General features: G+C 38.8%; 1 protein-coding gene across 1 annotated transcript; it reads left to right on the top strand.

The window, feature by feature from the left end:
* The first annotated feature begins 18966 nt into the window (after window positions 1-18966).
* On the top strand, window positions 18967-42339 carry cotl1 (coactosin-like F-actin binding protein 1). The gene is made up of 4 exons (XM_059993173.1): window positions 18967-19304; window positions 19388-19470; window positions 21036-21193; window positions 41860-42339. Exons 1-4 carry the CDS (start codon window positions 19228-19230, stop codon window positions 41968-41970), a joined length of 429 nt encoding a protein of 142 aa, XP_059849156.1. The 5' UTR covers window positions 18967-19227; the 3' UTR covers window positions 41971-42339.
* The last annotated feature ends 13577 nt before the right edge of the window (window positions 42340-55916 follow it).

Raw genomic sequence — 55916 nt, 5'->3', positions numbered from 1 at the left:
ACCTCCAAAAGCAGGTCATAATGCTTTTTTTAACGCACTGGTATAATTGAAGCAGGTGGGTACTGAAAAAATTCAAGATCTCAGTGAACCTACCAGCCAGTTGATCAGCACAGGTCTTTAGTATGTGGCCAGGTACCCCATCTGGGCCGAATATTTTTCATGGGTTCACTCCGGGAACGCAGCTCATGCATTGGCTTCAGAGACTGAAATCAGAGGTTCATTGGGAAATGTAGGAGTTTGTAATGGTTCCTCCATGTTATGATGGTCAACACGAGCACAGAAAGCTTTGAGCTCATCTGGAAGTGAAGCCTTGCTGTCTCCCATATAATTTGATTTAACTTTATAAGAGGTGATAGTGATTAAGTACCACCACAACTGTTGAGCATCCTTTATGGATTCTAGTTTGGTTTGGAATTTCGACTTTGTCCATGAAATTGCTTTTGTGAACCACCTCAGTCCCTAAGAGGAGGTCCATTATTGTTCCTTCCTAAGTAGGTTCCTGTATGTATTGGATGCAGCACACAAATTTCACCTTATCATGGCCCTTTGCACTCTGCGTGGCCCAGTTGCTACCAGAAGAATTGAAATCTCCCATCAGTACAACACTACTCTTCTTACTCTTTTCTCAGGAAAGCCATGGCCCAATTAGGGAGAGCTAGCTTGGCTTTGTGCAGGGAAAGTTGTGTCTTACTATCTTGATTGAGTCTTTTGACGAAGTGGTGAGGATGATTGATAAAGGCACAGCTGTGGATATTGTCTATATGGATTTTAGTGAGTTATTTGTCAAAGTATTTGACAAAGAAGATTAAGATGCATGGGATCAGTGGTGAGCTGGTCATTTGCATTGAGAACTGGCATACCCATAGAAAACAGAGAGTAGTGGTCAACATCGTGTCAAAGCAGTTGTATTTACAGATATTTTTAATCTCTCTCTCTCCCAGTGTAGAGTTCTCTCCTGTTTCAAAATACCCACCATTGCACTGGTACCTAAGAAGACCAAGGCAACATGTTTGAAAGACTAGCGTCCTGTCATACTCACATCAATAATAAGTAAATGCTTTGAGAGGCTGGTCAAGGACTACATCTGCAGCTTGCTACCACCCACACTGGACCCCTTACAATTCACTTACCGACACAACCGATCCACAGATAACGCAATAACCACAGTTCTACACACTGTCGTTATGCATCTGGAGAAGAAAGACGCTTATGTGAGAATGCTTATGTGAGAATTCTTGGACTACAGTTCATCATTCAACACCATAATTCCCTCCAGGCTTGACAAGAATCTCAGAGGTCTTGGCCTTCATCCTACCATGTGCAACTGGATCCTGGACTTCCTGTCAGATCGCCGGCAGGTGGTAAGAGTGGGCTTACTCTGCCCCTCTGACCCTCCATACAGGTGCCCTCAGGGTTGTGTACTAAGCCCCCTACAGGTACTCTCTGTATGCTCATGATTGTGTCACCACCCACAGCTCCAATCTGCTAATCAAATTTGCTAACAATACTACATTGATTGGCCTTATCTCAAATAATAACGGGACAGCCAAGAGAGAAGAAGTCATCACCTTGACACAAAGGTGTCAAGGAAACAACCTCTCCCTCAATGTCGCAAAAACAAAGGAGAGGAATTGAGACAGGCTAATCCCTATTGACATCAATAGATTTGCGGTTGAGAGGGTGAACAGCTTTATGTTCCTCGGCATACACATCACCAAGGATTTCATGTGGTCTGTACATGCCAGCTGTGTGGTGAAAATAGCACCTCTTTCACCTCAGACAGTTGAAGAAGTTTGGTATGGGTCTCCAAATTCTAAGGGCTTTCTACAGGGACACAATTGAGAGTATCACTGCCTGGTATGGGAAATGTACCTCTTTCGATCACAGGACACTGCAGAGAGTGGTGCGGACAGCCCAGCACATCTGTAGATGTGAACTTCCCACGATGTAAAAAGGACCCGAGTCACCCCAACCACAAACTGTTCCAGCTGCTACCTTTCAGGAAATGGTACTGCAGCAGAAAAGCCGGGACCAACGGGCTCCAAGACAGCTTCTTCCACCAGGCATCAGACTAATTAATTCACACTGATACACTTGTATTTCTATGCTATATTAACTGTGCTGTTGTACATACTATTTATTACAAAATACCATAAACTGCATATTGCACATTTAGATGGAGACATGTAAAGCTTATTGCTCCTCGTATATATGAAGGATAGAAGTAATAAAGTCAATTCAATTCAATTCATGTCTTTCAAATGATTGAATTTTTAGATGAGATGTCAAGGGTGATTGATGAAGGTAGAGCTGTGAATGTTGCCTACATGGATTTCAGTAAGGCATTTGACAAGGTCCCTCATAGAGGCTCATACAGGATATTAGGATGGAAGGAATACATGGTGAGTTGGCCATTTGGATTCAGAACTGGCTTGCACTTGGAAGACAGAGGGTAGCGATCAAAGGGTGGAGGATTATTCTCAGCAGAGGACTGTGATTAGTGGTGTTCTGCAGGGATATATACTGGGATCTCTTCTGTTTGTGATGTATATACAGTAAATAAGCTGGATGAAAATTAGATGGATGGGTAAATAAGTTTACAGATGATATGAAGATTTTTGGTGTTGTGACTAGGATAGACCATTGCAAAGAATACGGTGGGACATAGTTCAGTTGTAGATATGGTTGGAGAAATGGCTGACAGAGGTTAACCCGGCCAAATATGTAGTGTTGCATCTTGGCAGGTCAAATGTAAAGAGAGAGTACACTGTTAAGGGTAAGACCATAACAGTGGAGATATGCAGAGGGATTTTTGGTCCAGGTTCACAGCTCCCTGAAGGTGCCTACACAGGGTGGTAGGGTGGTTGAGAAGGCATATGGATTGCTTGCCTATATTAGTTGAGGCTTTGAGTTCACAAGTATGGCAGGTTATGTCACAGCTTTATAAAACTATAGTTAGGCTGCATCTGGAGTATTGCATGCAGTTCTGGTTGCCCCATTATAGGAATAATGTTGAGGCTTCAGAGAGGGAACAGGGGTTTACCAGTATGTTGCTAGAGGTCAAGCGCTCTATAATGAGAGGTTATACAAATGGGTTTTTTTTTTCCTCTGGAGGGGCAGAGGCTGAGGGGAGATCTGATAGAGGATTTTAAGATGATGAGAGGCATAGATAGTGTAGAAAACAGAATCTTTTTCCCAGGGTTGATAAGTCTAAAACCAGGGGGTGTGCATTTAAAGTGAGAGGGGGTAATTTCAAAGAAGATGTAAAGGGCAAATAGGTTACATTGGGAATGGTGGGTGCCTGGAATGGGTTGGTGGTTGAGGCAGTACATTAAAAACTTTTAAGAGACATTTGGATAGGCACATGAATGAGATGGAAATGGAAGAACATGTTCATTGTGTACTCAAAAAGATTAGTTGGCCATTGATTACTAATTTACTTGGTTCAGCCCACCACAGTTTGCTGAAGGGCTGGTTCTTGAGCTGAACTGTTCTATGTTCTATCTGCTCCTCAATTTCCTGCTGACTGTTGTTGGGGGGGGGGGGGGGTCTATCATATAATTCTTATATAATTCATTAAGGTGACCGTCCTCTTCTTATTTCTAACTTCTACCCAAATTTGTTCTGTTACATGATCCCAATCACATATCCTGTCTAAACACTGTTGTTATGTCCCTTCATCAAAAAGGCAATATCTCTTCTACTCATATCTGTTCCCTTGTTATGCTGAAAGCATCAGTATCCCAATGCTTTGAAGTACTAATCCTGTTTTCCTTGCAGTCATGTTTCTGTTATGGCCACAGTATCCCAGTTCCTAGAGGCAAATGTTACCATCAGTTCATCTGCATTTACCTATTAAGATATGTTGCATGGAAATTGATTAAATTTAAGGCATCTTTCTCATTGTAAATCAATGCCGACAGTTTAGAGCTGAGCTTATTCAGTGTGGTTTATGTTGCTATTAGTTCGGAACAACAGTTGTATATATGTACACATTACATTTTAAAGAAGAGAAATAATTCAAGAAATTTATTAGAAATTCTCATGGTGTCTCCCTTAAAGGATCTGAACAAAAAAAAAAGCAGATTAATAGATTTTTCTTCCAATTGCTTTTTGAAGTATTACATGTGGAGAGTGATTTTGGCAGTTATTGATATACTTGCAGATATTGAATACAAAAATAATTGAATGTACATGCATTAGAAGATACTAGGAAATATAATAAGCCTTAGGTAATTAAGTTTTTTGTTTATGAACTTTTGGTTAAGATATATTAAATATGCATTAATATATTTTACATGATCTTATTTCTTGTGCTAATTGTATAAACTTCTCTCAGAAGACAACGCTTTGTAACATCATTACTGAGACAAAACAGTAAATGTGACATGTTTGGAAACAACAGGAGATTTAGAAGTAAAAACACAAAATGCTGGAAGTTGAGTTATGGGGCAATACAACACAGAATTGGGCCATTAGGCCCAATGAGTCTATGCCAACCTTGGGTCCAACTCAGCAAATCCAAATTTTGTGTGTTCAGCCCATTTCACTCTAAGTCCTGCCCCTCCATGTACCTATCCAAGGGTTTCTTGAAAGATACTGTTGTGCCTGCCTCAACCACCTCCTCTGGCAGCTTGTTCCATATACTCAACTATGTGAAGAAATTAGCCCTCAAGTTCCTATTAGCTGCTGGTGCCACGGTCACAAAGTGGTTAGCATGATGCTATTGCAGCATGGGGCCCTGCACTTCCGAGTTCATTTCCAACACCATCTGTAAGGAGTTTGTACTCCCCGAATGTGTGAGTTTCCTCTGGGTGCTGTGGTTTCCTCCCACATTCCAAAGACATATTGGTTAGAAGGTTAATCGAGCATTATAAATTGTCCAGTGATCAGGCTCAAGTTATATAGGTGACTTACTAGGCAGTGCGGCTCATTGGACTGGAAGGGCCTATTCCACATTGATCTCTAAATCAATCAATCAATCAATCAGTCAGTCTTTCTTCTTTCATCATAAATCTACTCCCTCCTGTTTTTGCTGTACCCTGCCCTGGGGAAAATACGGTTACCATCTGGAATTGGACACAAAATCAAATTCATTAACACTGACATGCCGTACTATGCTAAAAGTCTTAAACAGATATGCACAGTAGCCTAAGACTTTTGCACAGTACTGTAGCAATTTTATGTATTCCACTGTACTGCTGATGCAAGAATAAAAACAGATTTCATGACATATGTGAGTGATGATAACCTGATCTTGATATGCTCTCTACAGTGGACTGAGAATGGGAAATGGGTAGAGAGAAGGGCATCATGGTTGGGAAAGGGAGAAGGAGTGGAAAGCACCAGAAAGACATTCTGTAATGATCAATTGTTCGAAATGAAACAATCTTGCCTGGTGTCCCAGGACTGGGTGTGTCTGCACCTGCATCACTTCCCATCCATGGCACTCCTTCTCTGCCACCTCTCCTACACCCCTGCCGCGGTGCTCCACCCTTGCCATTCCCAACATCCCTTGCTCTCACCAGATTAACAAACTCCCTCTCAAGTCCATGTTGACATATACAGAACTGTGCAAAAGTCTTAGGCGTCCTAGCTACATATGTTTGAAAATACGTTTTTATATGAAATTTGTTGTTTTTTGGTAGCAAAGTGTGAAGACATAAAAATCTATCACTTCAGAAAAAATAAATTGTGCCAAGTAAAGGAATAACAGGGAAATGTTGGTGGACTGTTCAGAAATCTGATGATGGAAAAAGTTGTTACTAAATTGCCAGTTATAGATCTTCAGTCTCATCTACTTCTTTCCTAATGTTAGTACTGAGAAGAGGGCATATTCCAGATGGTGGGGATGGGGCAGGGGTTCTTCATGATGAATGCTAACTTCTTGAGGCACAGTTTCTTGAAGATGTTGTTGATTGTGGGGAGTGTTGTTGCCATGGTAGGGCAATGGTGAAAGGTTGCCATGACAGTTGAAATTATAACCCTTTGCAGTTTCTTGTGATCCTGTGCATTGGAGGCTCCATTCACTTTACCCATATCACTCATCATTTTAAACTCTTCTATAAGGTCACCACTCATTCTCCTGGATCTTAAGAAATAAAGACCTACCATGGCCAACCTAAGTATAACCCAAGTCATCTAGTTTTAGCTACATTCTCATAAATCTTTCTGCACCCTTTCCAGTTTAACCATATCTTTCCTATAACAAGGTGACCAAAACTCTACACTGAGACCAATGGCTTGTAGAACTGAAACATAATTTGCTATTTCCTATATTCAGTGCCCTGACTGATGTTCCATTACATTCCTTAATGCCCTACTAGTAATATATAAGTTCTGTGCTTGTCAGATTTTCGAAAATGCATCAAATCACGCTTACCTATTTTTTTTTTAAACTTTTTTTATTGCATTTTTAAATGATTACAAAGTATGAAAAAACAATGTATATAACCTTTACCCCCTCCCCTTAACCCCTCCCCCCTAACTGCCCTATAGAAAAAAAAGAAAGAAAGAAAGAAAGAAAGAAAGAATGCCTGGTTGTTGGAAGATCTCCACATGCTCCATGGAATTCGTAAGAACTTTAATATGTATATTTATTTCTTTCCCCTAATAACCAATTGTTTCATCTTCAGAGCATCTATACACTTAATCCTGTCTTTTGTAAATAAGGGCTCCAAATTTTCAGAAATGTTTCATATTTATCTCTTAAATTATAAGTAATTTTTTCTAATGGAATACAACCATAGATTTCTTTCTTCCAAGAATCTATACTTAAAAGAATCTATACTTACCTATTTTGATATTCCTCGGCTTACTTCCCATATTGATTAAAGTCCCTTTATACTCTACAATAACTTTTTTTTGGCTATCAACACCACCTCCTAATTTTGTGTAATCCACAAACTTACTGATCAAGCCTTGTGCTTAAGAGTCAGGTTGTGTTTGTAGAGTAGATAATGTTATATCTTAAAACAGAAAACATGTGGAAGCCAAAGATGGTTTAAATTGCTAAGAAAAGGGATGATGGGAGCAATGTTCACTCTAATTTTGTTTTATATCTACATGGACCAACCGTTGCTCTGAGCAGGAAATTTCTATATGGCCTGAAAACTTGATGGCACTTTAAATGGTGTTGGTATTCTGTGAGCTGGCAGTTAATTAGCAATGAGCTAGTAACTTCCATTATTGTCAAAATTTTTAACAATGTTGTAACTTGAAACACTAACAATGCAAATATGTTGAAGCTCTAAAACGTTTCAGAGTAAAGGTTATGATGCATTTATTATGTAGAAATATTATGGATTATATTCATGAACACATAATTACTGGGTATTTCACAATTATATTAACTTAGATTATAAAATTATATTAACATTATATTAAAAAATTCCAGCTAGGTGGCAACAAAAACTAGATGCGAGGGAGAATTTCAGTTACTGCTTAGCCACACACCCATACAACTTAGAGAGGACAATGGATAGGAAAGAACAAAGCTTTACCTGCAAAAGGATAGATTGTCATCATGGACATCAGAGAAATGGTGGTCAGAGGGTTTGCTTTGGTGCTGTGTATTGGTCTATGTTCTTATCAATCAACAGAGTTACTGTGTTATTTGGGTAGAAGTTGAATTGGATAGATGGTGTTATTTTTTGGGCATTGAATTTAGTTATGGTTGGAAGTATTTGAAGTTGGTAGGGATCAATAGGAATATTGCATCCTATTCCGTGTATTTATTCTGTTGAACATGAGAACCAAAAGTATGAACTTTAAGAAAAAAATACCAATTAGAACCTATGAAAAGTGAACAACTGACTGTTAATGTAAGCTTGCAAGAAATGTACATAACAGCTTGAGAAAACTTTGAAAGTAATCACAGTCGGAAAAAAAATGAATGGAACAAACTAATCAGAAAGAGACCACAGGTGTTCACACTGTGCCCTTATAGAAAGAACTTAGGATTTGGCGGCCTATACCAAACTTCTTCAACCATCTGAGGTTGTGCCATTTTCATCTCAGAGCCAGTATGTACAGACCTTGTGAGATCCTCAGTGATGTTTATACCAAGGAGCTTAAAACTGTTCACCCTCTCAACCCCAGATCCATTGATGTCAATAGGGACTAGCCTGTCTCCATTCCTCCTGTAGTCCACAACCAGCTCCTCTGTTTTTGCGACAATTATATTATATTAATTATATTAATATAATTATATTAATTATTTTTCTTTAATATAATTTTTCAGTCAGATATACCTTTAGTAGGAGTCAAGTTCCTTATTTCAAATGTGCAAGAAGATTTGGAGAGGTCAAGGATGGCTTCTTTGGCAGCAAAATCTAGGGCCTGGAGCAATCCACCAGTGCGGGATCCAGGTCCATGAGCGAGGTTCGGGCTATTTATACGCCAGCCCATATAGTCTGGGGGCTCCTCTCTCTGTGACACTAATGCTGTGAGACTGCCCCCAGCTGCTATGCTTTGTGTCTGTGAACTTTGTTGCGATTTGTTCCGCTAATATGGTAAACTGATTGCTGAGGCTTTGGGCCTAACCCAGGCTGCTCCGGAGATTAGGATCTGAAGACTCATTTTGGTTCAGAATGCTATTGTTGTTGCTTGCTTCTATTGCTTGCATGATTTGTTTGTGCTTTTTTTCTCTCGCTTTCTCTGTGGGCACTGGGGTTATTTTTAAATTGTGTTCTTTTGGGTTCCTTGCTTTGCAATTACTTGTAAGCAACAAGTCTCAGGGTTGTACATTTATACATTCTAAATGCACTTTGAAACTTTGAAAGCTGCTTACTAAAGCAGTGGACACAAATTTAGTAGAAACAGAAGTGTCTTTTTTACTTCATCAGCTGCTTCTTGTTTTGGAGTCTGAAGTTTTGCTTTATTCCTTTGTCTTGATTCCTATAAAGACACATAAAAAAAACCTCAAAACCTCCCAGTACATACGGGCATGAGATACTAATCAGTCTGTCACTAAAGAGTATCAACCAAAGTATTTACTACATGCTGTCTTAAAACTGTTTTTCTTTAACTTTAAAATATCTGCTGTGATCCAATTGAAAACAGAATTTGAGGCTGAAATATGATATTCTGCATTCTTTCATTGATTTCTAAAACTTCTGGAAAACTGTTTGTTTGTAAGCAAGTCAGATATGCTCATCTGAATCCATTTTGACAACTGTTTACCATGAATGGAGATCTCTAAATTTTATTCCTGATAGATTGAAATAAAAATCTAAAACTGTATAAAACACTGATTAGATTTCAAATGAAGAATTGTGTTCAGTTTTAGCTACCATGGTTTATGAATCATAGCATAAGCTTAGAGAAAGTTCAGAGTTATTAGCCGCATTGATAACCAGGGATATCAATTATGAGGATAAACTGGAGAAACATCTTCATCTGCGGTAATGACATGTTTTTGAGAGGTTGGTTATTGCTAGAATTAACTCCGATCTTAGCAAGGATCTGGACCCACTGCAATTTGCCTATCTCCACAATAGGTCTACAACAGGTGTAATCTCATTGGCTCTTCACGCTGCTTTGGATGACCTGGACAATGCAGATAACAATGTCAGGATGCTATTTATTTTCTACAGCTCAGCATTTAACACAATCATTCCTACAATTCTGATCGAGAAGCTCCAGAACCTGGGCCTCTGTACCTCTCTCTGCAACAGGACCCTCAACTTCCTAACTGGTAGACCAAAATCTGTGTGGATCAGAAATAACATCTCTACCTCGCTGAATATTGACACTGCCACACTTCAGGGATGCTTAGCCCACTGCTCTATTCTCTCTACACCAGTGAGTGTGTGACTAGGCTCAGCTCAAATGCCATCTATAAATTTGCAGAAGGTACGACCATTGTTAGCAGAATTTCAGACAGTGACAAGAGGGCGTACAGAAGTGAGATATATCAGCTAGTTGAGTGGTGCCGTAGCAACAACATGCACTCTACGTCAGTAAGACCAAAGAACTGATTGTGGAGTTCAGAAAGGGTGAGATGAGGGAACACACACTGGTCCTCATAAAGGGATCAGAAGTGCAAAGAGTGAGAAATTTCAAATATATATATATATTTACTGTAATTCACAGTTTTTTCCCTCTATTATTATGTATTGCATTGTACTGCTGCCACAAAGACAACAAATTTCATGACATATGCCAATGATATTAAACCTGATTCTGATTTTGAAACTGAACACAACAGGAAAGATTGTAAGAAGATGTTAAAAAATATTCAAAAATCATTTATAAATCTGATACAAGAAAACAAAATGAAGCTGTTTTCAGTACCACATGTATTGCTAAGATAACTAGAAACATCATGGAGAAATCAATATTAAAGTGGAATTTAAAATGTTCTTTAATCTGCTACCTGAACTTGTATCAGAAGCTGATCCGATAGCGAATTATAAAAACAAATCAGGTAAATCGCTGAGCAGAAAGAAAAACAGGTTTGTGGCAAGAGAGCAGAGCAGAACAATTAATTGATTACTTAACCATAGAGACAGCAAATGCATGATAAGCTAAATGTCTTCTTTCTGTAGTCCACCATTCAATGATTATATTATCATTAATTAGTATTGTCATGTAACTGCTTCTTATTGAAAATAGTACTTGGATCAATCTTTGAAGATTTCTCATATTTCACTGTTTCAATCATAGAGATTACCATAAATCTCTTTGTTCTTTTTAATGCCTGGAGATTAATTTTATTCATCACTGGGGAAATATTTGTTTTTATCCTGTTAACAAGACTGGAACTTAGATCTCAATCATTTAGCTTGAATTATTAAATAGTATGTCCCTATTTAAAATACATGTTATCTCCATGAATTTTGGAAGCAAATAATCACTTTATATTATTTTAAATAAAATGCATTGACTAGGCTATATATAATTGCATTGGATTGGTAATTTTTAACTCTGCTGACATCTTTTATAGCCAATACTTACTTACTTACTGCTGTTACACCACTTGTATTTAGGGCAGCAATGAAGGTCCTCCATCTCTGTCTGTCCGTACACAGATAAAGAAGGATTCTTCATTGTTGTTTCCATGACAATTTTTTTGACCAATCACTGAACCCCTAAACCTGGAGGACTGGAAGAGCATTCTTAGTCTGGCCTCTACCCTTTGACCTGTTTGGCATGGGTGACCTTGACAAAAATGAAAACACAAGGCCCTCTGGGTCATTGATGTATGCAAGCCTTCAAACCCTATGACAAGGTTGTGGTCCTCTTGGAGGGTTTAAAGTTATTGCATGCATTACATTCCTGAGCTAGAGATGACACAAAGAAATCAGCCAGGATTCTGTAAAATTGACTGATAAATCTTGCTGCATTGGGTTTGGTTGGACTGTTTCCTCATGGCAAGTCAGTCTGCTATTTGTTGGCATCCCTGTGGCTGAGATTGTGAGAGACTGTGGTGCAACCCTATAGAGGTCTGGCAAACTGCAGCCATGGAAATAGAACAGTAGAACAGTGTTGTTCGGCTAGCAATCCAGACCAAGACACTGATACAGAGATAAGCATTAGAATTCAGTTTTGAACAGAAACAGAATTAATCTTTAAGATTGAAATACATTCATCAGAACTCACCAATTCCTTCATAATGACCACTGATATCGATATTAATTCACCAATACACCATAGCAAAAGAAATCTGCCAACATTTCTCAATCAGAGCTATACTGTACATGACTCTAGACCTGCAGCAAGGTAGTTGACCCTTAATACCTTACTGAAGTGGTCTAGATAGTGAATAATACATATTCATTGAATGAATGTAAAGAAATCTATTCTATTCTCAGGAAGATATGGTAGTCTTGGAGGCACTTTGGTGAGGGGTCACCAGCGCAATATCGGGAATGAGTTTGTTAAATCATGAGGATTAGTTGTAAGCTAGACATATTTCTTGAGTACGGAGTCTAAAAAAATGAACTTATTGAGGATTTTATGACCACTGAAGGATTTAATAGAAAATGTTTTGTATTAATAAAACACATTTCAAAACCTTAAGAAATCACCCTTAAAGAAATGTAGTGTATTTTCAGTTTGTAATCATGCTTTTATTCCCACCCAGCACCACAGAGTTTTCATCCAAAAGGATTACATACCTGACATTGAAAATAGGTTAATGAAAAAAATGTGGGCCCCCAAAGTCAGAATTAGGGGAACTTATAATTGCCAACAAACAAATGGCAGATCAAATAAATAGATTGATTCTGTCATGAAAAAGAAGAACACAAATAGCACCCGGTGAGAGGAAAATTGATGGGATTGAAGCCTATTCATTCCCTAGGGTGTAATAATCTACAGCTGGTATTATATAAAGAAGTGGCCCTTGAAATAATAGCTGTGTTGCTGGTTAGACTCTGAAACAGTTTCAATGGCTGGATGGTACTAATGTAACCTCATTAGTACCTCACTAATGAAACTTCACTATTTATGAAGAGGTACAAAGCAGACAAGAAATTATAGTTCATTTAACCTGACATTGGTGATGGGAAAATACTACAGTCCATTATACACGATATAATAGCAGAATACCTGAAAACACTGTCAGTATCAGATAAAATCTGATGTTAATTTATGCCTGTCAAAATTACTAGATTTTTTTGAGGATGTATCCAGCATAATATATAAGAACATGATCTCACAAGAAGACATTAATATTCAGAATTAAAGCACATGAGATTTGGAAAAGGTACTAACGTGGATAGAAAACTGGTTGGCTAACAGAAAATAAGGAGTAGGAATAAACAAGTGTTTTGGAAGTGATGCGCATCAACTAGTGAGATACTGCAATATTTAATGTTGGGACTTTAGCTATTCACAATGTATATTAATGATTTGGATGAGGGAATTGAAAGTAATACTGTATACCTAGACTGCTGATGATGCAAAGTTAGGCAGGAGCATGAAGAAGATTGAATGAAGCTTCTTTTTGATTTGGTCAGGTTGATGGACTGGGTAAGTTGACATGTGGAAAAATGTGAGGGTTATCCACTTTGGTGACAAAAACAATGAGATAGACTTTATTATCTGAAGAATGAAAGATTGAGAAAAGGGTCCAGAAAAGATAGCTGGGTGCTATTGTGTGCATTTGCTGAAAATAAGTCTGCAAATACAGCAGTTAGTTAAAAGAAGTGGAAATAGTATGTGTAATGTATAGATCTATTTCTTTTAGAGCAATGACACCCCCCCCCCACCTTAGCACAACTGATCTGTTGTCTGCGTATGTGCTGTTGTCTATACATGTGCATTGTTTTCTTGCTCTCTCTCTCTCTCTCTCTCTCGCTGCAATGTAAATACACCAGTTAAAGCCATCTCCCGCATGTGTGCCTTTACTGATATGTTGTCATGCACAGACACAACAAATTGGCAACAAGTATGAACCTGAATGTCAGAGAATATCAAGAGTTGCACTGATAGTTGAGTGATGAAACAGCGAGAGTTAATCAGCACCAGAAAGTTGAAGGATGTGTGAGTAATAGTGAAGGACACTCTGAATCTAAAGTGAAAATAACCTGATGATGGCTTTAGTCAGGAAAGTTGATGAATTTGATTTAATTAAGGCGAGGAGTTGTTTACTGAGAGGGTTGAATTGGATTGTAATGTGAACAACGTGGTGGAGCAAAAGAAAACCCCTACACTTCTTAGCTAAATGGGCCCGAGAACGTAAGTCTCTTACGCAACTTCGCAACCCTTGCAAAGCCAGCAAGCAAGACATTTGATGAAATTGTCACAATTTTACAAAATCTCTTCAGCCTTAAACTACTAGTAATAGCTGGGAGATTTAGATTTTACAAAAGGAACCAGTCAAAAGATGAAGGCCTTTCTGAACACATTGTAGAAAGGCACAAATTTTCTCAGTACCGCGACTTTAGGGATGGACATTCTGATGCATTAAGGGTCAGGCTTGTATGTGGCATGCATAGTCAAAGCATTCAATAAGGGCTATTATCTGAAAGAGACTTAACCTTAGACTCGGGGTTGACCATTGCAATATCACGTGAGTGTGTGGAGCTCTCGCCCCGAAGTCCAGTGCTAATGCCACTATGCCACCAGCCGGATAATATCATTGGAGACTACAGCAAAGGATGCAGTAGAACTACAGAAAAGGAGATTAGAATGTGAAATGCACAAAATATCCCTGAATCATGCAAATGCCAAAGAAGCATTCAATGTGGCAAATCCTCCCATAATGCAGATGTCTATTGGTTCAAAGGAAATGTTTGCAGGAAGTGTCACAGACCAAGTCAAATAGAGAGAATACGCAAGCAGACAAAAGTACAACTGAATGAAAAGGCTCAAACACAAAACTAATCAAATGCATAAAGTTACTAAACGTAAAACAGCATCAGACAACATAGAGTCTGACAAAGGTGAACTGTCATAGTATTACTGAAGCATATCGCAATATAATATGGACCACGATAGATGTGTCTGGTGTAAAACTGAAAATGGAGCTGATACAGGGTCAGCTTTGTCTATAACTCCAGAGGCTGACTTCAACAGACTGTTTTCCAAGATACCAATAGAGAAGACCTCAGTGATGCTAAGACTTAAACAGGAGAAAAAGTGTCTCCCAAAGTCAACTGAAAGTGAATGTGATGTTTGGAGGTCAAACACAACTGTTATAGCTTTATATATTAAAGAAGTGGAGAGGGCCAGCACTTTATGGACATGAATAGTTGAGAAAAATCCAACTAGAATGGCACTCAATCAAAGCTCTCAGTGTGACATCAACAGGCAATGACAGCCCAGATGGTAGCACTAACTAGAGACTGGCACAGCTGTTCGATGATAATGAGAAGGTGTTTGAGAAGGGGATTGATAAACTCAAAGGCATTAAGGCCCGAATTGAACTGGATGAAACAGCTACACCAAGATTCCATAAAGTGCATCCGATGCTTTACATACTATGTCCCAAAGTGAGCTGCTGAACTGCAGAGCTTGGAGGCGTCTGGAATTCTCTCCAAGGTTGAGTAGAACGATTGGGCTATGCCCTTTATCCTTGTGATCTAGAGAGGTAGAAAGGGAAGGCCAGAGCTGAGTACTGTGCATTATTCCCTGCAATGAAAAGAAGACACTTTTGCATCTTTGTCCGGTGGGGAGAGGTTTTCAAAGATTGACTTGTCACTAGCCTATCTGTGAATGGAGATTGAGGAGTCAGGCAGGAAGTTCCTCACAAGGGGCTGTTGCAGTATATTTGTCTCACCTTTGGCATTGCATCAGCCGCAGCAATATGACAAAGAGCAATGGGCTAAGTGCTCCAAGGAACACAATGCTACTTTGATGACATCATTGTGACTAGCAAAAATGATGAAGAGCACTTCCAGAACCTTGGTGAAGTGCTTACCAGGCTGAGTGAGTATGATTTGCATGCACAGAGAGAGAAATGTGAATTTTTCAAGAATGAAATTTCGTATTATGGACATGTAATTGACAAGCCTGGCTTACATAAATCACAAGAGAAGATTGAAACAGTGCTACAGGCACCCAAACTGGAAAATTCAGGTCATGTTTGGGCTTTGTAAACTACATAGACTATGTTTCCAGAGTTCTCAGCAAAAGGAGACCAACTGTCGGTATGTCAAGGAACACTGATGTGTGGATCTTGTGTTGTGGTTTCCTCTAAACTGCACACTAGGGTGTTAGAAAATTTGCACAAAGGGCAGCTGGGTACAGTCAAGATGAAGACTCTTACTCAAAGTTATGTGTGGTGGCCAGAAATAGATAAACAGTTGAAAGACTTGGGAAAAAGCTGTTTGGATGCCAAAAAGTTCAAAATGCATCCCTACAGGCACTGTTACACCTGTGGGAGTGGCCATCTTCACCATGGTAAAGAGTATGTATTGACTTTGCAGGGCCGTTTATGGACTTCATGTTTCTGATTGCTATGGATGCTCATTCCAAGTGGCTGGAGGTTTTACCAATGATGTCAACCACCTCAGCAAAGACTGTCTCTGCTCTGAGGAGTATCTTCACCAGAAATAGTTTACCAGAATAAGTTGTGAGTGATAATGGATTACAATACATGTCAGAAGAATTCAAACTATTCATGAAGAAAAATACTATCAGATGGTTCAAGCCAGCCCCTTACCACCCAGAAACTAATGGATTAGCTGAAGGTTTTATCCAAGCCTTGAAGAAGTCCATTAAAGTGATGGACAAGGGGGACACTTCTCCACAGCACAAGGCAGACAGCTTCCTTTTTGTGTACCAGAATTCTGTTCACGTGATGACAAATCAAACACCTGCAATGCTATTCATGAACAGGAATCTGAGATCTTGCATAGACCTCCTGAAACTAGATCTATGGAGGGAAGTGCAGAATAAACAGTTCAGCCAAGTGAATCAGCAAGGAGTTTTGAGATTGGACAGGAAGTCCTAGCACGTGATTACTGAGAAGACAAGTGGACACCCAGTAGGATAGCTACAAGAACTGGACCACTGATGTACACAGTGGATGTTGGAGATCAGACATGGAGAGATCATGTGGATGCTCAACTGAAAAACATACCTGAGTTGACTGCATCCAACAAGTTAGACACATTACAGTCACCAGAATTCCCTCTCAGTGATGATGTCACTGACAGCAATGTGACACCGGAAATTGAGAATGTTGTCTTAGACAAGACACCTGCCTAACCTGATGCCACTCTACAGACCCAGAGATGCTATCCTGAAAGAAGCAAAACGCCACCCAAAAGTGAACCATTCTAGCTGGGAGGTTAGTCATGGACTGTTACTGTGAAAGCATTTTTATTTGGAATACGGGTTTATGAAAGGGAAATTGAATGTTTATGTTGCATCAATCTAAAGGAGAAGCAAGTGTTATGTATGGATCTATTTCTTTTAGAGCAATGACCACCCCTCCCCTTAGCACTACATATTGATCTGTTGTCTACGTATACATATTGTTCTCTCTCACTGCAATGTAAATGCATCAGTTAAAGTCATCTCCCACCTGTGTGCCTTTATTTAATTGATATGTAGTTGTACACAGGGACAACAGTATGCTGACCATCATGGTGTGATAGTTTGAGCACAGCAGCAGAGTTGCCTTTCTGGAAATTTATAGGGTCTCCGACTTTCAGTGGGACCACTCCTGGAGTATTATGCACGGTTTTGCCATTTTCCAAGGAAGCTTGTTCTTGCCATGGAAGGAATGCAACAAAGGTTCATCAGACTGATTCCTAGGCTGCCAGGGCTAACAGACAAGGAGGCATTGGGTGAATTAGGTTTATATTCACTAGGAAAATGAGGTGATCTCTGCCCAAAATTCTAGCAGTACCTGTCAGGTAAGATACAGGAATGATGGTCCTGTATCAGGGAACACAGCAGTTTGGAGCCCAAGTATAAAGAATAAGCCATGTTGAACTGAGGTGTGGTGCAATTTTTCATCTAGAGAATGACAAACCTGTGGGATTCTCTACCATAAATGTCAGTTTTCTACCATAAATATATTTAAAATTGAGTTAAATGTAAATGTTAGGGCTAAAGGGATTAAGCATTATGGGGTCCATGTACTGAATTTGATGATCAGTCATGATTATATTGATGGTCATCAGGCTTGGAGGATTGAATGGCTTACTCCTCTTATTTTACATTTCTCTCAAAACAAAACAGTCTGTAGTATCTGTACTAAGTATCAGGAGAGAAATCTAGGTATGGCTTTGAATGTCTAACATTGTTAAAATACCTCATGATATTATTACAACTATAAGGATTTCTTAGGTCCTGCTGCCATCTGCAAAATGTTTGTACGTTCTCCCCATAATGTTGTGGGTTTCCTCTGGGTGCTTTGCTTTCCTCCCACGTTCTAAAGATACGCAAGTTAATAAGCTAATTGGTCACATGGGTGTAATTGAGCAGCACAGGCTTGTTGGTCCGGAAGAGCCCATTAACATGTAACTTAAAATAAAATTAAATTTGAACACATCTCTTCTTAAGGAAGAGCACTGTTGTGGAAACCACCTGCTGAGGCATAGCATTCAGAATAAGGGGACATAACATTGATCAGCCCATTCCATGAAGGCAGAAAGCACTTCTTCACACAATGAATTGTAGAATCTGAAATTCTGTCCCTCTACAAGGCATTTGAGAGTCAATCCATTGAACATTTCAAACAGAGACTAATAGATTTTCTGAGACATTATTATCAGGGATATGGAACCTAGTCAGATAAGATTCAGGGAATCTGTAATTTAACAGAATGTCGCAAGAGCAGAACAAAAGCTGGAGCAGAACAAAATGCAGGTGCTGGAGGGACTCAGAGACCAGGCAGTGTTTGTGGAGGGAAAGGGTCAGCCAGCATTTTAGGTGGCTAGAGAGCTGCATGGTTTGCTCCTTTCTTCTACTTGGCCAATGTTGGTTTATTATCAGCACAAAAAAAAAGCTAATTATCTGGTCGATCTCACTTAGTTGACTGAAGGGGCTTGCAGAATGCAAATTGGCTGTCGTGTTCCCGACGTAACATCAGTAAGTGCATTGCAAAATGGTACAAATTGCATAAAGAGCTTCAGCATTAGTTTAGGCTTCTAAACCCTTTTTTTTCTAGGAATCTGTAACCTAGCATTTAATATTCTACAGATCGTCGAAAAAGTACTGTATTTTCTGTCAAGCCATTAGGATTATTCTTAAAGAAGCGATCGAGACAATGCATGACTGCTCTTCTCTTCAAATTGAACGGGGCATCAAATGGTTGTTGGCATCAATAGAATTATAAATACGAGAAGCCATATTTGGAGCAGAATTAAACAAAATGCCAAAAATACAGTGGAAAAAAAATAGCCTACAACCTAACATCTTAACGCACAACACCACCTCACAACTGAACGGTTCTCCCTGCTGAATTCCTACAGGGGGAGACAATCCTTTTCCGCGGTCACTTCAGAGATCAGCCTTTCAAAAGCGAAGATCACGACAGACGGAAATACGACATCAACACGCCCAAAGCCGGTAAAAAAGCGGCTGAAATGCATCCGCTAAAGCTGCCTGCATTTATCTGCAGCTTCATAGTGGGTGCTTCCTAACGTATGCCTGCGGCTTGCTATTAGGAACTGTGGAAGCTGCCGTAAGCCGACCTCGAATAAAACCCCAGTCAACAGCCGTGCTGCAGACCGTTATTAATTTTGCCTCCGTTAGTCCATTGATTGTCGGATCAGGGAATTATTGCGCATACTTTCGCCAGCCGATTTACCTATCGCTCAAATGGCCACGAAAATTGATAAAGAGGCATGCAGAGAGTCTTATAACATGGTCCGGGATGACAACACCGATGTGAATTGGTTAGTTTCACTATCAAATTTGCAAGTATATCATTCACATCTACTGTATATCGATCTAGAGTGTTTCTTTCTCTTTCTTTCAGGGTTGTTTTTAAATACGATGGGAGCACTATTGTTCCTGATTCACAAGGCACGTCGTACGATGAATTTAAACTCCAATGCACAAGTAAGGTTTGGGGCTTTTTATGACTGTAAGCGTTTTTGTTCCTTTAGTTGATGTGTCGAGGACCTACTGAGTGAGAACGTAGCTCACCATCCTATTTACCTTGAGCCACAGAAACCCTACCTAGATCATCTCATCATCAGATGGCTCCCCACGAGGAACTACCCGCTAGAAATGGCCCCGTATTTAAATCTGAAATTATATCCTGATTTTCGGGACATTATTTCAGACGAGAGGAAACCGGATGAATTGAAATGCAGCAATTTAATTTAGCTGTATTCCGCGTTACAATCGGGGTGTGCGTGTGGGTGGGGGGGGGGGGGCAAGAGGGAAGGGTATAACGAGAACGGGAAGTCATTGATTTGGATTGGTCTAAGACAGTATATCGAACGGTATCTCAAAGCTGACTAACCCAAGAAACCGTTTGGAGACTAAATGATTAAGTAAATCACCCCAATCAATTGCCAAGTTGAACAGAACTTTTACAATACAAAGGCAGAAGTTGTTTAATTAGAATGTAGATTGGTGGTTGGGTTTTATTTCTTGGCTACACTGCATTACCGATTGAAAAGTAAGCGTAGAATGCATTCCCTTTTTAAAGGTGTGGTACCTATTTGTTACATTTATTCTCTGTTTGCCATTTCTGCTCGCTCGTATTTAAAGATTATAAACTCAAAATATCAGCCATTATACTTTACCATAGTCATAATAGGTAACTAGTTAATGTAAACCCATTCCAAAGAGCGCTAGATTTCACACTCGCGATTCCCCACGGAATAATTGGCTGACTATCAATCTGAAATAGTTCTTAGACATAACAGACATTAGACAAAATTTAATCATCACCATGGGGAACTTGGAGATTTTTGCTTGAAGAAGATGGATGGGTATAATTTAATAATAAGTTAACTTTTGTCTCAAAGCGGCGTATCTTTTCAGACGCAAGAAACCTTGATTTTTAAAATTCATTCAGATATTTGAAAAGTCGCTATTAACTGTTTTATTGGACGAATAGATTTAGTGCAAGATTTAGATTTTCTTTTGGTTTTGCTTGTTTTACATGGCTTTCCTTGTGTTCCATTCGTCATTGTTGGGTGTGGCGATAAAGGGTGAGGTTCTGGCAAATGCTCTGTAACGTGTTCTCTCGATCTTCTGCGAATTTATTAAAATGTTCGGAGCTCGACCATAGTTTGAGCTTGGATGTTATGTATCCTGCGCCACTGGAACACAATTTTAAATTAAATGTTTTAAATGTTTTTTTTTGTTGGTGTGTGTTAAAATACCACCTGATTTTTTTCCCCATTATTTGAAAGTTGTATGTGGCACTTTAATCTAGGTTAGATCCAAAGTTTGATTATTAATGCAAATGGCTGTCTCCCTGAGGTAGAAATAACTGGAAATCTTGAACAGGCAGCTGCACAGTTGGCATCCATAGAGATTTTTAGGTGCGACCAAGGTCCACATCTTAATTGTTAACTTAGTTGTTAATTTGCAGCTGCTCATTGAACAGTTGCGTGTTTAGATGCATAGTTATCCTGGTTGTAATTTATTGCCATTCCGGCTGGCAGATGACCGCATAGTATATGGGTTTCATCGGATCATCACTGGCGATGCCATGAGTAAACGTGCTAAATTTGCTCTGATTACCTGGATTGGAGATGAAGTCACTGTACTGCAGAGAGCCAAAGTCAGCACTGATAAAAGTTTGGTAAAGGAAGTAGTACAGGTAAGTTTTAAACTTGTTTTATTTTTGAAACCTTATCAAATCTTACATATGCCGTCATTGTCCCAGTTATTCATCCGCCATTCAATAGGTGGCGTGGCTTCTATTGGTTTTAAATATTGTTGCAATATTTTTAATCATTGTATATTCCATAGTAACTTTGAGAGATGAAGCAGCACATATAAAATTAAAGGTGTACATCTATTAAAATTATTCTGATAGTATAATGACCAGTACGTGATTTTTTTCCCATGGGACAAGAAAAATCTGTAAATGCTAGTAATCTGAGATAAGTACAGAAAATTGGAGAAATATTCAGCAAGTAAGGCAGCAACTGTGGGGGGGGGGAGAGAGGGAGGGGAAAATTTGTTTCATGTTAAGAGACGTTTCAGAATTAAGATAATTAGAGACCACCTATTTCAAGTTGTTGAGAAACCCATCACAGGAATGCTCTTCACTCCTTATGAAACTTTAATCTGGTTAGATTTCTAATAGTCTTGGAAAAGTTGAAGAGAACAAAACAAATATCAGTGATATATTTTGCAATTTGAGTTGTTTTGCTTTCTTAGTATCCATGGAAGTTTTTTTGACATGAAGCATTGGTTTCACATGTCAGGCAGCATCTGTGGAAAGAAAAAAAACAAAGTTTGTACCCATTTTGTCCTTCTTGTTTTTGGTGCAATTTTGCAAACAATTGTAAAGCCCAGTCAGTAAAATTGACTGCTTTTCACTCTTGGTCTATGGTTATTTTAGTTGCTGTGGTATAAGTGTGGAAGGCCATGCTTTTACTCTGTTGTACTGTATGGCCTGCATGCTTGATGGCAAACTGGTAGAGTTGGTACTGCCTTGCAGTTCTTTCTTCACAGGTTCAATCATGACTTCTACTGTCGGTGTATAGTTTGCATATTCTTCCTGCAACTACATAGGTTTCCTCCTATATCACAAAGATGTGTAAATTGGTTACTCTAAATTGCCCTAAGTGTGCAAGGGACAGGTCAGATATAGGGGGACCTGATGGAAATGTGGGGAAAATGAATCTGAAGAACATTCATAGATTTAATGGACCAAAATGGCTCCCATGATCTGAAAAAAGGTTTTTTAAAAAACCTAAAATGGTGTACATAAAAATATTTAATATAACTTTTCTGTTCCGTTGTTAATGTGGACATCACTGTCAGCTTTGGGGGTTAAAAACTAATAACTGGTATGTATAGGAGAACAGAGCTTTCCATTAGCCGTGTATCTCCTGTGATTCAAGACCTATTCCCTTGTTGGAAAGCATGCATTGGGAATGCTAATGAACATGTAGTTTCTAGGCTTTGCACTATAATTAGAACTGTTGTTGCCATATCTGCCATCACACTTGGGTCAAGCACATGGATGGTACAAGAGTTGATAACAGCCCGGTGTAAAAGTCCCTTGTAATCTGAATGTATTTCTTGCATTAGTTATCTGAAATGTTTACCCATTTGTATCCAGATGTAGTCATACATGAATAACGCACTTTCTTTCTTGATTCTGAAATTGGATCAAGAAATTGAACTTGTGATGTGGCCAAACATCTGTGCACGGTTAGGCCCAAGCAGGTTCTGGATAGAGAACGGTTAATTGATCAAGTTCAAGGGTAGTAATATGGCATGCAAGTCTCCCAAACAAGTTAATATACATAATAATTTCTTGTGACCTTTTAAATATCTGTTTAATTTTAATCAAATGAAGGCATAAGAAGAAAATGTGCAATACCATCATTTCTTTATCTGGTACAAATAAGTAACATTTTTGAATGTTTAAAATAATCTATTTGAGACATTCAGAATACAGTCCATTCAAACACTCTTGTGAGAAATTAAAGCCACTGATTTGGTTTAATGCTATAAAGCTATTTTTTATGAGTTGCTGTTAAAGTTCAGCTTGGTTAATCTTCAAATCTCTATGTTGCAGATGGTCTGCACCTCCATTCAGCCATGATGTGCAGCAGACTAAATGGCTGAATGGTCTAATTCTGCACCTATACCCTGCGGCCTTAATTTTGTTTGAATGAAGAAGGTTTTATCTACTGCCAAGACCCCCAATGGACAAAACAAAATCTTTTCAAGGAGATGCTTGGGCATTTTGCACCACATTTACATTATTACCTTTCTCCCACAAATGGTCTCCCCTTTTTGACCTGAGCTGGAGTGAAGAAGTATTTGAGGATGCACTTTGCCATCTCCCCCAACTACCTCCCTACAGGAACCCAGATTTCTTGTGGGTGACTCTTTCTTTAGATTGTGAGTGGACAGATGTAAAAAGGATGAAAGTAAGGGGAAGATGGTGCTTTATTCATTTTTCTAATTTGTCATTTCTTAAATTTAGACCATAAGAGATAGGAGCAAAATAAGAGCATTTAAACTATCAAGTCTACTCCGCCATTCAATCATGGCTGATTTGTTATCCCTCTCATCCATGTTCTTTGTAATTTACAACAATGTTTGGGTGGTGACAGCAATGATTGCCATTTCCCACTTGTCCCATTGTTAAGGAAGTTTTCAGACTTTATTCTAAAGTTAATTTACAGTAGAATATAAAGAACGCTAAAGACTTTGAGAAATAATCATATTTGTTGATAAGTCATACAGCTAAACTATCTATCAAGTGTACAACTGTTCAGGTATGCCTTGTTTAAAAGCCAGGTCAAAATATGTCCAGTTACCAACCCATAACTTAATCATGATTTAATTATACATTGCTCTGTTCTATTTGCAACTTCTTGGATTATGAAGTAGATTTGCCTGCATATGCTAGAGCATGGATAATTATTGGGATTGTGGCATTGAGTGGTAAGTAAAATTTGTCCTAGATAATGAAGTTTTCCAATAGCGATTCCAATCATTACACTCTTGGTATGAATAATGCTGAATTCCTCACCGAGATCCTGATCAGAAACTAGGCTAGGCTAGTCATAAAAATAATTGACATAGTAATTGAAGGATATTGTAGGGCAATCAACCCTAACCATTTACACTATATCTATATGGTACAAAGACTTTGATAGAGTACCTATAACAAAAAAGGTTCTGCAAATGCTTGAAATCCAGAGCAATGTACAAAATACTGGAGGAACGCAGTGGGTCATTGAAGAATCTAAACTTGTCTGCATGGTTGCAGCTCCAAAAAAGAATTCTGCTGATTTGATAGTTCACATCCTCTTGATGCTTTCATTTCCTTCACGTTGGAACCATAGAATACTAGGGCATTCTCTTTACATGAGACAGTGCTGCATCTTACCAAGATTAGTTCAACATCATGACGAGGTTTCATGACTTTGTCTGAGAGAAGAGATTAGAATCCTGGAACTACTTACCTAACACAAATGTGGAAATACTTTCATTGCAATTATGGAACTGGAAGTGCCAATGATTGCTTCATTCATGAAAGAATGAACATTGGTGTTATTAGAAAGCCCTTGAATGTAGCAATCTACTTAGTTTGGCTTCTGATAAAAGAGAAAAAGATTTCCCAATGGTATTTGTGCAATTTTATACTTGAGGGTAGCATTCCACATGAGGTGAATACTTTTTATTGGGATGGTGGAGGGATGTCCTGCATTCTGGATGGAATGAAGACCATCTTCATTAGTTTTATAATAAGAACTTTATATTTATAAAGTGTCTTTAAGCTTGTCAATCTTGCCAGGCCTTTCATAGGAATTTGACATCAAGTCTAATAGAATATATTGACCCTAAATTTTAAGGTAGCATTTTCAATACGGAAAGATATGTAAATAATAGTGTGATGTAGAATGAGAATTCTACAGTTTTCTGGTCTTGGGATGAGTGGAATGGCTTGTCTGGGATGTTCACACAAAGCAGAAATGGCTGGAAGATGCCAGTTGCAGGGAAAAAAGAATTATTAACAATTTTAAAATGGAACTTAAGAGGTCACAAGCACAGGATGGGTAGAGGGGGAAGTTGGTGAGACTTGCTATTAGCATGCAGTATTTGAGGTGTCCTCAAATTTCAGGAAATTATAATCAAGCAAGCAAGGTGTATACAGGTATCCCCCGCTTTACAAAAGTTTGTTTTATGCCACTTCGCTTTTATGAAAGACCTACATTAGTACCTGTTTTTGCTAACCAAAAGAAATCCAGAGGATTTTTGCTTTTATGGAAAAAGGCAAAAAGCAAAAACAGCGTTCAGCGTTTGTTTTGCTCTCAGCAGAACACTCAGCATCAAGCCGCCACTGCTTTGAACTGCGTCAGATTTTCGCTATGATTGATAGTGCTGCAATGATTACAGAAAAGTATCACTTTAATTTTGAAAGGGCATGTAGGTTTAGGGCAGGTTTGTAGGATGTTTTGAGTGCTTACAAAGAACTGTATGATAGAAAAATGCGTGAACCTTCCAGTGTGCTCGCTGTCTTCCCGATTTTGGTAAGTGAAACTACACTGAACATATCTTATTTCTACTTTATATAGGCTGTGTATTTATCATATCATTTCTGCTTTTACTATATGTTAGTAAAATATATGCTCAAAAATTTTTCCCATACAAATGAATGGTAATTGCTTCTTCGCTTTACGCCATTGCGGCTTACGAAAGGTGTCATAGGAACGCTCTACTTTCAGATAGCAGGGGAAACCTGTATTAGGATCCTTAAGTTTAAAGTAGAAGCACGTGTGCTTTTTCATCAGCAGATTAAATGAGATGGAGTTGAGAATTGACTGGAAAATAAATTTGTAGCCAGAAGCTTGGGTTAGATTTCACACCTGGAAATGCAAACATTTTCAGATGTCTACAGGGAAGAGGATGAATTCTGTGAGGAATGAAGACTTTTGGATTTTGGCTTCCCAAAATGGAGACTATTTCTGCTCAGTTTGCACTGGTTATTAGAAATGTCATTAAATTTTTTCAATCTAGTCAGTAAGGTAAAGTGCGAGTTGTGAGGGAGAGGAGTGAGCTCTTGGTGCCCTTATTGAAATTGTTTTCTTAAAGATGTTGCCAAAGGGCATTTTGAAATTGAGAAATAGACCATTATCTCTGCTTACCACCACTTGCTTGTGGCCCAGCCATTCCAAAACTGTTTTATGTAAGTCAGACTGCAGATTTGCACAGGGTTAGTTTTGCTTTTCTTTGTTCTTGATCTGCCTTTCTGTAGATGAGTGTCATATTTTTGGGATAGGAAATCCAAAGCAGATTCATTTACTTCATTCTCAAGCATCCATGCGTATTTTATGATGTTGGTGTTTGAGTTACCTACCATTTTGTGCTTTCTCCAGGGTGAAAGTTGAGCCTAGAGATGAGACGTTTGGAATTAGCATTTTAATCTGATGCCCTTGATGTACCGTGTTTCTGTTCAATCTCAATCTCTATCTCAATTTGTACTCATTTGACATATCTCTTATTGACAGTTTTTTCTCGGCTCCATCCTTCTACACGAAATTGATGATGTGGAGCTTGTTGCTTTAAGCTTGAAACATTATTTGGATAAAGGCTGGTACAGATGTTGCTTCCAGTGGAACAACCTTGACATTTCGGCTAGTTGTGATGTTATGCCTTGAATGAAAATGCACTTGATTGTACTGCGGCATGGAGCATAGAATAGTACGGCCCAGCAACAGGCTGTTTGGCCCACGTGCTGAACTAAATCATAATAGCAGGGCATTATACACTACTGAAGTTTATTCCATTCCCTTCAAATTTCTACCTGGAAATCCATTGCTTAATTTTCCCATTGGTATTTGTTAACTGTATTTGCCAAAGTTGTAACATTCATTTCAAAATTAGGTGCCTGGCTTTGATTGGCTTTGGGACATTGAGCATTCACTCCCTTGTTACTTCACAATTACAGAGACGTTTACATATCTAATGATACCTAAACCATTGAGACTATTGGAAACTTGGAAGATTTTCAGTCCTTTTAATGTTATTAGGATAGAGAATTTTCTTACAGTGAAGGAAGTACCATTCATCAACTATACCCATTTCCTGTTTAAACCCCCTAATATATTTGGATCTGTAATGCTAGTCAGTTTATATACTGGAAAGTAATTAAATATTTGTATAATCCAATGCATTTTGTCTGTTCAAGCTTCTTTTAAGGCCAGCAACGTAAATAGATTATGGTAAAATTAAGTGACTCCATCTTTTGTAATCAATGTTTGCAGATCTTTACTAGCAACTCTACTGCAGTGAGATTACTTTTGATGTTGGACATGCAGCTCAAACATTTGCTGGACTGCTCATTTATTTATTTAGATACAATGAGGAATAGGCCTTTCCAGCCCTTTGAGCTGTGCAGCCCAGTAACCCCCCCCCCCAATTTAACCTTGGTCTAATCACGGGAAAATTGACAAAGACCTATTAACCATACATCCTGGACTGTGGGAGGAGCTCAAAACACCCGAAGAAAACCCATGCATTCCACAGGGAGGACATACAGACTCCTTACAGATGATATTGGAATCAAACTCTGAGCTCCAGCATACCAAGCTGTAACATCATTGCGTTAACCACTATGCTACCATGGTGCCTAACTTGCCAATGAGAACCAGGGCAAATGATAGCTTGTCCTTAGTGAATTAATAGTGATTGCTAATTCACATTCGATGAATATTGGCTTTATTGTTTTACCATTTGAAGAAATATTCAAGAAGTGTGAACATTAATAATTCCATTCAATTGATGGAAGAAAATGTATTCAAATTTGTTAATTTAAAGGTCTGGCTAATAGAGAATGTTTTAAAACTAGTCAATCCATCTGTTTCATTAAGGTTTGTATTATAACATGTGGAAGCTATATCTATCCTTAAGGCAAGAATAATGTAAGATTGCTAGCTGGTCACATCGAAAGAGAAGTGGACTTTATGAAAATATAAAATTCTATAAAGCAGATAATTAGTAATCTAAAGAGGAGCATGATGCAGTATTTGGGGGAAATGAAAGCTGTTATCAGCAAAACCTTGCTGGAAGCTGAAGAAAACAATTACAGCATTATTAAGCCATGGTTAAGAGTAAATGGAGCAAAAATGCTGTATTGGACCGTAGAGAGATTCCCAAGATATTAATTTCTCCTCTCAAAGCAAAACTCAATCAGGAAGCTGTATTAATTATTAACAAAGCAGTTGAACATGCGATTATCCTTAAAATAGATGGGACTGTTGGCCCAGATGAGAACAGCCCAAGAGTTTTTAAATAAATGGGACAGTGCTTGTGTGTGCCCTATACACTTAATGGCTTAAGATCTCAGATGATTGAAAGGAGGTTAAAATGTTCCAGTTTGGAAGGGGAAAACGAGATAGTGCTAGGTAACTAGAACCAGTTCAGTTTTACTTTATTGGAGCTATTTGAGTTGATTTACCATGAGAGATGGCCTATAATGACTACCCAGGTAAAGTAATTCCACGTAAACTAGTCATTTAAGTTGAAGTTCTTTGCTTGCAGTTGAGTGCAATCTTTTGGGAAGTTTCAGTGCAGATGTTACACTGAAAATAAAATCTTGTGAAATTAAAGGATTTGTTTTGTGAAATAACAATTGGTGAAAACTCAGAAGCTGAAAACTTGTGGTAGATTTTTTAATCTGCAGGGAAATTTGTTAGTACCAGTGTCCTATAGGAATCTATATTGATCCTTTTGTACTCTATTAACTTTAATAGTCTTGGCATTGGTGATGGGGATATAGTTTCTATCCAGTAGGGTGTACCTTCAGTAATGCTCTCCAAAATTTGTTAGATTGTGCACATTACCCCATTAATTGTTATGAAAATTGTAATGCTATAAATTAGGATTGAACAGGGAAGATCAGTTGCTTTTTAAAATTATTATGCTTTGTCATATTCTTTAATTTTACTTTTGACTTAAATTACGTGATGTTCATATACACTTGATAACCATTAAAGATCACAGAGCTGGTAAAGTTGGGGGCTTGTTCTTTGCTATCTGTTAAAGCCTTCAGCTAAAGGTAGAACATCTAACATTCAGACTTGGATGTAGTCAGATTTCTAGAGATCACCAATGATGCAAGGTTCAAACAACAGTAGACGTTAGGTGACTCTTTTGTCAGAGGATGTTGTTCCATTAGAATATGTTTCTGTTTGCAATGCTGAATGGTATAATTGAATGAGAACAAGAGACTGCGGATGTTGGAATCTGGAGCAACACAAAGTGCTGAAGATTGAGATTAATCTGGATGAGTGAGATTGGCCTCATGTGTAATTGGCTTAGAGATCACTTTGTATGCCGAAAATTAGAGTTGTTGTGTTTTATTGGACTAGTTTAATTCCCCTTGTGATTGGATGGTTTTTACAATGTAGTTAGAGTCATAGATGTAGAATAGCAAGAGTATAGGCCCAACTTGTCGATGCTGAGTACAGTGTCAACAAAGTTAGTCCCATTTTCCTGCCTTTGAACATAGACCATAGAACAGTATAGCCCGGTAAAGGGTCTTTTGGCTAACAATGTTGTTTTGAACCAAATAGGTTAGTAATCAAATGGCCAACTAAACTCATCCCCTCTGTCTATACAATGTCTATATCCTTCCCTTTTCCTCACATACATGTGCCAAACTAGATGTCTCTTAAAAGTCACTAATGTATCTGCCTCTACCACTACCCCAGGCAGAGCGTTCCATGTATCCACCACTCCCTGTGTAAAGACCTTGCTCCTTTGAAAGCACCCCCTCTCACTTTAAATGCATGCAACCCTGGAAAAAGATGCTGTCTGTCTACTATACCTCCACCTCTCATAATCTTATAAGCTCCCTCAGATCTCCCCTCGGCCTCTGCCACTTCAGAAAGAACAACCCAGGTTTGTCCAAGCTTTTTTATAACACATGCCCTCTAATCCAGGCAACATCTTGGTAACCCTCTTTTGCTCCGTCTCCAAAACCTTCCTAGAACGGGGTGACCAGAACTGTATGCAGTACTCCAGATGCATCCTATCTAGAGTTCTTTAAAGCTGCAATGTAATATTCTGACTTCTGAACTTCATGCCTCAACTAATAAAGGCAAAAATGCCATATGCCACCTTAACCACCCTATTAACCTACTTAGCTATGAACCTGCACCCCAAGATCCCTCTGCTCCTCAACACTGTTAAGGGTCTTGCCCTTAACAGTGAACTGTCTCTTTACATTTGATCTACCATTTCACATTTTGCTGGGTTAAACTCCATTTTTCATTTCTTCGTCCATACCTGCAGCTGATGTATATCCCACTTATTCTTTGCCAGTCTTCAGTGCTATCCAGAACATAACCAATCTTCATGTCATCTGCAAACTTACTAACCCGCTTATCTAAGTTTTTGTCCAGGTCATTTATATATGTCACAAACAGCAGAGGTCTCAGTACAGATCCCTGTGGGACACCACTAATGATAGTCCTCTAGCTAAAATAAGTCCCATTGATCACTGCCTTCTGTCTTCTATAGGCAAGCCAGTTCTGAATCCAACTAGCTATTTCATTGTGGATCCCATGCATCTTAATCTTCTGGGTGAGTCTCCCATGAGGGACCTCGTCAAGCATCTTACTAAAACCCATATAAACAGCATTTACAGCTCTACCTTCAGCGATTGCCCTCACCATCTCATCAAAAAAAAACTCAATCCAGTTAGTAAGTTACAACTTGCTGCACTCAAAGCCATGCTGGCTTTCCGTAATTATGCTATGGTTTTCTAAATGCTCATTAATCCTATTCCTAAGAATTATCTCCAGTAACTTCACCGCTGATGTAAGACTCACAGCTCTATAGTTTCCAGAATTATCTCTGGTTCCCCTATTGTATAATGGAACAACATTAGCTGCTCACTGTGCTCATTGTTCTCTTGGACCTCGCCTGTGGCTAGAGAGGACACAAAAATATTGCTCAAGATCACAACAATCTTTTTTCTTGCCTCTCTCAATAACTGGGCTATATCCCATCAAGCCCATCTACTTTGATGCTCTTTAAGTCATCCAACTCTATTTCCCACTTTACATCAAAATCCCCCCATGTACTGTATATCTATACTTTAGGCACTGAGCTCACTAGTTTCCACGTCCTTCTCCTTGGTAAATACTGATGTAAATATTCATTAAGGACCTCACCCACTTCCCTTGAGTCCAAGCAAATGTCCTCCCCTTTATCCTTGAGCAGTCCTACCTTCTTAGTAATCCTCTTGGTCCCGATGTAGGTATAGAATGTCTTTGGATTTTCTTGCCAAGAACTTCTTATGGCCCTTCCTGGCTTTACTAATATCCTTGTTGTTCTCTGTTTTTTTTATATAATCCTCAAGGTTTCTGTTTGATTTTTAGCTCCTGAAGATTTACACACTTTTCCACTTTCTTTTTGGCTAAGTACTTCGCCTCCCTTGACATCCAAGGTTCTCTTGCGCTGCCATTCCTGTCTTTCTGAGTGGAACATGCCTGTTTGCATTCTGTGCACTTGGTCCTTACGCACTCTCTACATGTCAGAATGTGTATTTGCCCAAAAACTCTGTTTCCCAATTAACTCCTTAGTTCCTGCCTAATGCTTCTGCAATTTGCCCTGCTCCAATTTAAATTTCTTCCACAAGGTCCATAGTTATCCATATCTATGGCCACCTTAAAACTGGGGAACAGTGACCACAATTCCTTAACTGCTCACCCACCGAAAGATTGGTCACCTAGCTAAGCTCATCACCCAACACCAGATCCAGTATAGCCCCTCTTCTTGTTGGACTATCTACAATTTAAGAAGCCCTCCTGGATGCACCTAATAAGTCAGTGCCATCTAAACCTTTTATTAAGAAAGTCCCAGTTTATATGAGGGAATTTGTAGACCCCCATGACACTTTAACACCTTAATCTGCCTGCATATCTGTTCCTCAGTGTCCCATATCTATTGAGGAGGCCTACAGTACAATCCCATCAATGTGATTGCGCACTTCCTATTTTGAGTTCTGCCCATATAAACTCAGTGGACTGCCTCCATGATGTCCCCGCTGGGTGTAGCTGTGATATTGTCTCTGATTAGTAGTGCAACTTCACCATCCCCCTCCCCCCCACCACCACCTCTTGCCTCTCTCTATCTTTTCTAAAACATAGTATTCCTGAAACATTAAGTACCCATTCCTATCCCTCTCTCAACCAAGTCTCTGAGCTAGTCACAATATCATAGTTCCATGTACTGATCCATGCTCTAAATTAATCACTGTTATCCACAATACTCACAGCGTTAAAATACACACACTTCGAAGTATCTGTTCCATTGTATCCATTACTTTTCTCTTGGTTGTTTTTATTGACCTTGACCTTCTCTGCATCCTATCATTTTCTGACCTGATGCTTTAGTTCCCATCCCCTGCCAAACTAGTTTAAATCCTTCCAAGTAGCTCCTTCTGGCTGGGATATTGGTTTCCCTCCAGATCAGGTGCAACCTGCCCCTCTTGTTTGTACAGGTCACCACTGTCCCAGAAGAGGTTCCAATGACTCAAGAACACTGCCCCTGCACTAGTTCCTTAGCCACTCAGTTATCTGTGCTATCATCCTATTCCTGCCCTGACTAGCATGTGACACAAGGAGTAATCCAGTGATTACTATCTTGGAGGTCCTGCTCTTCAGCCTCTTTACTCACTGTGCAGACTTCTTCTCCACTTCTTCCTCTGTCATTGGTGCTAATGTGTATTAGGATCTCTGGCTGCTCCCCCTTCCCCTCTGAGACATCCTGGACTCTAGATGTCTCAACATTAATGGCCTGTCTGCCACCCTAACTATTGAGTTTCCTGTCACAATCACTCTTCCTGACTTTACCCTTCCCTGCTGAGTCTCAGAGCTTGCCATTGGCTTGGTTGCAGCTGATGTACCCTAATCGACCATCTCCTTCCTTCCCCTCCCCCCCACCCCAAAGCAATATCCAAAGAGTATGCTTGTTGCTGGAGAACAGCCACGGGAACCCTGCTTGGAGAGTGAACAGTCAGTGTAGAGTTCCCAAGTAGTCACCTATCTACTATCTGAAGTCTGCACTCTGGGTGTGTGAGGTTTTAAGCCCCCTGGATGGTTCTCAGTACATCTAGCTGCAGTTCCTTGACTTTGTCAGTCAGGAGCTGAAGTTGGGTACCTTTCATGTAGATGTCGTCATCAGGGAGACTGTTAGGAGCGTTCTGTCACCTTAACCATCCTGCCCAAACTGAACTAAGGATTTATAGACAAAAAAAAGCTTACCAGTTCTAACATGTACCTTCTTTCTGAACCTTTTGAGTTTCATGCTCACCTAAGTCACTTGCGCAGCCTTTCTCACTGAGATGTTGTACCTTTGGCTCTAACTTCTCAAACCCAAGATTCTGCTTTTTTCGAACACCTCTTGCTTTTAGTTTTTAGTTCCCTTTCTTGGGGTAATGACGTCTTTGCTATAACAGGGTAATCAAAAGGATACACGGTTCTCTAAGTTTGGACACACTAATATCTTGTACAACTGCAACATATTGACCTAACTCCTATACTCTGATTGAAGGCCAGCATACTGAATGCCTTCTTCACCATTGTCTACCTCTGATGCTACTTTTAGTGAAGTATGTAGTTGCCTTCCTATTTTCTTTGTTGCACAACACTTCCCAGAGCCTGACCATTCACTGTAGGAGTCCATTTTATTTCACCAAAATGCAACAGAGTTCACTTGAATTTGCTAATCCTCAACCCTTTAATGTAGCTGATCAAAATCATCTTGTAATTTTTGATACACTATTAGATATTTTATTGTAACAAAGTGTGGTAAGGGTAGTCTTAGAGCTTTTCAAATACAGTACTGTGCAAAAGTCTTGATCAAGTATATATAGCTAAGGTGTCATAGACTTTTGCACGGTACTGTATAATATGTCTTTCCAGTTACCAAATAACACTTGATACTACTGAGCTAATAAAAAGCTAAGTAAGTTTATTTCTGTTTCCCAACCTTCTTCCTATTTTAACCAATATTCGGTACTGTAAATAAGCCTTGGGCACCCTAGCTATACATATGTGCCCAAGTCATTTGCACAGTATTTACATAGCTATTTTGTTCACCCACTGCTTTCAGTCCACCAGCCTCCACATCCAATACATTGCTACTTTCACTAAAAGGATCCTAAGAGTAGCCATATCTTCCCCTCATGACTTTCTGCCCACCACAGAAATCCCTCCTTGACTCCGGCACTACAATCTTACAACTACAGGGAGGTACAATACTTGCCCTTGGATTTTCTTCCCACCAACAACCAGGGACCTAGCCAGCCTTTTCTGAGTAATGCAAAGGTTCATTTGTACCTCCCCCACCTTGTCCACTGCATTTGGGGCACCTGATGTGGTGAGCTCCAGATCAGTGAGACTGTCTTGAAGAACATCTGCAGTGACCAACCTGAGCTCCCAGTTGCATCCTGTTTCAACTCTCTTTCACACTCTAATACCAACTTGTCCAACTTCTGCATTTGCCATTGCCAGAGTGAAATTTAATGGAAACAACACCTCAATCCTCCTGGGTAGTCCATAGGCCAATGGAAGGAACAATGAATTTTCCAATTTCATGCATGGTTTGCTTCCTATATTCCCATTCTCTTTCTCTCCATGCTTATTACCTTTTAGCAGCTGCCTCCATCTGTCTATCATCCCACTGCTCCTCCTCAATTCACCAATCAAATTAAGGTTATTTCCCTCTTGGCTCTACCCTGATGCACGGTCATAGCTCTAAACTTTAATAATTCCTTCCCCATCACAGATACCACTTGACTACTGGGTTTTATTTTACAGATAGGGTAAATCTACAGCTTCCTTGAAAGGTACTTAATTTTAAATATTATGCTTTTAATTCTGCACAGGCAATTTATGCTGAGCAGGGTTTCCCTAACAAATTATCAATGTTCTGAATCCTCTTTATAATCCCAAAAAATCAGTCGCAATTTGATTGAGATGAGCCAGTTTCATTGTACTATCTTTATCCCTTTGGCTTGCTTCATGAACTTTAACTCTCTACTATAGAAATGCTTTGTTTCTTCATTGTTGGAAACATAATGCTTTGAAAAACGTAAGCTTATAAGCATTCTGAACAAATTGTGAATAAATCTTAATCTGATATCCTGATGTTTGGATATAAAAGACTTGGCAGGAGGAAAATGTTTTTGCTGCACATTGCTGTTATATGTTGATTTGTAACCTTTGGTGACGTTGTCACATTGCAAGGCAGGTTCTATTTGTGAAGACAAGTTCAAAATTTTCTGTTTGAATCTTACAGCACATTCAGAAGGTTCATGCAACATCTTGGGATATAATTTTGGTCAACTTTGAAATGTAATCATCAAGAAATGCTGAGCTTATAGTGAACCAGAGTCATATTCTACTGTTCTTGGTAATGGATGTGTGGATACTTAGATGGATGTGAACAGTTTCAATTTCAGTAGATGTACTGTACACTTATGATCAAGGTTGGATGTTTAGAGCTAGCCTTGCAACATTGGTTTCACAGTGCTTAAGACCTCCATTTGACACTTATTTACATGATTAAATATTCAAAATCTGCTTGAACATTATTTGCTCTTGCCATTCTTAATGGACAGATGGGACGTGCTCCCAAGTGTAGCTGCATGTTTTGATAATTCTTAATGATGAATAATTGCTAGGTTTGCAAGCCTGAAGGGCTATTGAAAGGCTGAAAGAGAAAATGGGGCCTGTGGCACCTTTTTGGAATTGATTGCATAGTGCACAAGGATGACAGCGATAGGAAGAAGTTTACAGATGGCTGTAAATGCTGGTTTATACAACAGCTGAAGAACTTCAGGGAATGTTCACACTAAAGAACATAGAACTTTACAGCACAGTACATGTCCTTCAACCACAATGGTGTACCAATCTTTTAACCTACCCTAAGATCAATCTAACCATCCCATACCTCCCTACATAACACTCCACTTTTGTTTTCTCTCATCCCATATGCCTATCTAAGAACTTAAGTGCCCCTAATGCTATCTGCTTGTCCCACCACCTTGGTAGGGCATTCCATGCACCCACCACTTTGTGTTAAAACAACAACTTCCCTCTAATATCTCACGATACTTTCCTCCAGTCACCTTAAAATTATGCCCCCTTGTATTAGCCATTTCCACCCTTGGAAAAAGCCTCTGCCTATCCACTCAATCTATGCCTCTTATCATCTTGTAAACCTCTAACCTCTCTCATCCTCCCAGAGAGAAAAGCTTAAGCTCGATCAACTTATCTTCATAAGATATGCCCTCTCAACCATAAGAAATAGTATTTGAGTTATATTACTTGGCCTATTGACTTTGCTCAATTGTTCTGTCATCACTAATCCAAGCAGCATCCTGGTAAATCTCTTCTACACCCTCTCCAAAGTTTCCACAAACTTCCTATAATGAGGTGACCAGAAACTGAACACATATTTCAAATATTGTCTAAGTAGGGTTTTATAGAACTGCAACATTAGTTAGGGGATTGAGTTCTAGAGCCACAAAGTAATGAAGGCCCACTTACCATACACCTCATTAAGAACCCCTTTAACTTCTGCGCCAACTTTGAGGAATCTATGGATGTGGACTCTTGTACCTCTGCACTGCCAAGAGTCCTGCCATTAACCCTGTATTCTGCCTTCAAATTTCACCTTGCAAAATGAATCACTTCACACTTTTCTCAGTTGAACTCCATCTCACACTTCTCAGCCCAGCTCTGCATCCAGTCAATATCCCGTCAACCTACAATAACCTTCCACCAAGATTTTGGAAAATGTTGATTTTCAAGGGTTCTGAAGGTCACCAATTGATTTGTTTATTTTTGAGTTAGTTTTGTTCAAGATCCAGTTAGCTTCAACCTGAGCTTGAAGAAAAGAAACTAGATGAATTCCCTCAGTGATTAATGAGTAGTGTTTTCATTTGGTGGGAGGTGGGTGGAATGGGAGAAGAGGGAAATGTCACCATAAGAGCTGCAGGCTTGCTTCTGATCCTGATTTGTTCACTATTTAAATACAGGTGATGTTCTCTCCCACACTCTTGCAGCTGGTGTTTCAGGGTACAGCTACTTCTAATGGTGGCATTTGCTCATTTGTCTTTCTAAAAAATCTACAAGCAGGCTTGTGTTGCATTGCAGACGTTTGTCACTCAGTGGTTTAGATTTTGCAGTCACTAGAAAATGTTACTCAATGTTCACTTGACGCGGAGCTGCAGAGCTGAGATATGGAATCGGCCACGATCTTGCTGAATGGTGAAATCATCTGTGAAAAGCCTATTTTCAGTTTCAGATTCTTGTCTTGAAAGGCAGCAGTGCTGAGGGTAATGTGATCATTATAGACTTTGGGGGCATATAATGTGGATGAGATAATAAGAAATAATGGGGGAGAAAAACAAATGCAGAGCTGATTATTTAATGCTTAAAGAATTGCAGCATGATGCTTTGCAGAGGGAGGTGGGAGTGCTTGTGCATGAATCACAAAAGGTTGATTTGCAGGTCCAGCATGCTATCAAGAAGGCAAATGTTGGCCTTTATCGCTAGCAGGATTGAATTTAAGAGTAGGGAGGTTATGCTGCAACTGTACAGGGTACTGGTGAGGCCATACCGGGAGTTTTGTATGTAGTTCTGGTCTCCTTACTTGAGGAAGAATATTCTGGCTTTGGAGGAGGTGCAGAGGAGTTCACCAGGTTGATCGCAAAGATGAGTGGGTTAGACTATGAGGAGAGATTGAGTTGCCTGGGACTGTACTAGCTGGAATTCAGAAGAATGAGAGGAGATCTGATAGAAACATATAAAATTATGAGAGGGATAGATAAGATGGAGGCCAGGAAGTTGTTTCCACTGTGAGATGAGACTAGAACTAGGGGACACAGAAGATTCAGGGGAGTAGATTTAGGACAGAGATAAGGAGGAAATGCTTGTCCCAGAGAATGGTGAATCTGTGGAATTCTCTGCCCAGTGGAGGCTACCTCAGTAAATATATGTAAGACAAGGTTGGATAGATTTTTGAATGGTGGAGCAGACTTGGCAGATGGTCTACTTCTGCTTCTATTTCTTATGTTCTTGTGTTCAGAAGGTGATTGGTTAATCTGCCCAAGGAAGAGTCCTACAGGAAAACAATTCTAATCTTTATTGAGAACAAGAGGCTTAACCACACAGTATAGGAATTACTTCCAAGTGAATGGTGAAATCCTGACATGCTATTGATTTTATATATTTGCCTCCAAATTGGGTCTGGCCATCCATGTGGTGAAATTCTGGGTGACAATCATGCATGTGATTGTGTTGGAAAAACTGGGGTCAACATGCCTATTTTTAACACCATGAAATCAAATTTCTGTACCTTTTGGTAATTAGAAGCTAATATCACTTGAATCTTCAATCTAGTTAAATTGGAGTTATCTCCTTACAATGCAAATACAGAAGTCAGTTGGATTGGGAAAGTTTGTCCATGTTGGAAGCAAACAATTGACATTTTCTACCCAGTTTTGTTATGCATCTAGACTCAAGAATTTTATATTCTCTCAAGGTAGAGTCTTGTGTAATAATTAACCAGCTTCCTGGTTAGTGTTCATATTTATTTGTTCATTGACTGAATATTACTGACATTTATTTTTTGACCCATAATTTCCACTGAATTGAGGAGACTATTAAGAGTTGACTCTCCAGATCAGATTGGAGACACTCACCAACTAGTCTGGGTAAAGCTGACAGTTTTCTTTCTCTGAAGGACCAATTCTTTTGTTATGACAATATAATGGCAAGTGAGATTTGTAATTCCTTTTTTATACTTATTTCTCACCAGTTGGGCTGGAACTTACATTTGGATTGATGATCCAAGATCTCCTCTGGCTACCTAAGTAACAAAAAACTAATCTACTAGTGTAATTTTCGGGAATGTTTTGAGTGTTGACAAGGGAAAGTTTAAATGTCCATGACCTCCTTTACTGGTTGGAGGAGCAACAACTTGTATCATGTTTGGGGAGCCTCCAGCCTGATGGCACAAACATTGATTTCTTGAGCTTCCAGTAATTGCCCACCCCTTCCCTTCACCATTCCCATTTCCATTTCTCGCTCACCTTATCTCCTTACCTGCCATCACCTCACACTGGTGCTTCTCCACCTTCCCTTCCTTCCATGGTTTTCTACTCTCTATCAGATTCCCCCTTCTCAGGTCCTTTATCTCTTTCACCTATCAGCTTCCCAGCTTCACCATCCCCTCCTGGTTTCACCTGTTACTTACCACTTTGTACTTTTTCCTCCCCTCCCTGCACCTTCTTACTCTGACTTCTCATTTTGCGTTCCAGTTCTGATGAAGGGTCTCAGCCCAAAACATCGATTGCTTACTCTTTTCCATAAATACTGCCTGGCCTGCTGAGTTCAAACAACACACGTAAACTGCTGGAGGAAAAGTTTGTGTTAGTGTGTATGATGTGTTGCAAGCTTTTTCTGGTAGACTTCTGTGGTATCTTAAAAATGCACTACATTATCCATTGTGATTTATTCAATCCTACTTTCACTGTGGGATTGATTACCTTCACAAAAACTGCAGAAGGACATTATCTTCTCACCCATTTGGGATGGGTATTCAATATTAGCAATGGCATATCCTGTCTGCAAATAATTAAAAAAATATTAGTGCCACTGTAGTCACTTTTAATTGCTATTCCAAGTTTTTCTAATTTAATTGGAATAATGCAGTCTTTTTGGGGCATGGAGTAAACAATGAAAGACTCATCATTTTGTAAAGTAAATGACTATGCCAGAAATAAAACTAGTTTCTTGCATCTTGGTTATGAACTGAGTATTGTAATGGGGGGAAAATCCTGCAAACAGCTTTTGGGAACAATCTGTGTTCAGTGTGCAGAGTAAATTGGCATGAATGTCAAGCATCAGCTAACAAAATGCATCCATTCTAACACTTACAATGCAACTTTTGTAAGCTGTAATAAATAGGTCTAAAAGCAGATGGCTTGAATTTATAAAGGCCTCAGCTTCACTAAGTGAAGAAAATGTTATGTACTAAATGACTCTATTAGTATTTCACACCGATTTACCACTTGGGAGTGTTTTCTTAAAACACTGAACACTGATTTATGGCTGCAAGCTTCTTGACAAAAGACATCTACATGAAGTGGAAACACTTGTTTAGTCCACTCATTACAATATATTTGGGGAACGTTATAATGCAAATTGTTTGCAGTTGTATTTTGGGTTAAATTTGCCTTTGTGATTACTCACGAGCATTTTGACTGAAGATCAACTTGGATTTGGTACAGTGTAACATCGAGTATACTGTAGAATCTTTAAACTGATAGAACGAAAATTTTACAAGTTGTGTTCTACTTTGCATAGTAGTGAACTTTAATTTTGATTCCTACTTTAGCAGAGAATGAAATGGTCAATATTCCTACTTGATTTTTAGATACAAAGTGAGCTGTTGAAAGTTGTACTATGGAAAACTTAACACTTGTCAAGTTATCAAATAATGACTTTGTACGTTGGGGATGCCTGACTCATACAGAATGAAAAGACCACTGTATACTTGCAATGAACGGGTGGGGGAGTGTATAAGCAGACAGAATGATCATCACTTGTCTTACAGTGGCAATTCAGAAGCTGTACTGGTATTTGGGGTGCGCAAACAGTTCAATATTTTCCCCATTTCATAAGTTTAAGATTATAACTTTGTAGTTGTATGATTTTTAAACAAGTTGAATTGTTACTGGAATGGTTGAGAAATCGAATCTACTACTTGGGCATGACATTGACCTCCCTCCCCCCAAGAAACTAATGCATTGAGCATTTTAAATGAACAACCACTATAGGTCTGACTTATGGTAGTACTCACCAATGGAGAAATATGCCAGTGTTACTCAGGGGAATGTTAGTTTACTTTTTATCAATAAATCTTTTATAAGCTGAGCTATTTTCAAACTTTTTTACTTAGAATGCTAGCAATAAAGTACCTTGTTTAGTAATATTTTGTGAATTTAACATCCAAGTTTAAATCTTATTCTGCAATTATCTTTTTCTATCTTGAATGCCGCTTGGGAGAAATTAACTAATTTTCAATGTTGTGATTTTTATTTCTGTCCATTTGCACCTTACCTTTCTGAATGCTGATATACCTATGTAAATTGAGTTTTAAAAAGACACTTATTTTTACAATTAAGTGTGATAAATTGAATCTTTGAGGAGAAAGGAACTATTCATCTCCACTTCCTTAAAAGGATATTCTATTAGAAATTGAAGAAAAGTATGGAAGTGAACTGAGGTTGCTATGAGGTTAGACAATATTATGGTACAAATTGGAGGGCAAGCTTTCTGCTGGAAAGTTAGAAGGATGGACGGTTCTGGATGAGCTTACTTGGGAAATGTATGGAGAAACAATACAAGACAATCTTATTTTGAAGGTTACCAAGCCCGAGGGCTGCAGTGGAACAATCACAATGCAACAAAACATTGCAGGTTGCTGAAATTGTAACTGACTGTAAAGAATGTCCATATTTTTCATGTGCATTCTCTTTGCTGTTTGATATTATATATTTTCAGAACTGTTGATCATTCTGTTTTAATTGCATCTGAAGAAACTTGAATTTTTTTTGTTTATTTTGAGAATTTTGCTGTGCAATGAACTTTCAAGGGCCATTTATAAGTGCTTTAGTAATTTTCTTCTTGGATAGGGTGCAAAGTGAATTACGTTTTGTGCCATCAGCTGAAGAGAATCATACATTTTTCTTCTGTCTTGTAGAACTTTGCTAAAGAGTTCGTCATCTGTGACCCACATGAATTGGCTGAGGACTACATCAAACAAGAACTAGAGAAAACTGGAGGAGCTAATTATGATGCACAACTGAAATGAAATAGGAGCTAACTATCATCAGCTTTGCTAGGGTATGGAGAAAAAAAAATGAATGGCCACATAGCTGCATTTCCACCTACAGCAGCCCCAAGGAACTTGTACTCATTCAGCATTATGAATGCCCTCCTTAAATTAGTTCAGAGGTGCATGTAAGAGCCCGCAGGCACAGTCAAAAGCTTATCATAAATTTTTGTTGTTTGCATTGTGGTTGACTTTTTTTCCAAATGGTCCCAGGAGGAGAATTATGATTTTGTTTCAACTTTTATATGCAAGTTTCCCAAGGCTTCGTTCTGGAATTAAGATTATGTAGTGGGTGTGGGTGACTGATAATGATAAAGCATTGTCAATAAATTTTTTTCAAAAATAGAATTTGTGTTTTGTTTTTTTTTTATCTAGAGCAAAATTTGAACATTCATTTTCAATCATGGTGAGACTTGTATAAGTAACTGAGGGCAGTTGCTGCAGCAGTTGTCACTGCTGGGATTGGGTTTCCTAGAACAGTACCTAGATCACAGTTCACTCGTGAACAGTCTATTTTGCTGAACCATCACGATGGGAGTGTTTCATGTCTTTAGCTGTTTCATTCAATAATGCAGCTAAAAAAAATTTGGTAGCATTCCAAGGGTTGCAAATTCACATTCCATCCACTGAGGTAGTACTAAATGAAGATTGTGAAATAGCCCAGCTACAGGATCTATCGGATAAAATATCCTGCAAGCAAGATTTTGTTTAGCTTTGGATTCGTTCTAATAAATTCAGCTGAAAGATGGCCTTTCCAGTATTATGCCATTATTATCCTTGGTAATGTGATTATTCAATGAATGTTGTAAGTAAAATTACAGCTTTTCTTTTTCCTGGCTTTCATGCCAGTGGTGCTACAAATGAACTGATTCTTTATTCGTATAACACATGTTGCATACTGACTGAAGAATAATTACAGCTTGGTTTTGATTTAGAGTTGGCAAATGGTGACACCGACTACGTATGCAAGAGGCTCTGTGGTTTTAATTACTTTACTACAAAAACTCCAGTCATGCAAGTGACAATTCGCAGTTGCCTAGACAGAAAAGGCTGAGGGAGAGAAAATGCAGCCTACTAAGCAGGCCTCATGCAGACTGTGATGCAACACCACTGTGTAGCAGTAACAACCTTTATTTACAGAGCACATTTCAGCAAAATGTTGTTCCATAGGAAGCATGTTAATAATCTCTCTGGAACAGTAAGATCAAATGTTCTAAAGGTTGGCCTGGTGAGGTGAGTTATAAAAAAGGATGGAAGGGATGCCCACGGATCAGAACGGGACTGCAAACAGAATCCAGATGGCTTACAGGGCTAGGGCAGGTTACAGAAATGGGGAGACAGGGAAAATTTGAGGTACCTTCAAAGCCAAAATGGGAATGTTAAGATATAAGTTATCACTGGATACCTGGTCCTGCCCCAGAAACTGGAGAATGGGGGGAAATAAAATTGGTTTATGGTTTACCAAAAGATTGAAATATTGTGGCAGGGTTCACAAAAAAATCTCTAGATACTCTGCAAAACTTTACAATCATTCATGCTCTTGCAGATGAAACAATATAATCATGGCTAGGATCCAGTGTGAAGAAGATGGTGAATTGGAATTAATAATTTTAAGCAATTATCCAAATCGTTGCAAAGGTCTCGATTCAGTGGTCGTTTTCAATGAATTTGTTTCCCCTCATAATTTTGTTTGCAGGCTTCCAAGGAAGTTTTCATCAGCTTGTGCATGAGCAGTAGTGATGTAATAAACAATTTATCAACAGCCATAGGTACTGTTTGCTATTGCACATCGCATTGCAGTTTCTGGTTCTGGAAGGATGCCATTCTTACATTTTGCTGAGTGGATTCTGATTTTTGAATTGACTGCAAATAAGGTGGGGGGGGAGGGGAATGAATTTTAATAATACCCTTAGCCTGTGTTTCAAATTGCTCGTTTACTTATTCATAACAATCAATGCTATATTTAATTCCAAGGCAATCAACCCAATCATAGTGTTCTTCAAAAGAACATAGCTGATTCAGCCTTAATGTTGTAGTTATATGGCATGGAAAGAGGCTCTTTGGCCCGACTGATGCATACTGACCAAGATGCCTATTCCAGACTAGTTTCATTTGCTTGTGCTTGGCCCATGTTCCTCTAAGTTCTTCCTGTCTATGTACCTGCCCAACTGCCTTTTAAAAGCTGTTAGTGAAAACTCCTTAACCAGATCTTCAATTCATTTCATATTTGTATCACCTAACAAACAAAAATAGTGATCGGAGGGGAAACTTAAATCTTTCTTCATTCATCTTCAGCCGATGCTTTCTTCTTGATTCCACAAGCCTGTGTAAAGGACAGGTTGAATGCACTCAAGCTACTGTATTTCACCCATGATTTTATACACAGGTATTGCAGAGAGGTTAGTAAGAGGTTCACTTTAGAGTTCATGAATTGAAGCTCAAAAATATTTAACATTTTGAATGAGAGGTCTGGCATTAGTTTTTGATTTATAGCAGAACACAGATTTGTCATTACATAATATGTATGTTTTGAAGTGTAGTATGGAACAGATCTTTCTTTAAAGGTCATAAGTTTTGTTCTATTATAACCAGCTGAGGTTTGTCTTTGGTTGTGGAGTTGTACGTTGTCAACACACTTATAAAATGGTCAGCAGCATAGCCTTAAAATGCTGTCCTGGCAAATTTATTTCACAGTTGTTGGCTTTGACTTCTTTTAGAACAATATTGATTGCATATGAAATTTGATTTGAACAAAAACGTGATCCAGAATTTTTGTATCATATTTCACCAAGTTTTTAGAACATTAAAGCTTATTGTTTTTCTCACTTGAATAGGATTTAGGCTAGGTGAAGCTGTCTTACAAAAATCACCCTATTATTTATCAGAATCTCTTCTTTATAGAGAGGTGAACTTTGAATAAACATTGCTAAAATTAATTTTGACTATTTCTTGCCCATTCAATTGCCTGTGGGGAATTTAAGCATGATCCTCTACTAGTTTACCTGAATTAACTATTTATGTAGTTAGGGGGAAAATAGCAACATTTGCAGCAAAGCAATAGGTCATTTCTCCCAAATAGTCTGTTAGTTTCTATGTTTTATTCAAGCATTGTGCAAGTTGCATCAAACCAAACCAAACTAGAACCCTCTTTACGCTGTGGGTTTTCAATCACAATGCCTAATCTATGGTTTTGTGTTTTGACCCTCACGAGAAGGCAGAAGTTCGATTATGTTGATGCAAGTTCATAATAAACAAAGGTCAGTTGTGTATTTGCACAATCTAGTCTGAGAAATGGCTGTAACCTGAAAACGAATTGGATTAAAGTGTTTATTTAAAAGGCTACAGTTAGCTGATCAGCAGAGAGCAATGCAATCAATAATACTTTGCAATTGAAGGTTTTTTATAAATGATTAACCTAAGAACTTAAAAAAAAATTACCATTGTAAAAATGGTCCTTATTTAATACTGTCCACAATCAAAGAAAAATAACTTGGAAGTGATTTGGCCTTTAAGAACATTTTACAGGAGAATGTGCAATTCATCACTTGTGTCTCTGCTGTTAGTCAAACCATGTTACGGGTTATGACACTTTTCCAGCACAGAAGCCACTTAGTAACAAATTTTAAAGTGCAATACTATCTGAAGTCTATGATATACAGGAAGAGGGCAGAATATTTGTATGCTCCAAATTTCCTGTTATTATGCTGGACATTAATGAAACAGAAAAAATGCTCGGAGGGGTGTAAAAAATTGCTCAGTACATTACATCTCACTGAATAGGTTATTCATTATAGAATGCTTGTGAGACACTGGTGTTAACTCAATCTATAGTCCTATTTTGTAATGTCAGTACTCAGTCAAAGCACACTAGAGTAGAGTGGTGGGTGGGGATGGATGATAATAGGCAAGAAGCTCATTTCTTTTCACCATTATTTAGTTTTGTTCTCAGTTATGAACTGTTTTTAAGACCATAAGATATAGGAACAGGTTTAGGGCATTTGGCCCATCGAGTCTGCTCTGCCATTTCATTCACGCCTGGTCCAATGTTCCTTTTGGCCATAATCTGCTACCTTCTCCTCATATCCTTTCATGCCCTGACTGATCAAGAATCTATCAACCTGTCTTAAATATACGTGAAGACTTGGCCTCCACAGCTGTATGTAGCAAAGATTTCCACAGATTCTCCACTCCCTGGCTGAAGAATATATCACCATCACCAAAAATGATAAGGTGGCCTACAGAGAGGAGCTGGAAGATCTCAGGCCCTAGCGTCAGGCAAATAACCTTTCCCTCAATTTCAACAAGACAAAGTGGAAGGCTATCAACTTCAGGATAATTTGCACCACTCACCTCTTCACATCCCACATAATCTCTCATGGTCCCAGAATACATTATGTCTAATCAGGAAAGCTCACCAATGCCTCTGCTTTCTGAGGAGGTTGAAGAGAGCTGAACTATGCACATCTACACTTGCATCATTCTATAGATGCACAGTAGAGAGCAGGTGGTACGGAAAAGGCGAGTTAATGAATGGCATTAGTTAGGGCAAATCCCTTTGGATTACCTCCTTTACGGAATGGAAACCTCTTTCTGGTCCTGTAGAGTGACAGCCTTTCTTTTAATTGTGCTTGGTATGAATACTCTAAAAGGGAAAGCTCCATGTTTATAAAGGAGTTTGCTCACACAATGAGACCGGAGAAACTGTGACTGGAATACAATCTAAAGCTACAGCTCACTATTCATTGGGAATAAGTTTATTAGTTAAATTTTTAAATTGGTATTTGGCAAATGAATTAAAGTAGTTGAAGAAAGTGTGTCTGCATTCAAGGGATGGGCAATTGTTTTTGATTTGTGTTAAAAGCTACCAGGAAGCTTCAATATTGGCCCTGTGGGGCCTCAAGGGAAAAGGGAGGGGCTCCAAATACAGGGAATTTCCTTCTCATTTCCCCTGCCTTCCCACCTCTCCAACAGTCTTTCAGAAGCAGTACACCCTTCTTAACTATATCCAGGGGTTCGATGCACCCAGAGACTTAATTTTAAAATGGCAAGACCTTTTGCCTTCTGCAGACACAGGTTTAGCTACATGCCTGTACTGATCCACCCTGCCATTCAAGCTGAATGCCACAAGAGCATCAGGACCATTGCAGAACTACTGGCTGATGAGACAGCAGATGCAGCAGACTGCAGTTTTCTCAATGGTTTTGTGGGAAAGTGCCAAGTCTGCATTCAAGGAGAAAGGCACAGAAAACAAAGCGAGGGGTCACAGGATAACAGGAGAAAGAGATTATGACGAGGAAAGTGAAAGCTGCTGATGATGCATCTCATATGAACGACACGAGTGAGAATGAAGGTGAGTAAAGCAGTGGAAATGGAGAGTGAAAAGGAAATGCAAAGAATGAGAAGAGAATGACAGTTATTATATAACTCAAAAAGAATCCTTCAACACATTCTATTATTTATAGGTTTATAGAAAAAGGGTAGGGTCTACTGAGGATAAAGAAAAAGATCGCTGTAGAGATGCAGAAATAAAAAGCACATTGCACCAATCTAACAGGGAAGGGAATACTGGCAAAATCTCTGGAAAGAGGGGGAGTAGATTTCACAAATAGGTGTAAACTGATGAGTGGAGCTGGGGAAAAACCTGCCTGCACTTTAACTGCAGATAGTTGAGCAGGTGGGAGTGGAGACAGCAGTGGAGGATTTTATAACGATCTTCCCTACATACAATTGAAATGGCAAATGTACAAAAACTTGAAGCATGTGCCACTAGGCTCAAGGACAGCCTCTACCCCACTGTTATAAAACCATTATGTGGTACCCTAGTATGATCAAATAGGCTCTTGATCTCACTATCTATGTCATTATGAACTTGTTTACCTGTGCTGCATTTTCTCTGCAGCTGTTACTCTTTATTCTGCATTATTATATTACTTTGTCTACCCCAATGCACTGTGTGAACGGTATGCAGGACAAGCTTAACACTATCAAAGTACATTTATAATTTATAAACTCAAGGACATTCAGAACTCCACTACAATATTGCAATGTGTCAAATCCAGTTCAGCGCACCATCTTATTCTTGCAGATTTAAACTGCCTGCCAATCAGACGACGGGTATGCTTTATAAATTTTTGTTCCTAATTTTGTTAATAATCACGGTAGCGTAGCAGTTTGTGTGACACTATTACAACTTGGGACATCCGAGTTCAGAGTTTAGTCCCGGTAGTTTGTCTATAAGGAGGGTCTGTATGTCCTCCCTGTAGAATTTTTTTTTTCTCTGGGTCCTCTGGTTTCCTCCCACAGTCCAGAAACATATTAGGTAGGTTAATTGGTTGCTGTAAGTTGTCCCGTGATTGGGTTAGGGTTAAATCAGGGTTGCTGGTGATTGCTGGGCAGTTAAGCTCAAAGGGCTGAAAGGGCTGTAAATAAAATAAGTAAAATCCCCAATCTTTCAATGCTCCTGAACATCTGTTCCATTTCTTGTCCTTTGATCACACCCAGTACTGATCATATCTTGCTCAAGCCCCAAGCCATGTGATAATCTAACTAAATATCTGAGCCCTCTGTTTTTCTCTTTTGCATTCCTTAAAATCTATCTCTGCCATTTGCCTCTGTTATCTTCCTTAACATCGGTGCAAGCTATATAATGAATTATATTCAGAAATACTTCTGTGAAATTCCTTGTAATTATATATCACATTTAATAAAGTGAAGGCTCCAAATTCTTACTGATCAACTTCTTATGCAATTCCTAATGATAACATCCTTTCACTCTAATTTTATGGTTTCTGAGGTGATTGCTGAAGCCTGTGTCAGACCTGTGGAATCTTGTACACTTGAGATAGTGAATGCCTAATATTTGAGTGACTGTGTAGTTACTGAGGCACGGGGACTTTTTTGCATTCCTGAAGCACAGATTCAAACTCTCGGCACCATGTGGCTTCTCCAGCTTGATTAGTCAGAGGCCAGGCCGGGGGTTCCCAGTGAGGAATTTGCATTTGTCTCTTTTCCTCCCCTCATCCCCACCAAAGTCAGTACCTGCAAAAACAGGAACAAAAAGCTATTGGCCTAAAATGATAACCATTCATTTTTCCACAGATTGTGCCTAACCTGCCGTGTTTACAGCATTTGATATTTTTTATTTGTGAATCTAAAGTGAACGTAAGATTTCCACCATGAGCGTACTTTGCTGGAATCATCAGCTTACTCACTGAAGGAATGACCACATACACCAGAGTTAACAGAATTGAAACCATGCAGAAGCAACCATGACAAGTCAGCAATAGGTTATTTTAACTCCCTCCGAGACAGTCCAATCCACTCACTTGTGGGAATGTAGTGATTGTCTCTTATTTATTTTATTTTGTTATTGAGATGCAGCGCGGAATTGGCACCTCCAGCCCTTCCACCCAGCAATCTCTGATTTAACACGAGCCTAATCACTGGATAATTTACAATGACCAATTAACCTACCAACCAGTACAGCATTAGACTGCGGGAGGAAAACAGAACTCTCAGAAGAAATCCACGTTGGTCACAGGGAGAACATACAAGCTCCTTACAAGCAGCGGTGGGAATTGAACCTGGGTTGCTATTACTATAAAGCGTAGTACACTACCATAGCAGCCTACCTAACAAATGGGCCTGTGATTATCTGTCATGTCTTTCCACCCCTTTTTGAATTGGTTTATTATTGTCACATGTACTATAGAGGACATTGCAATACATTAAAGAAAGTTTGTGGCACTTACAGAAGCCATTCAGCTCAAGATGTGTGTGCTGTTAAAAAAAAAGAACTAACTGGTCTAGTTCCATCTTCCATTTCTTGCTCTATAGCTTTGCAGGTCTTCAAGTGAATATTCAAATTCTTTATAAATGTGCCTCTGCCTCACTTTCAGACTTGATTTCCAGACTCCTTCCATCCTCTTGGTGAAATAACCATCTCTCTTATCCTTTTGCAATTATTTTAAATCTAAGCCCCTTGGCTATGACCTCCCAGCTAAAAGAAATAAATTCTTCCTATTTACACTTGGCTGTAATAACTTTATATGCTCCAATTATGACCACCTCCAATCCTCTTGTTCCAAACATGACAATGCCAGCTTATCAAATTTTCCCTCATTCTTACAATTTTCTTGTGCTAGCCAAATCTTAGTCAATACCCTTTGCATCTGCTCCAGTGTAATTACATCTTTCATATAATGTGGATCTGTACACTATGCACAAACTTCTGTTTAATGATATGGTGTACTTAGCCATTAAGTAATTGCAAAAGCCCATGTAATCCCCAGTTTCAGAATTTGCCAGTAGACAAATTGGATCAAATATTTTGACCAAGCCTGCTGGAGTAAATCTCATTGTGGAGCTGCGGTGAGAGGTGAAGAAAATTGTTATGTCCAATTGGCTTGATGTTGTTTCGGTGCTTTTGAAACAGTTTATAGAAAGGACTTTCACTCATAAAATGAACAATTTCAAGTCATGGTGTAGGAGTAGATATAACAGTGCAAGTTCATACTCAAAGTTAAATGCAAAGTACATTTATTATCAAAGTATATATAAATCATACAACCTTGAGATTTGTCTGCTTACTCGCAGCTACAAAACAAGAAACCAGAAACTTAAAAAAAGTTCTCCTGAAATTTTAAAAAAGGTCAAGAGAAGGAGAGAGAAAAAAAACACAAATCATGCAAACAATAAAAGCAAGCAACAGCATTCTGAACCAAATTGAATCCATAGGCCCAGAGCCTGGAGCAGCTGGTGCAGGCCCGTAGCTTTGGTCTCAGGTCAATATAGCGGGGCAAATTGCAGTGAAGCTCGCAGACATGAAGTGAATCAGCTGGAGCAGTCTGTAGAGAGAGTAGTAAACGTCCGCGGAAGAGCGAGCAGAATCATCCTGAACCTCGGCTCCGGTTCTGACACCCTGCCTTTTTGGTCTATCTAGGCCAGCGTTTAAATTGCCCAGACACCGTGTGGTGCTGCACACAGGCCCTGGGCCCTGCCGCAGCGATATTTTATGTTTCATGAGCACTCATGAGGCACGTTATAAGAAATGCATGCTAATGTTATTCATAAAATTCTGCTATTTGTTTTTGAGAAGATGAGTCTACTTTTCACATTGAATTGTGTCTTTAAAACGAAAGGTAAAACGCTAAGTGCCAAGAAGATAAGGATTCGTACGTCAGTCCTTTGTTATTGGCAGAGTCAAACAACAGCTTGTTAATGTCTCCAGAGACATACATGGTGCCAAACAAAACAGAAGCACGGCAAGAATCATTAAACAAACACATACTTGAAGTCATTTCTGAGAGGAAGGGTCCAGCGTTTTAATGTTTTGATATGATATGTAAAAATCACTTTGCAAGAAATGCAATAGACACATACAAAAATACAGAAAATATGCCTTAGCATTATATGAAGCAAATTCAGAAATCAGAGAGCCAAGGCACTTGGGAATCCCCATGCATAATTCCCTGAAGGTTAACTTTTAGCCTGAGTCAGGCTAATGCAACATCAGCATTCATTTTGAGAGGGTAAGAATATAAAAGCAAGGATGTCATGCTGAATTTTTATAAGGCATCAGTCAGACTGCACTTGTGAGCAGTCTTGGGCCCCCTTTCTAAGAAAAGGTGTGCCAGCAATGCAGAGGGTCCGGAGGAGGTTCACAAGAATGATACTGGGAACTAAAGAGTTAACAGATAAGGAGGGTTTGATGGCTTTGGGCGTGTACTCACTCAAGTTTAGAAGAATGAGGGGAATTTTATTGAAACCTATTGAGTATTGGGTATCAAAGGTTACAGGAAGGCAGGAGGATGGGGTTGAAAAGGGTAGGGTTGAGATTGAATGACAGAGCAGACTCGATGGACCGAATGGCTTAATTTTGCTCCAATGACTTATGGTTCTATGGAAGTGCCACAAGCATGATGTATTTAATCAAGATTAAATAAAAGAAATCAAGATTTAGTAATGAATTTTTAAAATCTTACAGGTAATAATGTTATTCTCTTATGTTGCTATGCAAACAAAAGACAATTATATTTGCCTTGTAATGGTACTCATAAAGTCAACAAAATCCTTTAACAAGTGACTGAAGTTCAACCTAAATCTGCAGAGTAAATGTACCCAGAGTTGCCCCATCACAGTTGTGTGATGTAAAGAGTACTGGGACAGGAACAGCATCGCTAGCAAACAGCGCATTACCAACCTGATGAAAAGGCTGCCAAATTCAAATTTTCCGTGGGGAATATGGGCATCCATCAACCAATGCAAGACAGTTTATGAGAGAGGCAACGACTTCCTCAACCACAGAAAGACCTAATTTATTCCCATGTGGGCCATCAGACAAATACAATGGATAGTGAACCATATTGTAGAGCACTTCTCAAGTATGTAATTTGTTGGAGGTTTCTTGAACATCAATAGATCTCTCCCATATCTTTAGGCTGGTTTTGCAAAACTGAATATAGAACTTTAATGGTGTAGATCTAATCATCAGACAGAAGATGAAGTGGTGGCATTTTCATTTCTGAATCATAAATCACTGTTTTGTGCACTTCATGCAGTCCTGGGTAGGTCTGTAGTCTAGTATAGTTTTTTTTTCCCTGTGTTGTTTACATGCAGTTCAATGTAGTTTTTGTACTGTTTCATGTAGCACCATGGTCCTGAAAAACATTGTCTCAATTTTACTGTGTACTGTACCAGCAGTTATGGTTGAAGTGACAATAAAAAGTGACTTGACTTGAAATACACAGTTTTAAAAATTGATTCTAGATGTTTAATAATGAGATTGTAAGGTGTTATAGCCAAAATATATAATTTTCCAAATGAAATACTAAATCATCATTCTGTTGTGTGGATAAAAGATCTCAGTGATGAGAGTGTCATCTAGATCTGTGTTGGAAGTTTTGAAATGAAAGATGATTTCAAATGTGATTGCTACCAACTAAAAACTCAATGAAGAAGTGCTATATTTCTGTTGGAAGAATCATTACCTGGTTACACCACGTAATGATTATATTAAAAAATTATTTAACTATGTTATGTTCAAGGCAATCTAAAAAGATGAAACCTGCTATATGAATGTAAATTACTTTTTCATTCTTAGGCCATTTAGTCATAATAAAATATTGAACCTTGAACCATGAATCCTCATAGTTCTGTGCCCATTCCCACATAATGCATTTGCTGTTTGAGCCTTTGGGATCTGGCAGCTAATATGGATCAGAAATGAAGGCTTCATGCATGAGCAACATTGAAATAAGTTACTGGATAACAGCAGATGGGAATCCTGTCTTCAGGACATTCAAATAATTTGTTCTGGGAGTGACCCATGCATGTCTGGTGGCAGATGGCTTGAAACAGTGGAGATTTTGACTAATTTTATACAAGGTATACATGTATTGTTTTTAAGAGGGGAAGGATAAAAGGCCAGAAGTTCAGTCTGGGACTAAATGGGACCTTTTGTATCCATCTCAAAGAGTAGATGGAGGCAGAGTATTGAATAAAATTAGGGTCTCATCTAATTTCTCAGGTGGATCTAAAAGATCCTGTAGCAGTTCTCAAATAAATTAGTAAAAATTGAAAATTAACAGTCACAACTTGAAAGCTTGCAAAATTTGCAATAAGGTAGATGAGTTCATATCACAGATAACTTATTAATATGATCTATTAGAACTTGGACACGTAGCTGCAGGACTGAGAGCTCAGTATTCCAGGTCATATGAGAACAGGCCAAGAGGGAATGGTGGTGGGGTGGATTTGTTAATCAAGGAAGATGCCCAAGTGGTATTGAATGGTGATATAGAGTCAGTGGATAATGGTTTAGAAACAATTTGAAATTAAATCATAACAAGTGAAAGTAGGCAAGTCAGGGTAGTCAATGGACCCCCCAAAATGCTTCTTAATATAAATGGGGAAATAACAATTGGAGGAAACTGCATTTGTCATGGGAGATTTTAATCTGCATATATATCAATTGGATATTCAAAACTGGCAGGAGAATTTGTGGAGTCCATCATGGACTGCTTCTTAGATAGGGTTGTTATAGGACCTACCTGGAAACAGGTTATTTTAGATTTGGTCTTGTGTAATGAGGAAGTATTACTAGGAGATCTTGAGGTTAAAAGGAGAAGAGACCACAATATAATAGAATTCCAGGTTCAATTTGGAATGTATGCCACAGGACCAATGTCTTCATCTTAAATAAAGGGAATTATAATAGCATGAAGAAGGAAATGTTAAGGTGGAGTGGAATGCTAAGAGTCAGCTCAGTAGATGAACAGTGGTAGATATACAAGCGCCTGGTCTATAATGCTCAGCAGAATTTTATCCCAATTGGAAAAAGGGTTTCCATGAGTAAGAAACATAATCTGTGATTAACAACGGAGGTCAAAGATAATGAATGTTAACATGAAAAGAAAGGCATACTGAATTGCAGGGGCTGCTGTTAGGCCAATGGATTGGGAGGTTTATTGTATTTATTTATTGGGAGGTTTAAAGATTGAAAATCTTTAAAGAAAGAGCAGGACCTTGTCCTGCTGAAGAGTCTCAGGTTGAAAAGTCGACTGTACTTTTTTCCATAGATGCTGCCTGGCCTGCTGAGTTTCTCCAGCATCTTGTGTGTGTTGCAAAGAAGGGAGGAAACTGATTTTGAGAGAAAACTGGTAGACAATGTCAAAAACAGTAAGTTAATTGGATATACAAATATGGAGGTAAATATGGAACAGAGAATAAACCTTGTGATTTTATAACAGCAAATGAAAACAAGGCAGATATATTAGATGAACATTTTGTATTAGTGTTCATTGTGGAGGAGACTGAAATATTCTTGAGACAACAGATGAGTTAATTTCCAGCAACATGGATAAACTTGTAATAATTCCAATCACAAGGGATTAAGTATTAGAGAAACTCACTGAGCACAGGCACCCAATGATCTACACTCAAGGGTTTTGAAAGAGGTGGATGAAGAGAGACTATACCTGTTGATTTTTTTTTAATGAAACCTGTTAAATTCTGTATGGGGACCAGAAAAATAGAAAACAGATAATACTTTCCTTGTTCAAAGTTACAAAATAAGAGGCTAGTCATCAAAGACTGAAGAAGACAGAGTCAGGGACCTATAGACCAGTTAGCTTAAAATCTATTTTTGACAAGATGATAGAACTAATAATGAAGGAAGAAGTAAATAATAAAACACATTTAGTCAACATATTTTCAATGAAAGGCAAATCATATTTGATACACTTGTTCAAGTTCTTTAAGAATGCGACAGAGAGAGTTGATAGAGGGGAACTGGTAGGTATCTAGGATTTTGTTTTCTAAAAAGTTGTTGCATTCATTATAGCCCAAGATATTCACAGAATGTAAAGGAATGGAACCTTTTGTATGCCTTGTCACTGCTGACCCTGATGCCTGTCTATGCCACCCCATTTTGTTTGCAATAGGCTCTTTTCTCTGCAAGCCTTTCATAACCAAGTACCTCCACAAATGTCTTTTAAAATTTGGGCTCCATCCCTTCCCTCCACCTTTTTATAGTAGGTATCTCCGCTCTTTCATTCAAGTCAGATGAAGTGTCTTGACCCAAAGCTTCGACTGTCTATCTCCCTCCACAAATGCTGCTTAACCTGCTGAGCTCCCCCACCATTTGTATGTTCCCCTGGATTTCAAGTTCAAGTTTAATTGTCATTCATTGATACACATTTGTATAAACAGCATTCCTCCAGGGTCAAGCAGCAAAATCACAGTACATATGGTTACGAAAAATAGTCCCCGAGTGGCATGGCCTGACGATTGGTGGTGCATGGGAGTCAGGGTTGTGCAAGGACACAAACACAGTAGTTCCTCATCTCACACTGGTTCACCAGACGCAGGCAAAACAACTTGTTATGGGCTGGGTCCGCCACAGGCAGTCCAGCTTGTCGTCCATG

This window comes from Hypanus sabinus, chromosome 17, assembly GCF_030144855.1.
Source record: "Hypanus sabinus isolate sHypSab1 chromosome 17, sHypSab1.hap1, whole genome shotgun sequence".
Lineage (NCBI taxonomy): Eukaryota > Metazoa > Chordata > Chondrichthyes > Myliobatiformes > Dasyatidae > Hypanus > Hypanus sabinus.
The sequence above is the reverse complement of the archived record's forward strand: the minus strand, read 5'-3'. Positions and strand labels throughout refer to the sequence as shown.

What these genes read in the sequence shown, in the direction of transcription:
- cotl1 (XM_059993173.1), top strand. Translation starts at nt 19,228, where the DNA reads ATGGCCACGAAAATTGATAAAGAGGCATGCAGAGAGTCTTATAACATG. An exon ending in GACAACACCGATGTGAATTG is followed by an intron (nt 19,305 to 19,387) that starts GTTAGTTTCACT and finishes TCTTTCTTTCAG; the next exon opens with GGTTGTTTTTAAATACGATG. An exon ending in TGGTAAAGGAAGTAGTACAG is followed by an intron (nt 21,194 to 41,859) that starts GTAAGTTTTAAA and finishes TCTGTCTTGTAG; the next exon opens with AACTTTGCTAAAGAGTTCGT.